Source organism: Pelecanus crispus, chromosome 6 (genome assembly GCF_030463565.1).
Source record: "Pelecanus crispus isolate bPelCri1 chromosome 6, bPelCri1.pri, whole genome shotgun sequence".
Lineage (NCBI taxonomy): Eukaryota > Metazoa > Chordata > Aves > Pelecaniformes > Pelecanidae > Pelecanus > Pelecanus crispus.
This window is the reverse complement of record NC_134648.1, coordinates 13,418,186-13,488,463: the sequence shown is the minus strand read 5'-3', so window position 1 is coordinate 13,488,463 and position 70,278 is coordinate 13,418,186. Positions and strand designations below refer to the sequence as shown.

Sequence of the window (70,278 nt, the reverse complement as noted above, 5' to 3'; positions counted from 1 at the left end):
AGCCAGTTTTTTACCCAGTGAAGAGTACACCTGCCTAGGCCATGAGCCACCAAATTCCCAAGGAGAATGCTATGGGAGACTGTGTCAAAGGCTTTACTGAAGTCCAGGTAGATGACATCCACAGCCTTTCCCTCATCCACTAAGCAGGTCACCAGGTCATAGAAGGAGATCAGGTTGGTAGAGCAGGACCTGCCTTTCATGAACTCGTGCTGGCTGGGCCGGATCCCCTGGTTGACCTGCATATACATGCCTGTTGAGTGTACTCAGGATGAACCGCTCCGTAATCTTCCCCAGCACCGAGGTCAGGCTGACAGGCCTGTAGTTCCCCGGATCCTCTTTCCAGCCCTTCTTGTAGATGGGTGTCACACTGGCAAGCCTCCAGTCATCTGGGACCTCCCCTGTCAACCAGGACTGCTGATAGATGGTGGAGAGTGGCTTGGTAAGCTCCTCCACCAGCTCCCTCAGTACTCTTGGGTGGATCCCATCTGGCCCCATAGACTTATGAGTGTCCAGGTGGTGTAGCAGGTCGTTAACTGCTTCCTCCTGGACTATGGGGGCTCCATTCTGCTCCCTGTCCCTGTCTTCCAGCTCAGGGGGCTGAATGCCCTGGGGATATCTGGTCTGGTTATTAAAGACTGAGGCAAAGAAGGCATTAAGTACCTCAGCCTTTTTCTCATCCTTGGTGACAATGTTCCTCCCCGCATCCAGCAAAAAGGATGGAGATTCTCCTTGGCTCTCTTTTTGTTGTTAATGTATTTGTAGAAACATTTTTTATTATCTCTTACAAGAGTGGCCAGATTGAGTTCTAGCTGGGCTTTTGCCTAATTTCCTCTCTGCATGACCTAATGAGATCTGTTCCTGCTCTCAGTTCTCCAGCAACAGCCTTGGTACAGGTGGCTGTAGTGTTTCTGTTTTTCATATAAGCAACTTGGCCTTCGTCCTCTTCTGCTTTTTCACTCTATCTACCCTTCTCATAATAAGATGAACTCATCATAGTTTCACAACTATGATGGCTGATGTAGAATGGGTTTCATCTAGTTTTTGGCAGAACTCTTCCAATTTGATCAAAGTGGTTTTGGGGGACTGCAGATGACCTTGTAAGTGCAGGAAATCCTGACAAGATGGCAGTGTACCCACTTCTGTGGCAGTTTCCTCTGACAGCTAGACAAATTGGCCATTGTTCCATTTCTTTCCCATTCATCATTATTTGGGTTCCCCTCCTACCCACAAAAGAGGGAACAATGGTTTCGCTTGAGCTTGAAAACTCCTAGTTAATAGTAGCTGTTTGTCAGTGAGTGTGTGCTGCTCCAGATAAGTATTTCTGGTAGTAAAATCTTCACTGCACCAAACTGATATACTTATTTTTTAATTTAAAAGCAAGTACTAAAGAAAACGCAAAGCCAATTTTGCAAATGTATCTTGAAAACCCTTAAACCATTCGAATTTGTAGGAATATCAGTCAGGTGCTGCCTGGACAATCAGGTTAGGTGCTGTTACATCTGTTTGGAGGATCAGGGCTTTAGTTTGCAAGATCTACAGAGGCTCAAAGGTGCAATTTAATCAGCTTCAGGGAATTTGGGATGAATTTGGCTTGTAAAGTATGGCGCAGTGGAAGCCTGCAGAGCTCTTGCCCACTCGCCTCTCTTCCTCCTGTGATGTCCATTGCTAATGTGCTGTCTGACTAAGGGAATTGGCTATACAGTGCTTTTTAGTTAGGCTGTTTATAGGCCTCCTAGTGCTAGTTATAGCAGTTGTCGTGGTGGACAGGATAGTAGAGTTGCCACACTCAGTCTGGGGGAAAATCATCTTCAACACAACTGTTTATGATCCCGACAAACTACAGTGAAAGAACAACTGATGCAAATTCAGAACAGCAAATATGTAGAGCCTATGAATGCAGTCCTTATATAGCAACTACGCATTTTGTTGTAGTTATGTATTTATTCCGTACTTCCCTTTCTTATTTGCTCTCAGTTTGGAAATAAACTTTCTTTTAAAACAATTGTGTTACCACTGTTTATTTCTTTCTCTATTCCTTTTTTCCTTTCCTGTTGTATCTTTGTCTTCTCTTCAGAAATACTTCCTTCTCTGTACAAACTCTGACTTGTTCCATTTGATTTTGTCCCACTTAAACTGTTCCAGTGATTAGCAATTAATTAGTTAAAATCTATACAACGGGGCTTCTGAATTTCAGTTTCCTATATACGCTCACTAAATACCTGTGTCTGTAGACTCTATAAAGCAATAAAGCACCATTTATATTTAGGTTGAATTTGGGAAGGAAACTGCAGCTTTGACATTTCAGGGGGAGATATTTATTGAAAGCTTAAATTCTTTAATCTTTTTTAAAGAAAAGGAAACTTCATATATGACTGAAGCAAGCCACAGCCAGTGGCTAGGTTGTTTGGAGTCACTTATTAGGAATTGCTGTGCTTCTCCCTCTGTGGACTATTTATTAATTGACAAAGAGATTGAGGTTGTATTTCTTTAACAGCCTTCTCTTACATCATCTGTTCTAAAATGCAACTGCTTCAAGTGAGTATTTGCTATACAGTACATTTCAGTTTTAAAAATGAGTATTTTTAATGGGACATTATTGTGATTCTAAATTACTGCACACCAAGTGTGTTTACAGCACTTGGCTTGATGTAGCTGTATCTCTGTAAACGCTGCCCAATCACATTTTCATAGGTTTTGTTGGCTACTTCCAGTTTTCTGAAACTAGTTTTCAGGAGGCTTCCATAAACTCAAAAATCATGTTCTTGTGGCTCGCCACTGCTTGTCCTGAGAACAAAAACTGTCTTAAGCTTTCAAGCCATTGAAAATGTGAGAAATACGTAGTGATGTATTTAAGCGGAAATGTTTCTTTGTAGGCCTTACAAAAGAAAAGGGTAGTGACCCACACATCTCAAGGTGACGAAGCTCCAAGCAAAACCATTTCACTGCGCAGGCACGGGGGAGTGTGTGTGAGTACAGATTTATATTAGCCAAATTAATTTAAAACGCTCTTAACATTCATGCAATGCTGGTGGCACAGGCAGTCATCCCCACACACGCTGCTGGTTCAATCCCGGCCAGGGTACCAAAGAAAGCCATTGGGGACAGTTGTGCCACGCTGCATGGCAGCTCTCCACAAAGAAATGGGTATTTTCAGGCAGAAGAGGCTAAAAAAGGAGGCATTGCTAGAAGATGTGGAGTATGGGACACTAGCATCCCTGTGGCGTTTCTTATGTCCCAATAGCACAGGGACTTGGAGAGCAGCAGTTGCGTGAACAGCACCGGTGTGAAAAGAGGGGAAAAAAAGTATCCCGGGGCCTCAATAGAAAATCTGTCTAAAAATAATTACCTGTTGGGAGATACAGGTGTCCTGTTTCAGCAGGCAGCAGAAAAAGGCTTCTGAGCCCTGCTGTTGACCACAGCCCTTTCCTTCAGCAGTGGGAACGTCTGCGCCCCGGCTGCAGGAGCTGGAACCGTGTCTGAAGTTGCTTCTGAGGCTTCTGCCCACAGACATAGCGGCCCAGCGACCCGAGATTGGCACGCAATGGAAACATGGTTAAGTACAAAACTTTTATTTTCTATTGACTGGGCCCTAGGTGGTTTAGTTTATCTTTGAAGCTTTCAGACTTGCAGTCAGACCATGCTGCACCTCTGTAGAGGTGTCCCATTTTCAGCAGATGAGGTTTTTGTCCTCCAGGCGAGGAGGGGTAGGCTTTGGGGAGGAGGCTGGCCGGGGGCACAGGCTGACAGAAGAGGGGCTGTGTCCCGGGGTCCAAGCGTCCCACATGCCCTCAGTTCTCGGGGAAGCGAACCCCTGGCGCTACCTGCACGTCCAGGGGATGGTGCACCTGCCCGGAAAGCCTCGGGAAGCAGCAAGAAACTACGCAGGGATACGCACCTGGCTTTCTTCGCGTTGTTCGAGGCTCCTGTGGCTGGAAAAAACTGTTTTCAGGACCTTTTGTTACCCAAAGGGTTTATTTTAAGGTGATTTGGTACAGGAGAGATTGGCGGGTTAAGGCGATTTGGTACAGGAGAGGGATTGGTGGGTTTATTTATTGGGTTATGTTTAATCAAGGTGGTACGAGACGGAAAATGAAGCCGAGGCAAAAGTTGTGGCATCTGCAGGGAGACGGTCTGTCTGATGAATGGCATGCACTGCAAATCACATTCGTTGTGCCGACACTTCTGGCTCGTTTGAGTGTGTCTTGTCGCAGTTATCGTTAGCAGCATGGGGTGCTGCATTTGAGGCTCCTGTGTTTCTGACTGCATTTCAAATCACATGAATCGAGTTATTTGGAATGTATTGATTTTTTTGGTTTAGTTAAAAAGGCCGTCTTTAACTGGCCCAAAAGGAGTTACTGGTTTGGGGCACAGCAAACGGACATCTTTGCGCACTCTTCCGGCAACCAAACGGGAGCAAAAGCACCTTGCTGTGAGGGGGGGAGCTGCACCCTGCCTCAGCTCGGGCTCCCGCCCGTCCAACGCCCGCTCCGGAGCGGTACCGGCCCGGCCCGGCCCGGCCCGGCCCTCCCCGCGCCCCGCCGCCCGGGCTGGGCGGGGCCGCGCCGCCGGGCTAAGATGGCGCCTCGCCCGCGCCGACATGTACGTGCGGCCGCCCCAGGGCCGGTTTCGGCTGGCGAACCCCACCCCCGCCCCGCCCCCTCCGCCCGCACCGCTCGCGGCGTTCGCGCCAAAGCGGCCTGTGACGCGGCCGTGTGTAGATCCGCCTCCTCCCTCCGTGTTTTCAAACCGAGTGGGCGGGCGTGATTGGCTGGCGTGCGCGCCACGTGACTAACGGTCGCGGGAAAGCCGCGGAGTCCGAACAGCGCGAGGCGAGCCGTGCCCGGGGACAGCGCCGTGCGGAGCCGCCGCCGCCGCACCCAGGGGCGTAGCGCGGCGAGGGGACGCGGGGCAGCGCAGCGACAGCGGGCGCGGCGCGGCCGGGTTCGGCCGTGAGCGGGGCTCGCAGCGAGCCGCCATGAGCTTCCTGAGCTTGCAGCAGCAGGCGGCGCCGCCGCGGCGGGTCTCGGCCCGGCGGGCGGCCGCCCCGATCCGGCAGAAGCTGCTGTTCCTGAGCGGCAACAGCGACTGCGAGGAGGAGGAGGACGACGAGGAGGAGGAAGGCGGCAGCAGCGGCAACAGCACCGGCGAGGACTCGGCCTTCCAAGAGGCGGACTCGCCGCTCTCGGCGGCTCGCACCCCGGCGCGGGGCGACCCGCCCCTGCTGGAGGAGGAGGAGGAGGAGATGGAGCCAGCGGCGGCGCCGCTGCCGGACGAAGGGGACTCGTGGGAGGAGGAGGGCTTCGGCTCCTCTCCGGTGAAGTCCCCCGGAGCCTATTTCATGGCCGGCTCGCCCTCACCCCCCCCGAAGGGCCGCCGTTACTGCGGGCGCTCTCCGCCGCACTCAGCAGCGAGCGGCTACCGGGTGCGGAGCGAGGAGCCCAGCTCGCCGCTGCCCGACTACCCCGGCACCCCGCCTCACAAGACTTTCCGCAAGCTGCGCCTGTTCGACACGCCGCACACCCCCAAGGTGAGGCACCCGCCCTGGCGCCGGAGCGCTCCGCCGCGCTGCGGGGCCGCCTGCCCGGGGAGAGGGCGGAGGACGGGGCGGAGGACGGGGGGGGTTGCCGGGTCGGGCAGTGCTCGGCGGCCGGCGCGCTCCCGGCGGCCTGCGGGGGGGGCACCGCGCCGCGCCCGGCGCTCGCAATGCCGGGGGCTAGGGGGCGGCGGCCGCTTGCACCGCCCCGCCCGCCCCCAACGGCAACTTGGCGTCCGCCGCGGGATCTGCCTGCGGCCCGGCCGTTACGGTTATGTAAGCCGCGGGGGGCGAGGCTCCGCCCGCGCCGCTGGGCGGCCGCTCGCTCGCTCGGGCTCCGCGCGCCGGTGGGCCCGGCCCGGCCGGGCGGGGGGAGGGGGCGGGCGGCGCGTGAGGGGCCGTGAGGCGCCGCCTCTCCGGCGGGGCGGGGAGGCCGGAGGGGTACCGCCGCCCCCGGCCGGGCCTCTGGGCCCGCGGGGTGGCTGGGGGCGTGGGACGGTCCCCCTTCTGTGTATATCTGTCGTATGTATTGGTAAATACGTTGTTACATTTTCATGTATGTTATTTATACATATGTAAGTACCCTGCTTTTGCTACGTTTTGTGGAAAAGGCTTTTAAAAAGGTGAAAGGAGAATATTAAACTCTCGAAGTATTTTAGTGTCGCGTGGGCATTTGTACTTTCATAACCAGAAAGTTAAAGCTTGAATCGCAATTCGCTCCTGCGTGTCTGTCAATAAATTAGTACGTCTTGCTTGAGTACTGCCGTTGTTGTGCTGTATGCCAGTGCAAGGTCAGCGTCTGCGCTCTTCTCGCATCAAATGCAAAAAGCTGTTTGAGTAGCAGATGCTGTTAAACTGATGGATTTGAAAGCTTAAAGGGATAGGTAGCTCTTAACTCTGTCAATAACAGACGTTTGCAAGGCATTTCAACTTTTGAACTCAACGCTCATGTAAAACACCGTATAGTGAATTTAAATCTAGTGATAATAGGCTTGCTTTCTTCATTACTTTTCATACTCCTTCAGAATTAATCCAGGGATAATCCCCGGGGATAATCTCCCAGGGGTCTATAGACTATAGATTGAAAACAACTGACTTAAGGTGCAAGGAAGGCAACCTTGTTAATTGGTTTTCTACAGCTTCCATCTCAAATGAGGTTTCACTGGTAGAAGTCAGTGGTACGTCTTTGGAAATAGCAAAATTAGTGATGATCTTGTACTGAGTCAGGAGCAGATGCTTCAGAAATGCAAGAGTCTTGTGGATTGTGACACTAAAACCAAGGTTTTACCACAGCAGTTCAGTGGCAGTCTTAAATTAGGTGCCCAAATTCTACATGGGTTATCTTGGAGAGGTTGTCTTTGGAATCTGGAAGAATCAGTTGGTTAAGGTATCCAGTGGAAGTATTGAAATGTGTGTTGAGACGCGCAGTTACTTAAAGGTCTTCATCTAGTCCAGATTTGGGGAGTGCAGTTGAGATTCCCAAGTATCAGCCTTCTTCCCTATGGTGGTTTAGGCTTTAGTTATGTCAAGTCTTTATTTTGTAAGGCCTTGCTAGGATAAGGCAATACTCCTGCTTGTGATCCAGTAGGTCAGTGGTTGGCATCCTCACCAGGATGCAGGAGACTCAGGTGCAAACTTCCCTATCTGACTGGGAGAGGCTTCGTCATGTGCCTGGAAAATACCTGGTCTGACAAATTAGTACCCAAAAGATCTGTTTTGGATATTAAACTGAGGGTGCAACAGTACTGTCAATTCTTGAGCAATTCTTTGTAGGCTTATGAAGAGGCATCTGTACATCAGCATCAAATCTTTTATTTACTTTTTCTTTTTAGCTTGCCACCTAAATTTGTAGTCACCGAAGATAACTTCCTATGTCTGATCTAACTTCCATATCTTGCATGTGAAAATGATGGTGATAATAGCCCAGGATGGTCTGTGAGTTTCAGATGTGTTCGTTTCATGGACAAAGAATTGTCCAAGAAGTTTAGGTGATGACATGATTAAAGACAGAAAAACACTGCTCTCATAACCTTTCCTGCCTATTAAAAATTACTTTAACATTCAGTGTTTTCTTTAACTGTTTTTGTGTAGAGTGTAAAGCCCAGTAGTTTCTTTGGAATTCTTTTTGGTGGAAATGCAGGTATTTTGAACAACTCATGCTAACTTTGATTACACAGTACAGTAATGATGGCTTTCAAGCATGACCTGACTGTGTCTAAAGCAATATTGAGGCTATAAATGTCTTTTCTTCTTCTTCTTCTTCTTTTTTTTTAATAAATAGAGTTTGCTCTCTAAAGCACAAGGAATAGGTTCCAGCTCAGTCAAACTTCGAGGGGGCTCTCTATTTATGAATGTTGGGAAATTGGAGAAGCAAGAAGAAGATATTAGACAAACACCTCATGTGAACATTAATCCCTTCACTCCTGATTCCATGTTCCTTCACAACTCCGAAGGAAAATGTCGTAGGAGAAAGAGAACGCACTGGAATGAGTGAGTAACTTGCATCTTCCTTTGTTAAGCTTATCTTTAGAACTACTTTTATCTGCAAAAGTTTTGTTACAAATTGCTTCTGTGAAAGTATTTTTCCTTGCAAATCTGTTAGTAATGCATAATATAGCTCTTAAAGTATCTGCATGATATTATGAAATAACCATTTAGCACCAGATCTTTTGATGAGTATACAGAGAGGATAGACTAGGCTGTGTCCTACAGTCTTTTTACCTGACTGAATGAGCTATGCACACAGTCTTTTCTTGAGAAGGGAAAACCACATTAAATACTAGTACGAAACATGAAGAAAGAAATGACAAAGATTTTAGCGTGGTACCTTCATTTGATGAGTTTGGGCTTACAAATGTCTAGCGTTCAATTAGTTAAACTAAACTTGGGTAGAATGGGAGAATTAGATCTCAGAAAAATCAACAGCTGCTAGACTTCAGTTTTAAGTTTACTTAAGCCATATTACTTCTGCAAAAGTAACTGGTGTGAATTTCAGCTCTTGTGGAGAGGACATGGATGCAAGTGATGGAGAGCCTGAAGATGAAACAATCAGACCTGCTAAGGTAATTAAATCTTTAGAACTTGATACTAAGTTTGGCAGTTTGTGTATCTGCAGATCTAAGTATCTTCCTTTCTAATCTTTGCAGAGGATAACAATAACAGAAAGTAATATGAAGTCACGGTATGCAACCGAATTTCATGAGTTGGAGAAGATTGGATCTGGTGAATTTGGTTCTGTGTTTAAATGTGTAAAGAGGCTTGACGGCTGTATCTATGCAATAAAGCGATCCAAGAAACCCTTAGCTGGCTCAGTGGATGAGTGAGTATTTCTTCCTATTAGAAGTCACCTCTTGGTGCTTTTTCCTCCCATGTCTCTTTGTATTGGTGTCTAGAGAAGGCATTTAAGAGAAAAGTATAAATATACATGAATTTAATGTAAACTAGATAAAATTTTGAAGTCACTTTACATCTTTTATTTTTTTCTGAAAACTGCAGTACTGGGGAGGAAAGGCTACTTGGCCTTTCTCCTAGCAGGCATTTGTCCCAATAGTCTGTGTGGAAACAGATTGTTCTCATCTGGAAAGTAGGAATAATGCTTACTTGCATTAATGGCAGGAGGGGCTGTAGGAATAAACTGCAGTGATGATCCTTTGAGATATGAAAGGAAAGCAATGTTCCCCATTAGGTCCTCATCCTTGTCAACTTGAGTGACGTGCAGATTACTTAAGTCAGTTTTGGGGTATTTTTTGGCATTTGTGAATGAGCCTGCGATTCATGACTTTTTTTCCCCCCCACTGTTCTAATAGTTATAATATAAAACTCCACAAGTCTGAGTTGCTCAAAATTGCATACCAGACTTACTTTACACATAAGAAGTTAGGATGAGTTCAGTCATACTCCTGGCTTATGATCATCATTAGTTTTTTCCTAAAACTTGAATGATGTTTCTCAAAGCTTGCTGCTGGTTGGAAAGTGTGTAATGGAAGTGGCAGCTCCCTCACGAATTATCTACAACAAAACCTGATTTTTGATGTTCTATATACTTAAGTCTTTTAATACAATGTGAATTATTTTAGCTGTTTGGATATAAATATAAATCCACCTTAAGGTGCCACAGAACTCATTATGAAGACTTTAATTAGAAACCTGAGCTGGCAGAGGGGCATGATACTGTAATAAGTGTTTCTATCAAGCTGAAACTCGACTAATTTCACCTCAATATTCTTGTGTGCTGTTACTTTTTGTGACTCTAACAGGCAAAATGCTTTAAGAGAGGTCTATGCACATGCAGTTCTGGGACAGCATTCTCATGTAGTAAGATATTACTCTGCATGGGCAGAAGACGATCATATGCTTATACAGAATGAATATTGCAATGGTAAGTAAAGTTTATGGCTTGTTCTGAACTTGCTTTCAAAAAATCTAATTTTTGGAGATACACAGGTATGTCTACAGAGCCCTAGCACTCGTTAGGAATTGGTTGCCCTACACATAGCTCATACCATCGTTGTCTTTGTCTCAAACGTGTCTGATGTTCCCTTTTGTTGGAAAAGGCATATCAGATATATGAAGCAAAAACTATACAAAATTGCAGGGAGTGTCTTACATGTTCAGGAACATTGGAAGTACAGTGAAGCATTTGTGAGCAGCAAAACTGTTCTTTCTTCTGTACAATAGTACAAGCTGGAATAGAGAAAATTACCAGAGAGTTTCCTTTAAAAAGGGAGGTGGACCTGATTTCTGAAGCTTTTTGCTATGGTTGATACCCTGCCAGAGATTTGGAAGAGAGAGGGAGGTATTTTTCCTTGTGTTGGTATCCTGTAATTTGCACAGACTACAGCAGAAAAATAATTTCATTATATTACATGGCTACAAAGAGGGGATACAGCACTAGATTTTACACTTTCTGTGTATCATAGGATACATATCAATCCTACGGTTGGCTTTCTGGGCTGCAAGCGCACATTGATGAAAAGCTGGACGTGAGCCAACAATGTGTGCTTGCAGCCCAGAAAGCCAACCATATCCTGGGCTGCATCAAAAGAAGCATGGCCAGCAGGTCAAGGGAGGTGATTCTGCCCCTCTGCTCTGCTCTGGTGAGACCTCACCTGGAGTACTGCATCCAGCTCTGGAGCCCTCAGCACGAGAAGGACATAGAATTGTGGGAGCAGGTCCAGAAGAGGGCCACAAATATGATCCGAGGGCTGGAGCACCTCTCCTATGAGGCCAGGCTGAGAGAGTTGGGGCTGTTCAGCCTGGAGAAGAGAAGGCTGCGAGGAGACCTTATTGCGGCCTTTCAGTACTTAAAGGGGGCCTATAGGAAAGACAGGGGCAATCTTTTTAGCAAGGCCTGTTGTGACAGGACAAGGAATAATGGATTTAAACTAAAGAAGAACAGATTTAGACTGGATATAAGGAAGAAATTTTTTACAGTGAGGGTGGTCAAGCATTGGAGCAGGTTGCCCAGAGAGGCAGTGGAGGCCCCATCCCTAGAAACACTCAAGGTCAGGTTGGACGGGGCTCTGAGCAACCTGATGTAGTTAAAGCTGTCCCTGCTCACTGCAGGGGCCGGGTGGGCTAGATGACCTCTAAAGGTCCCTTCCAACCCAAACCATTCTATGATCATCAGCAAGTTCTTGGTGATATATTCACTGTTAATTCTGGAAGCCAGTTGTACTTGCTTTTGGAAGCAAGTTGTCATTACTTTGACAACTGTTTGATGTAAAATAATTAGTTGTTTTCTTTAATGTTGTTTTAGGTGGCAGTTTAGCAGATGCCATAAGTGAAAATTACAGGAATATGCGTTACTTTACTGAACCAGAACTGAAGGACCTGCTACTTCAGGTGGCTCGAGGTTTAAAGTACATTCATTCGATGTCACTGGTACACATGGATATCAAACCTAGTAAGTTTGTAAACTGCTTTACTCTGTATTGACAATTTCCTCAGTTAACTTAATCTGCTGTAGAAAAATTAGCAGTTAGCCACACCTTACTAACTCTTAAGTTCTTCACTGAAGTTCTAAATAGGAGTACAAAGATGTCAGTTACAAAATTGGCTAGCAAAGGTAAACTGTTGTTGAGTTTATCTTGGGTCCTGTTTTTTGTAATTGACTCTACTTGCATAACACTTGGCTCCCTTCCCAGCAGAGGGGCCAGAGTAAGTCATAGTTTCTTGCTCTAGGAACTGGGTATGTATACAACTTCTGTTTGGCTAAAGCAAATGGTAGTGAAACTAGATGAAGTAGAAATTGGACAGAAGTTTGTTTGGGTTTTTTTGGTTGTGGTTTTTTTGGGTTTTTTTTAATAATTCTGCTCTTTTTCAGGTAATATTTTCATATCTAGGACATCAGTCCCGAGTACAACTTCAGAAGAAGGTGATGATGATGACTGGTCGTCTGATAGAGTCATATTTAAAATAGGTGAGAAGCAGCATACTTGTGCTCAAAAGAATTGCATTGTCTATTTGTCTTCTGAAAAATAACTTTCTTTTCTTTTTGCAGGTGACCTTGGTCATGTAACTCGAGTATCTAGTCCGCAAGTGGAGGAAGGTGATAGCCGTTTTCTTGCAAATGAAGTCCTACAAGAGGTAACTGTTCTGTTTGTGGAAAACAGTGATGTTAGGTCTGTATGCTGTTTTCTTTAGAGTAATGAGTTGCTGTCTGCTGCCTCCTTGCTGGAGCAGAAACTTCCTAAATGGTATTCTCTTGAACAGTGGTAATACTTAAAGGGGAATGTAATATTGTGGATGTGTGCAGTGCTGAATAGTTTAGCTGTCTGTTAGATTTCTTCTTACACTGGTTGGCATGTGTAGTAAATTTATTTTTCTTTATTTTTCTTTATTTTTTCAAGAACTACACTCATTTGCCAAAAGCGGATATTTTTGCTCTTGCTCTGACTGTTGTCTGTGCTGCTGGGGCTGAACCACTTCCGACTAATGGGGACCAATGGCATGAAATTCGACAAGGAAAACTACCTAGAATACCACAAGTGCTTTCTCAAGAATTACTAGACTTACTAAAAGTAAGAACTCTCGTACCAGTGGCTTACTGGTTACTGTAATTTACTGTATTACTGGCCTCAACTAGAATGCCTTATTTTCTTTCTTCTAAGGTTATGATTAATCCTGATCCAGAGAAAAGGCCTTCAGCTGTGGCACTAGTCAAGCATTCAGTGCTTCTCTCTGCTGCAAAAAAGAGTGCAGAGCAGCTCCGGATAGAACTGAATGCTGAAAAATTCAAAAACTCGCTCTTGCAGAAGTAAGTAGTTCCTTGGGGTCCTTAAATATAACTTAATTTCTAATGGGTTTTCATATGATAGTAGAGTGATGATAAAACGGGACTGTCCTTGTTTCTGCATGAGGTCCACAAATCTGTATGCATGTACATACATGAGAGTACAAAGTGGGTTATGCAACTTTAAAAGGAGCTTTCCCCATAGAAGGAACTTCTTGAACACTCTAAGGGATTGTCAAGTACGCTATTAGTATTCAAGGCATACAAAACATGACAGTTTTTTTAAAAAAAAAGTTTCAAGCATAACGCATACTTTTGTGATTTGTATAGTGTAGCTTACATCTATATTATTTGAGTCTGTGTCTTCCCTGGGTCATCTGTACATTGAAACATGTTGGTAAATGTGACTTAAATGAGCTGTTTTGAACTTAGATGAAATGGCACATAAGGAATGTTTTTGGACTAATTTGACTTTTACACAGCAGTGTTAGTAGGTTACCAGAGAACCATTTGTATTGGGAGGTCATCTTGTCCTACCCTTTGTTCAAACACTCAACTCTGGATTAAAGCTTTGAAGAAGAGATTCCCTTTAGGAAAGTCTGATTTCTGCGTAAGTTTCAGAGAAAGAGTTAGTAAGTTAAGAAGCAATCATCTGAATCTTTCACTGCAGGTAACTTTACACATATTATAGGCAGGCTTTTATGGGGGAATATGGAACACCAAAGTACCAGAGTACTTTCTGACTGGCTCATTTTGAATGAAGTTGTTGACTTCACGTTTGGATTCTCTCCGTTGCTATCTGCTTATCTTGCCATTGCTACAGTCTGAATGCAGCCAGACTTGCCATTTTAGATGGTTATCTTTATAATCTTACGAATTGCACTGATTGCAGAAAGAATAATTGGACAGTTTGTGCAGATTATTCCAGGACAGATTTGCTGAGGTGACTTGCTTGCTTGTATAAAGACAACATTTTTTTTTATCATGTGAAAGGGGAAGTTGGCAAAGCTAATATTTGTGAAGACTACTTCTGGCCTGGCAACAAGTAGGGTACATCTTTATAAAATAACTGTAAATCCAAGAATGATTTAAAAAGAACACTTATCCACAGTAATTTTTAACATTGCATGGGATGGTGTTCCATAAAATAGTTCAGGTAGGTATTCTTCGTTTATTTTGTTTTATTTTGTTTTTTTTAACGCTCCTGCATTTGACCCATTTAAGATACCACTTGTGTATGTAAGTTATCATCCGTGAAAGGAATCCTTGTAAGGAAGGTCAGCTCTTCTACTGTGTTGTCTCCTTCAGAGGAAGGAAGAATTCAAGATTAGACTTCTAGGGAAGAATGGAAGTACATTATAAAAATTAATTTCCTGGTAATGGTGCGGTGGGTGGGTGCATACGTGTGTGTGCATTTGTGACTGACATTCAGTTGTTAGGGAAGATGACTAAAAATTGATTGCATTCTCTTGCAGTGAACTGACACAGTGATAATGTGGGGAGGATTAGATGGGGCATGGGTGTTAATGAGTAATACTCTGGCTTACAAGAATGGGAGTAGCTTATTAAACTAACACATGTAACTTAAAACTAAATACACCTACACCAATAATGCAGCAAGCTTGTAAAATTTGCTTTGGAGTCCAGAGGTGAAGTGAGATTACAAATGCTAGTTCTTACGGTAGAGAAAACTCTTTGAGGGATAGTTTGGGATAGGGGAAGGAAAAGAGTATGGGGGGGAATCCTTACACTTAGCCGTATGTCAGCATTTAAGGAAAGGAGAAAAGGGGTGTGTGGGGAAACCCTTGATAAAGGTAACTTTGTTCTTTAGACAGACTATTTCATAGTTTTATCCTGAGTTTTTTATTTAACTTCATCCTCAGACTGAGTATTGGTAATTCTCTGAAACAGAATAGTTGACAGAATGTTGCACAGGGACAGTGGTCTGTGCTACCTTCAGTGACTCAGCCTTGCGGTTTGGGGCTCAAATTTTTATGTTGGGCAAAAAAGATTTAGGTGGTGATAAGCTTTTGACGTGGGTATGCAAAAGGAAAAGGATGGTTCCCGAGTTGTCTTTTGCTAGTTACGTTCATCTATGTTCACCTAAGCGTGTGTCTGTCTGAATCTTCTGCAGAAGTTCAGTTGTGGATGAATGCCTCACTTGGGCAAACCTCAGTAACTAGCTCTTCAGTGATTTATCATATGGCTTGTACTACAAAGTAAACAGCATCCTACTGTGTTCTGGTAATTGATGTGTGGAGCTGCTTATAAAAGGCTGGATTTCAAAATCTGACCGAGTTGTGTGAATTTGTCATTTCCTTCCCTTGTTGTTCAAAAGAGAGAACATCTGGACAAGTAATGAACATCACTGTCCTCTGGGTTGTAAACAGGTGGGCGTGAGTGATAATGGTCTTAGTGACCTAAATTGACGGCAAGTCTTAAGTTCCGAACCGCTGTAATTCATTTGAAACGCTTTTGCTGTGATATGCCTGTAGTCCTTACTGATACCCTTGCATAAGCATGACTCTCTTGATGTCTTGCAGAGAGCTGAAGAAGGCACAGATGGCAAAGGCCGCAGCTGAGGAGCGAGCACTGTTCACTGACAGAATGACAACTAGATCTACGACACAAAACAGACCATCTCGACTCATTGGAAAGAAAATGAACCGCTCAGTTAGTCTTACTATATACTAACTATGAAGTCTAAACGAACTACTGAGGATGGCTATAGCATCTCTGCCAGACTGAAGCCTAAGGAATTGAAAGCATTCAATTCCTGGTTTCTCGTCCTGTGTCAGTGTCACAAGTTTTACAGGAATTGCTTCTGGGTTTTTACTTGTACAATACGGCTGATTAGCTGTATTAACCATTTGAGTTAATGGACTCCGTTACTATCTTGTCTATGGAGGATCCTGGATGTTAATCCATAAGCCTTTCAGTTACACTGTTAGATGTTACATCGTCCCAGGGTTAACCACTATAGTGGTGTGCTGCTTTGTAGTGTTACGGCATTGTAATAAGAAGTAATATCCCTAATGATCTTTAAGACGGAGGGAGGGGGCCTTGCTTTGACAGTTACTGATTTTTTTTTTTTGGAGCAGAGGGGAATAAATTTTGAAAGACAGGCTTTAAGGCCACCTACACTCAATGTACCTGATGCCAGGTAGACCTTTATTGTGAATTTTATTTGTATATTCAACTGGGAGCACTTTGTAGGCATTGCATAAACCACAGCTTAGAAACCTGTGGAATTAAGTGCCATGTGGAACTGCTGCTATTTTTAGTTTGTTGTCCTCGCTGTAAACTGTAGCATTAAAACAATCATTATTGTGTTAATAGGCTTCTTGTTAAAACAATTACGTGAAACAAATCTAAGCTGCATTTTAGTGAAGGCAGCATTTTTCTCTTGAAGCTAGTGCATTGTGAAATAATGCACCAATTTAATATTTGGACTCTGTATTAGTGTAGTGCAATTGTTAATGTCTTGGCTATTGATGTTTTGTAGTTCTTTCTAATAAGGTTCTCTAAATGTTGGTATTCTCTTCAGTTGTCCATTCTTGAGGCTATTGTATTTTTTTTTTAATGTTGGAATACTTGTAAATAATTGTTTAGTGTAAGTGTTCAGGTTGTTCTTAATTGTTTATGTACATAAATTTGATCGTACTTACAGTATACTATACCGAAACTGCAGTCTGAGGTGCCAACAGGCAAACCTTAGGTATTCAGTTTTAAGTTCCAAAATGAACAGAATGTGGCTGTCAGAACCTGTACTGATGTTGGACATAGGCTGACAGATGTTGCTAAAAAATAGAACTGTTCTAATTACTGGCTTATCTCTTCATTAATTTTAGTTTAAACAATGTTTCCCATTTGTGCTCTATTTGTTCTTACTAGTGTTGAATTTGAATATTAAAGTTAAAAACTTTGTTTAATATTGTCTAACACTTATTTAACTCTATAGTTGTGGAAATAAAATATTGAGTCAGGAATACACAATGACAAGTCCTGATTAGATCTGCTTCCTGCTCCTGCGTAATGCTTGTGGTTTCCTCTCATGAGAGTGGGACTGAGATAACATACTCACTGATAGTTACGTTAGGAGAGAAGCACCACAGTCTGTGCGTTAGTATCTATAGCAGTCTGTCTCTACAGCTTCAGAAATGGTACTGCATGTTGGAAAGACGAAGCCGCTGGAAGATTTCAAGTGGAACCCATGACTGTGAAGATGGAGGACTAGATGAAACTATGTGAAGAAAGACCTGGGTCTGAGGTAAGGAGGAAAACTCATGGAATGGGAAGAGAACTGCTTGGTTAGAAGTTGGGAAGAAAGCAGTGGGAGGAATTGGAATAGTCCAGGGAATGCAAGAACAGCATGTTCTGTGGCATGGATGCAAAATATGTATGCATTTGTATTCCACTTCATGTAAGGAAGAGATATACAGTAAAAGTAATAAAGGCTTAGTAGATTAGCCCATTGGGGAAGCTCTTACATTGCTGTATTAAAGTCGCAGGTGACTGTCAGAGAAGCTGTATGTGAATTGAATGGACTATCATAAAAGTTAACTTTGCAATTAGCAAATAAAAACTGCTAAGTATTTTTATTTGTAAGAGGTCTTGGTGCTCTTCATATGTGACAGTGAAATTCAGAGGCTTGGTTTAGGTAACTTTATTCTCTGAATATGCAGTTCTCATCAGTAGAAATTGATAGACTGGAATATCTTTAAGTTTTTACTTTGTATGATAGTCCTGTCTTGTTTGCGAGAGAACTTAGAATATTTCTTATGGTTTTGTGCAGCATTTTGATGTTCATTTATGCTAAATGAGACCTCTCTTAAAGCATACTTCTAAACAGTCATAAATACCAATTGGTGGGGGATCAACAAACTTAATAAACCTTTATTCCCCTATAGTGTAAATAAATTTGATCTACCTATAATTACATGCTCTTGCATCACTCATTTTCAGAGGCTTGTAACATCAGTACAGGTATTGCTGCACAAACAAGCCATACACAGTAGCTATGTACGCTTGTGGAGGTGTACTCTTCGCTGGGAAAAAAACTGGCTGGATGGCCGGGCACAAAAGAGTTGTGGTGAATGGAGTTAAATTCAGTTGGTGGCTGGTCACAAGTGGTGGTCCCCAGGTATTGGGGCCAGTTCTGTTTCATATCTTTATCAGTGATCTGGACAAGGGGATCGAATGCGCCCCTCAGTCAGTTTGCAGACCACACCAGGCTGGGCGTGAGTGTCGATCTGCTGGAGGGTAGGAAGGCTCTACAGAGGGATCTGGACGGGCTGGACTGATGGGCCGAGGCCAACTGTGTGAGGTTCAACAAGGCCAAGTGCCGGGTCCTGCACTTGGGTCACAACAACCCCATGCAACACTACGGGCTTGGGCAAGAGTGGCTGGAAAGCTGCCTGGCTGAAAAGGACCTGGGGGTGTTGGTTGACAGCCAGCTGAACATGAGCCAGCAGTGTGCCCAGGTGGCCAAGAAGGCCAACAGCATCCTGGCTTGTATCAGGAATAGTGTGGCCAGCAGGAGCAGGGAGGTGATCGTCCCCCTGTACTCGGCAGTGGTGAGGCTGCACCTGGAATACTGTGTCCAGTTTTGGGCCCCTCACTACAAGAAGGACATTGAGGTGCTGGAGCATGTCCAGAGAAGGGCAACAAAGTTGGTGAAGGGTCTGGAGCCAGGTCTTATGAGGAGCGGCTGAGGGAACTGGGACTGTTTAGCCTGGAGAAGAGGAGGCTGAGGGGAGACCTTATCGCTCTCTACAACTACCTGAAAGGAGGTTGTAGTGAGGTGGGTGTTGGTCTCTTCTCCCAAGTAGTTAGCGATAGGATGAGAGGAAATGGCCTCAAGCTGCACCAGGGGAGGTTTAGATTGGATATTAGGAAAAATTTCTTAATGGAAAGAGCGGTCAAGCATTGGAACAGGCTGCCCAGAGAGGTGGTTGAGTCCCCATCCCTGGAGGTATTTAAAAGACGTGTAGATGTGCTTAGCGCCATGGTTTAGTGGTGGACTTGGCAGTGCTAGTTTTATGCTTAGACTTGATGAATGTAAAGGTCTTTTCCAACTAAAATGATTCTATGATTCTATTCTATTGGTCACAGGTTTTGTATCTGCCATGGAAGGGATGCCCAGCCTAAACCATGCAACTGAAGTGGCTTTGGATGTTTTAACTTTCTCCTGTCTGCCAAGGAGAATGTTTAAAAAGGAGCTTCAGCATTTTTAAGTAGTTTATGGGAGCAGTAAGAATAGTGAAATTTTATCTCAAATTTTCATAAGCTTGCCTGAGGCCATTGGTGAGGCTGAGAATCCTGGCCCCAACAGTGGCCAGCGGGAGGAGGCAGAGAATTTGGAAAGTGTGCATTAATGCTTCCCATGAATACTCCCAGCATCCAGCGAGTCATGATTCAGATGCTTGCTGAGTGAGAAGCGGTACCCGTTTTTACTGACACTGAAGGGTTCTTCTTTTTTGATAGAAACAATCTTACAGTAATTTTGGCAGCTTACCAATTTATTGCAAAAACAGCATTTGGGCAAAACTTGGATGTAGTTAAGCAAGCCACCTTTTCAGGTGGAAGAAGTAGCTACTACCCTCTCGCAAAATGTAGGAAGTCAGATGTCAGCTGAAGAAATTCTAGCAAGCATGGTGTAACGAGATGAACTTCAGCACTTTAAGAAGAAAGCTTTATCTCAATTTAAGAAGCAAGGATTAGAGTTGGATGGCAAATGGGTTATTCAAAATAGCTACACTTAATGTTTAACCCTTTTTCTTGTGAAATCATGTAGCTTAATTTTCCAATACAGAGGTAGCATAGTACCTTAACTTTTGTGATCAGAGTACCTGACTTCTTGAAGAACTACACAGAAAGAGAACCTAAAAATAACTCAAAGAAGGTATTTCATATCCCCACCTCCTCTAGATACTTGTCTGCTGCTTTGTCTTCTGTCTTTGAATATAAATCCAGTGTCTGTAATTCATCTTCTAATGATACGTTACTGGACAACACTATCTGTCTAGTCTTGCTTAGTCTTGCTGCATCTTGTGCCCAAAGAGTGGGTGGTGTGGTGGACTAAAGCTCTTACAGAATTAGCTTCCTGTAAAGACATGACACCACTTAACACTGACAAATGCTGCTTTCCAAAAGAATATTCTGAAATTGTTCCATCTAAATGATTTATTTGTGGATGAATTGTATTCCATTTGACTGTACAAAACTAGTTCTTGTTGGAAACAAACAAAAGAAAGTATTAAACCACACACACCCCCCCGCAACTTCTTAATGGGAATTTCAAGTATCAAGGATTGATTCACTTTTTGGATAATTCATCTTGTGAATCAAACCTTTCCTTGGACTACCTGTAGAAGTATTGACGGTCCTTAGTTTTTCTTTTTTTTTTTTTTTTTTTTGCAGGCTAATCCATTATAATTAAATCATAAATGCTGTATTTTTTAAAATATTTTGAGTCCCATATGGTACTCAAATACTATATGAAGTTCTATTTACACCATTACTATCAAAACAAAATTGGATTTACTTGGACAACATCTTTTCCAGAAAACAGTACTGTGATAGTCATGCATACTGCTGGTCCATTATAGCCATGAAGGCCGACAGATGCACGAGGAATATGTCTGTAAAGAGAAGTTAGCACCTTCCGGTTGGAAACTATAGCAGAACTAGAAATTGTTGTTCTATTTTCACAGATTGCATATCAAACTCCCAGCAATTTTTGCCATGAATTCACACAGGGTTAACCAGCTAGAATTACTAAGGTCATCTTAGTCTCTGTTTTGGTTTTGGTTTTGTTAAGCTATTGATACACAATATTTGTCTAGGTTTTTTGGTTTTTTTTTTTTCCAGTTTCCAAGTGTTATAGAATCATAGAATGCTTTGGTTGGAAGGGACCTTTAAAGGTCATCTAGTCCAACCCCCCTGCAATGAGCAGGGGCATCTTCAACTAGAGTAGGCTGCTCAGAGCCCCATCCAGCCTGACCTTGACCTATCAGCTCACTGATTTCCTCCCCCCCCGCTACAAGCTCTTGATTACCACAGACCTAATAACATGTTTTATTCTGTTTGGGATGGATCTGAATTGGTAAGATGTAGAACCTGAAAAACTTACTGACTACTTGGCTTTTTTATGAAGTTATAGATAAGCTTTACCTCCACCTAGAAATGGAGGTAGGCACTGCTTGTATATTTGAAAATAGCATTTCAATTTCATAGACTGCATTACTTTAGACTATAACATTTAAAAGTTTCATGAATAAAAGTATATTTGGTCACCCTATTCTTCTTGTGGAAATGGGGGGGGGGGGGGGGGGGGGGGGAAGTGCCATGCATTTTTTGACCCCCTACCAAAAGCTGACCAGCTTGACCTTGTCTTTAGTGTGTGTTGTAGTCTCCAGCAACACCTGCTGGACAAAATAGTCAACTGTACACTAAATTTTTGTCTTTAACGTGTGTGTGTGCTAGTATGACACTTGACCCTAAATGTCAGAAATAATTATCTTGTTCTGCAGTAGTGATTGACTATTCTTGCCAGCAGTAGCTCAGGTAAGTTTTGACTTTTATTTTTTCATCTGCACCCATCCCAGTCCTGTAGGCTTGGAAAAGGCATCCTCTTGATTTCACCGTATCTGTGATTTGGTATATAACATGTATGCACGCTTCATAAATTGTGCATGTGTGCTACCTACGAGTATCACTGCTATAGCTGTGCTTGAGGACTCAGGTCTAAAGCAATGGCCAGCAAGAGTCAAAAGCAGGGCTGTTCCCTGTCTGAACCCTACCTTCTTTCAGTGAACTGTGGAAACCATCTGAGAGTGAGCTGCAAGCTCCCCTGGTTGGAGGCTGCTGGGTTGACACATAGGTTCTTGTCTCAAAAAACACTGCAGAGAGAAAGCAGGGAGAAGCAGCGACTGGGCAGGACAACACACAGGAAATTAAACTCCTGCTTCTGTTTAAACAGTTGGAATTGGATGAAGATGCTATCTTCCCAAAGCATAATGGGATTGGCGTAGGGGAAAAGGAGGTCCCTTGAGGACAGAATATTGCTGTGTCTAATTAAACAGGAAACAATTTATTACTGTTGCTCAGAGATCTGAGATTGTACATGCTTAAGAATTATCTGAGATTCTGGATAGTCTTGAAAAATCTGAAGAATTAGTTTCAAAGGTCTTCCTTTTGCCAGTTATTTGACTCCCTTCTAATATTCAGCATCAATATTTAGCATGCCATCTGAATAATCATGCTGGTCTCAACTGATTTCTCTGACTCAAGATGAAAGCAGAATAACTGGCCTAATTCTAATTAATGATCTTCTATGTATCCCTAGGGTTACTGCCAGATAGGTGGGTTAATGGACATAAAAACTGCTGCTGTTACCGAATTAGCATTTATGCGCAGGAAAAGATTCTGCATGTTCAGCCTGCATCCTGACGGAGATCTTGTTCATCTATTGATTTACAGACAACAGAATGCACCACTAATGAAATTATTTTAGGCAAGGTGTTCTGCAGGATAGGGATGGGGGGGGGGACAGGAGAAATACTACATATTCCCAGCCTTGGGTGATCTTCCTACCTCTGCAGCTGTTTCCTCTTACCTCTTCACTCTCAGCTACTTAGGTGATAAGATGTTTAGGGCAGAATCTCCCCATATATTTGTTCCATGTCTCAGCAAGTGGGATTTTAATCTCCTTTTGGTCTTGTAGGCACCAAGTCGATATTGATTGACAGTCTTCTACACTAATCCTGCTTAAATGCCTTTTTCCACTGACCATTTCTCTCTCCAGTTTCCATCCCAAAACATGGTATCAGATGGTTACTGCAGTACACGCCTGGGATTTCATTTCCTCTTCTTTTCTGCAGGTAAGGTATCTGTGATAATCTGTTCTATGGTGAGTTCTCTAACTTGGTGAGAAATACCTTATCAGCTACTAGTGTAGAGTAAGAAGTGTGTTATCAGGGAGGAACTGAAAAGTAACTTAATGCTCTGTGTTTTACCTCTTCATTATGTCTCTCCTCAAGTTTGACTAGAAATGCATTTGTTGTGCATATGTGTATAAATAGCAGAAAACTGTATGTCCTGGTTTCAGCTGGGATAGAGTTAATTTTCTTCCTAGTAGCTCGTAGTGCTGTGTTTTGGATTTAGTATGAGAATAATGTTGATAACACAGTGATGTTTTAGTTGTTGCTAAGTAGTGTTTATATTAGTTGAGGAGTTTTCAGCTTCCCATGCTCTGCCAGGTGCACAAGAAACTGGGAGAGGGCACAGCCACGACAGCTGATCCAACCAGCCCAAAGGGCTATTCCATACCATATGATGTCATGCTCAGTATATGAACTGGGGGGAGTTGGCCGGGGGCAGCGAACACTGCTCAGGGACAGGCTGAGCATCGGTCAGCAGGTAGGGAGCAACTGTATTGTGCATCACTTGTTTTGTATATTCTTCTATCATTATTATTACTTTCTCTTCCTCTGGTGTCCTATTAAACTGCCTTTATCTCAACCCCCAGGTTTTACTCCCCCCACCCCACCCCCACCCCCCCCGATTCTCTCCCCCATCCCACCGGGCAGAGGGAGGGTGAGCAAGCGGCTGTGTGATGCTTAGTTGCTGACTGGGGTTAAACCACGACACTACAGTAAAGTAGGTGTGCTTTGCTGGAATTGCTCTAAAGATTGCTCTAGAAGTCTTAGAAGTTAATGGAAAATTAACTTTTTTTTTTTGTAGGAGAGACTGAGCTGCCATTCTGATTCTGACCCCCAATATCAATACAGGCTGGGGGATGAAGGGATTGAGAGCAGCCCTGCGGAGAAGGACTTGGGGGTCCTGGTGGATGAAAAACTGGACATGAGCCAACAATGTGCGCTTGCAGCCCAGAAAGCCAACCGTGTCCTGGGCTCCATCAAAAGCAGCGTGGCCAGCAGGTCGAGGGAGGGGATTCTGCCCCTCTGCTCTGCTCTGGTGAGACCTCACCTGCAGTACTGCGTCCAGCTCTGGGGCCCTCAGCACAAGAAGGACATGGAACTGTTGGAGCAGGTCCAGAAGAGGGCCACAAATATGATCCAAGGGCTGGAGCACCTCTCCTACAAGGCCAGGCTGAGAGAGTTGGGGTTGTTCAGCCTGGAGAAGAGAAGGCTGCGAGGAGACCTTATTGTGGCCTTTCAGTACTTAAAGGGGGCCTATAGGAAGGATGGGGGTGATCTTTTTAGCAAGGCCTGTTGTGACAGGACTAGGAATAATGGATTTAAACTAAAGAAGAACAGATTTAGACTGGATATAAGGAAGAAGTTTTTTACAATGAGGGTGGTGAAGCACTGGAACAGGTTGCCCACAGAGGCAGTGGAGGCCCCATCCCTGGCAACACTCAAGGTCAGGTTGGACGGGGCTCTGAGCAACCTGATCTGGCTAAAGCTGTCCCTGCTCACTGCAGGGGGGTTGGGCTAGATGACCTCTGAAGGTCCCTTCCAACCCAAAGCATTCTGTGATTCAGCATCTAATGCAGCTTCCTTTCACTTAAAATAATTTTCATGCTTAATTTCTACATAGTTTCAGTGAGAATGTTTGAGCCATGTGCATAAGGCCAGAGATAAAACTTTCAAAGCATTTAAAAATAGCGGAAAAACCAAACTCCTCAAATGGCTTGAGGACTGGGTTACAGTATAATGTCAAATATACTTACTGGCTTTTACACGGTCCCCCAATGCTTCCTTGAGATGTTTTGTGGTGGAACTAATCTGCTCAGAAACCGTAACACATTGATCACGAACACTGGCATTCGCTTTAGTTTTATTTTCTACTGAGACGGCTGTGAAATGGCAGATACTGGAAATAAAGTTTGCTACAAAGTTGGCTTAATGGTCTTCAACTTCTGTTCGCTTCAATTTTAGTTTTCGCTTCAATTTTAGTTTTCGCTTCAATTTTAGTTTTCGCTTCAATTTTAGTTTTCGCTTCAATTTTAGTTTTCGCTTCAATTTTAGTTTTCGCTTCAATTTTAGTTTTCGCTTCAATTTTAGTTTTCGCTTCAATTTTAGTTGTTTTCCCGTGGAGAATGAAAACAACTGGTCTAGCCACAGTTCAGGAAGATTTTCTCTGGGCTAACAATAAGCAAAAAACTGTGAGTTGCTGATGTGTCTGAATTCTTTCCTTGATGGCAGTTTAGCTGACCCAGTGGCATAAAACAAAATTAGTAACAGTTCAAATGCATAATCTTTCCTCTGGTTAGAACCCCCCTGACAAGTACTTGTTATTTGGCTAACAAGGAGTAATTAAGCTTCTGCAGGGAGGAGGAAGAGTGAATGACCTCTTAAGGCTGAGCCTCAGCAGGGTCTAACTAAAGCTTCTTCCTGAAAGTGAGTCACTCTGAGACTGTGAGCCAGTTTTCCCTCCCTGATCTCCTCACCACCCTTCAGTCATGTTTTTAACTGTGGTGAGCAAACAAAATTAGAATAAGTACAGATTTAAAATAAAGTTGCTGAGATCTCAGAGAACTTGGAAGAAAAGCAGAAGTATGTTAAGTTGCATCAGAACTTAACTTTTGTACCATGCAAGCAATTTAGAGTTTATGTAGTGCTATCAAGGACTTCATGGTTAAACATGATCACTGTTAATTAATGTTCTATGGATTATATGTCAATCTCCTCTTCAAAGGTTTAGATGTAAAGTCTTTGATAAGCAAAGATCCAGACTAGCACATTAAAACAGAAGAAGAGTTGCTTAAAATAACTCAAGCTTTGGGTGTGGATGCAGTTAGTCCTGTAACTTTGTTAAAGCTATTTTGGGTAAGTATAAAAAACAAAGGTTTTATTCAATAGCACGTTTATGTCTGCACATGAGCTTCAGTTTAACTGGTTTTGCTCAATTAGTTCAATCCTATAAAAATTATTTTAAATATGTCTATATAAAATCATGTATTACTTTTATGCATAACTTGTACCCTTTTGATTAACCTACTGAAAGCTGGAGCCAGCTGAGGCTTATATAAACTACTCATTTTAATGAAACATTTAAGCAGGGACTGTTAACCTATTGACCTGAACGGAACTATTTATATTCTTAGTGGAAAACAAGTCCTGTTCTGGCAAAGAATTTTAGCATGTCATTTAAATCGGGAATAACAGAAGCCAGCAAGAAGAATGAAGAGAAGCACACGGGGTTTGTTGGGGCTTTTTTTGTTTGTTTTTTTTACAATTACTTTGTGTGGGGCATTTTGTTTTAATTTCATTTTTTCACTCTATTGTTTTTATAAAAATGAGCTGCCAAAAATCACTGAACTCTGTTTAAAACAGAAATTAACTCCCTGCCATGAGGAGATTCATGTGTGAACTATATTGCTTTTCCTCAGCGACATTTCTCAGAACCTAACTGTATTTTAATGCACTTTAATAGGGATGTTCTGTATTTCCTGGTGACCTTGTGGTTGCTCAGCTACCAAATAAATTTGTTAGGTTATCTGCATATAAAAAAAGTTGCCTTCTCCTTCCTTAAGCTGTGGTCAAATTGGAGAAATGCTAATGTATTTCAAGATGATAGATGTTTCTGGCAATATTAACAGCTATAATACTAGCAAGTCAGGTTCATTAGGAAATTTAATTTGATCAGTTGTTGATGTTAATTGTATAGTTCACACCATCCATCTTGAGGAAAGAGCATAAATAATTGTTTGTGGATTCCAAAGTCGTGAATAAACTATGGAGAAAAAGTTTAAGAAAAATTAGGGGAAAAAGGCTACTAGGATATGCCTGGCAAAAAAGGCAGGTTGTGTTTGACTATTCACTGTGCTACTGAGAGACTGCAACATCTCTGCATTGCTATTTTTGTTGCTTGCTGTAAGCTAGAGAAGACACTAAAGAATAGAAGTCACTGGAAATCTGTGGATGATTCTAATCTCTAATTTCTCACATATAGAAAACTCATCTTATGAATTATCACCTATGAGAATTAAAAGTACTTCCTACAGTGGACTTGACTGTCTGCTCATCTGTAGTGATCCTGACCGGAAGACCATTGTATATTGAGGATTGGTGATCCACGTAAGTTGGGCCAGTGCCTACTCAGCTTGTGCCGCACTGCGCTGCCTGTCCAGCCTGGCCTCCAGGCCCACATGGATCCCCGCATCCACGGGATAAATTTACCTGGTTAATTTTACCAGAAGAGCCTCCCGCTTGGTACCTGCGATTATACCCCCAGCATGGCCTGCGCGTTATCTGAAAATGCAGCAAGAGGTTCTCATGTGAACATCCTTTGTTTGGCAGTAGAAACGATGTATAGAGTTGTTTCCTTGTAAGAAAATCCTGTAATAGCTTGAATGACCAAAATGGTGTAACTTTTCCATGGGCAGAATCTGTGTGACATGCTGCACCTTGATCAGAGACCTGGTGCCGCACAGCTCAGCGTTCCCAGCACTTGAAGGAACGTAAGATTACCTATGCTGTCCTCTCCATTATAGTGTTAGCTCCGATAAATGGCATTTTAAGTGGTACTTTAAAGTCTGTGTGCCTTTCTTACTGGGATTATAACGAACCAGTACCACCTGCTGTGAAACAGTCACCTTGCTGTACCTGCTGGAACTATTGCACTTGCAGAGTGCTATTTTTGTTCTCATGATACAGTTGAATGAAGAGTAAAATTGGACAAAAGTTAAAATCTTTTTTTTTTCCTTGTTTGTTATATGTCTTGAATTCAGGATCTTAATGGTTCTGCTTAAAATCTGCGAAAATGAAACCTTAACTTGATCACGAGCTGTGTACTGTGAATTATCCTGGATGCAGTATTCAAAGCAATATACGTTGCAGATTATCTTCTTGCCACTTCTGGCCTAGATGCAACTATATTGTCAGCGCAGAAATACCATGGAGGGATCTGCTAGAAAGCACAAGGAGTGCGGACACATCTGAAGTCCTCACGCAGCAGCTGCTCTCACCATTGCTTATCTGAACCTGCAACATTTAAGAGGATGTAACAAAAAAAAAAAACCAAACAAACCAAACACCCAAAACCCCCAACAACAAAAATTCTTCCTTGTCATAATATTTTGTACCACTCCTGCTCTGGAAGCAGTGGTGGAGGTGTCTTTACCCCCTCCCCCGTTATTTTTGATTGAACTTCATTCACCCCAGCTGTATGCAGCCTTCGTAGCAAGCTGCTTTTTGAAATTCTTGGGGCTCAATCTGTCTACGAGGAAAGTTACTTTTCTCCGTGTGTCCTACTGTGAATATCAGGCGGTGCCTCCTGTAAGAGCAGCTGCAGGCGGGGGCACGGAGCCACCCGCAGCGGGGCCCGGTCTCTTGCAGGGCCCGTGAGGCAGGCACCTGGCGGGGGCCGCCGCTGCCCCGGCCCGCGGGGAGCTCAGCCGCACCTCGCCCGGCCCCGCCGCCCCCCGCCCGGCCCCCCCGCCCCCGCCTCCGAGGCGGGACGCGCGCGGCTCCCGGGGCGGTGCCTGAGGAGCCGGGCAGGGCAGGGCCGGGCGGCCGCCCCCGGGGCGGGCACGGCGGGCGGCGGGGCCGGGCGAGGCGAAGGCAGAGCGGCGGCGGGAGCGGGGCGGCAGCAGCCGGCGGGCCGACCATGGTGGGCCTCAAGGAGGAGCTGCTGAAGTCCATCTGGCACGCTTTCACCGCCCTCGACCTCGACCGCAGCGGGAAGGTCTCCAAGTCCCAGCTCAAGGCGAGTGGGGCGGTCCGGCCGGCCGCGGGTGGCGAGCCCAGGGGACGCGGTGCGGGGCCGGGGCCTGATGCGGGTGCGAGGGGCTGGCGCCATGGGCGTGAGGGGCCTGGGGTGTCCCCACCGCCTGTCTCCAGGGTGGACGCCGGTTGCTCGGCTTGGGGCCTGGCTGAGGCGGTCGCGCTCAGGGCCAGATGAGGGGACACGGCCACCTGTTTTCGAAGCTCCCTTGCGGGCCGTGAAGTGCACCTTCTCCATTGAGGCTGTTGTTCATCAAGCGGCATTGCCAGTCGCTGCGGCTCCTGGACGCCTGCGTCCTGCGGGAGGCTTGCGCAGGCCCTTCCTTGCACGCGAGGAGGCTTATTTTCATTCTGCCCAGGCAAGCACTCATCCTTCCCGAGATGTCAATGCACAAACCCTTGTTGTGCTTCTGGTCTGCTTTCAACTGTGTGTCCTTGGTACCCTTTCTGGCCAAAATCTTTTGTGGGGTAGCCACAAGGTCCCATCTATAGGGGTTGGCTGCGTCCAAGTGAAATTCATAGCTTGCCAAGGGGAGAGCGAGGTTCCACAGTGCTCTCTTATTTGGATATAAACAGGAGAATTAGTCAAGAGGCTCCAACTGTGCCATTCTTTCCTTAGCTTATACGCTGAAGTAATGTTTGTGCTCTTAAAAGAGCTCTCGGGCAGCTTGCTGAATCTGATCCCATCTTGGCCCTGCTTTATGGGACTGTCTTGGCCTGGGAATAATAGCAGGAATCTGGCTAAATAAATATTTTGAATAAGAACGCAACACCTGTTGACATTTGAGACTCTGGGTCCCTGTACTGAGTGCTGGAGTTGTGTTGGCCACAGTTAGCTGAAGTTTGTGCCCTTTTTGGGATTACCTCCACGAGCGAGAGTGGCTGTGCTGTGGGCAGTATTTCCAGGTGTGGTCAGTAGCTAATGGACTTTGTTTTCAGCATTATGTCATGAGCGTCTACAACACGCAACGTGCTGCAAGCAGCCTGTTCCTCTTTTCCTTTTCTTCGCTTGGGGCAATTAGGCTGTGAGATAGAGCCTGACTCGGCCAGAAGTGACTGCGGGGCAGGAATCAGGCGAGAGGCCAGACCTGACTGCGAGCTTAAGCTGAAAACATGTGCAGGTCCCAGGTCTTTTACAGGTGGCATCATGAAAGCGAGTATTTGTGTTGCAGTGTTACAGGACTCACTGAAGTAGGTTGCAGAGGGGTGTTTTTTTATTGTCCTGCTTTTTAAAGGAATCCTGTTTTCTTACCACACTACCACACCTTGTGTGCGCTGCCACGATTTGTGTGCTCAGTGCAGTCGCCCAGGAGGTGTGTCTGCCATACGCGTCAGCGTGCCTGTCGGTGAAGAAGCTGTCGTGGTTGCAGAGGTGCTGGGGTGAATTAAATGGCTAAAGAAGCAGCCAGGATCCTGGTGGGCTTGTATGGCTTGCTCTGACGGAGGTGTCATCGCTTCTTCTCTAAGATCATTGACTGACATAGGTGGGTTAGAGCAGCAGTTTTCCAAACAGAAGCATGGTTACTTGTCTTGTCATGCTCTGCTGTCTTATTAGAGCCCCATGTCTACAAATGCTTGTGTTTAAAAAAGGTAAAAAAATAAAAAGGAGAGGGGAAATCAAACATGTCCCCTCATTACCTATCAAACATCTTCCTAAAAAGTTCTGGTGTTTCATTCTATCTGTGGGAGGGAAGGGATGAAAAGAAGTGGGTCTTTGTGGGTCTGTGCAGTTCTGTCTGATACGAAGGCTCCTGAGGGAAGTGTCAAGTGGGGGATCAGGGAATGCAGAAACAAGTTTGAAATGAGGCTGCTGCCTTCTGTGGCCTCCAAGAGTTAGTTTTCAGGAGATACAGGAAGGGATAGAGAGTGTTCTTCCATAGGCTTCTTGTGGCAAATGATGAATGTGGTGTCAAACTGATAGTCCTACTGGGGAGAAAAGGTGTATGTTATGGCAGTAGCCTCACATCGGTGCAGCAGAAAGGGGTAGGCAGGACAGCAAAACAAGTTCCTGTCTGATTGATTTAGGGCTATGTTGTACTAAGGTATTTCACAATAAAGTATTTCTCATCCACACTACCATGAGGAAGATACAGCACCCCTATAAAATGGAGAGATAAGGCTTGGAGATAAACAGGTTAGTAGAGATCTGCAGCATTAGAAAAATATGTTTAGCAATTTAGTGAAACTCCTGTTATTAAAAAAAAGGTAAAATACTTGTTTTCTGAGAACAGCATGAGTGTTGTAACTCTTCCTTCCTCAGTAAGAAAGCTTACTGACAATGGATCTTTGAGTTGTATAATCCAGTGTAAGGTATTGCCGCCATGTTCCACAGAAGGTCCTAAGTATAACATGTTGGTTGTTAAAGACAGTGATTTATAATTTCTCTACCTAGAAGTGCTTCTTGAGCCTTCCATAAAAATAAATAATTTTCATTAAATACTGTGAGAAAAATTAATGTGTGTTATGTAGCTGAGGCCCTACTGTGAAGGGTTTGCATCACACACTGGTTTTAGTATGTCTAGAGCAAAGGGATGGAGGTGAGTGAATTGGGTCTGTTTTGTAGTCTGGACAAACAGCGAATACTTGGAGGAAAAACTAGGACTTGCTTGGAATAGTAAAGATTTCATGAGATGTCTTTTATCTGTTTATATCTTTCATATACAGTCTGAGCTGCTGAGAGAACAGACAATCAAATCAGTCCTCTGTGTAATTTTGAGTATTATCTTCTTCCAGTATGCACTGATTTTTCTTTTTTGTCTAATCAGTAATCTTCAGCAGTTCTACTGTTATGCTGGCTGCAGATCTTACCTTTTTTCTACATCAGCAGAAACATTTGAGTATTCTGTCCTTAAATTACACCTTTAAATATGGACACAATCATTATTTTGTCAGTGTGTTTCACCACTTTCAAATACTGATATAGCAAGGCTAAAGTACAAGTTCTGTGTATGCAGTTATAGCTGCTGTTGTGGTTCGAGCACGAGCTACATACAAATACTTGCTTTCCTATATTTAAATCCAATTTCATCTTTCTTGCAATCTGCAATTTTAACATTGATTTATTTTAAATGTATCTGTAATGTGCCAACATTCAGTCTGCTTTTCATCTGGATCTTGAAACACTGTGGTTTTAAATGTAGTTACACTTAGCAGCCAGAAATACTCCTTGTAGTATCTGTGTATGATTGGATCTTGGAAAGAATACATACCAGTTAGTTTTTACACTCTGTCTGGGAGCTCTTCCTTGTATTGCTTTGTGACTTGTCTCTGCTTAGGCAATGGGGTTATTTGGCTGTTCTTGTTTTGTTTTGTGTGCTACCACTTGGGGTGGATTTTCAGTCTTGGATTCCTGGTGTTGGTATCTGCAGGACATGGATGGTGAGCACCTCATGAAAATATGGTCTCATTTGGGCCCATAATATGTGGGTGACCAAAGTTACTAGTCAGGCTTAGAAAATTTAAACCAGTCTTTATTCATATCTGGGGTGTTAGAGGATTATTATACCACTTATCTTTGTTTTGCCTTCCTACTAAATGGGAAGTCAGTGGCTGATGGGAAGAGGAAGAATGGTGTAATCAGGGGCAAGAGGGATGGTCCGAATGGAGAGGAAGACCTCGAACAATGCAGCAAGGCACTGGAAGGGTTGAGAGCCTGTGACGAGTGGGCAGGACCCCAGCTGGACAATTGACTTCGTACAACATTGAAGGATGGTAGGAAATTAGTCATTATGACTCACTATGAGAGAGTTGTACTCTGACATTATTAACGGGGCTCAGAGGCGTTTGTATTAGGGTAGCCATGAGGAATCGTGTCTATAAGGTGCAAGGGAAGGGATGCCCCTCTTCCAGAAGAGCTGGCAAACCAAGGCAGCTCGTAGACCAAAAGGGGGGCGTTAGGAAATGACAGGGCCACAATACTGTGTTTGAGAGGAGCAGCTGCAAGTGGATCAGCAGCCTGTTTAACCTTTGTCCTTGAGGTTTTGTCAACTGGTTTCAAGGAGGATGTAAAAGAAGGGCGCAGGAGATGGAGGATGTACCAGGAGCTCTTCCTAAGGGCCTGGAGCCGCAGGGCAGAAACGCAATTCCCTTGGCAACTGGGCAGATGCTGGCGGGCACCAGTATGTGCCAGAGGGGGTGTGCTGGTAGTGAAGGCAAGAGGAAGGGTGAGGTTGTCGAAAATGGTGACAGGGGGTCTGTGAATGCCCAAGGGAGAAGGGAGCAAATGAACGAACGAAGAGGTGATGTGGGTGAAGGGCACTAATGTCAGGAACGTGAGCTGGTGGAGGCTGGGCTTGAATACACTCATCTGACTGGGAAAGAGGTTGCTGCGCTAACCCTGATGTTAAATAACAAGACTCAGAATGGAGCATTTGCTACCTGAGTGGATAAGGAAGCTGTACCTTGGAGATGCTGTGATGCAAGAAACTGTATGCTTAAGACATAACCTGGTTGAAAAGACCAGCATATACGATGCTGGTTTCCACACTGGTCGAAAAAAGAAAAGGGAAAGTACTTGTGAGTAGCCTTATTTTGGCTGGCTAGCTGCTGACATGGATGTCAGGGAGAGATGAGCCAAGAATGTCTTGGAATGAATTCACACGAAGCCACTGAATGGACCTGTCAGGATCTGCGATGCCAACATTTTAAAATCTTAAAAAGAGATGGGGGAGGGAGGAGACCCCCCTGAAAGATGGAAAAGAAAAAGAGGAAACTGACAATAGCCGTGTAGGATTAGTCTGCCCTGTTAATGCTCCTACTGTCATCTGGGCCAAATTTTTGTTGCTGAGCAGTAAGTAGTCTAGCAGATCTTCTTCTTCCCTTGAGAAGTGCAGATCACTTTTATGGACAAGGTTAAATGGAACTACTCAGATGGTAACTATTCAACACATGCTTAAAGTTTTGGAAGATCAACGTTTTGGAAAATGGGAGCTCAGAGAGGGAGCAGTTGTGGTGGAGTAGAGCTGGGCTGGAGATCTGCACTCCAGGTAAAGCAGCATGAGAGTGGCCATAAATAAAGTAAATCCAAAGTCTGTAATGACCTTTGGTATTCAGCTTGCTTGTTTCATCTGGTTATTTATATTTGGAGCAGAACACCTTCAGTATTCTCTGGGCACCACTAGGCATCCTTCTTACGAAACTTTTCACTGAAAATGGAAGAATTGCGCCCAGAGTGCACTGGTTTTGTGAACCCTTTGCAGACCACTTGTACTGTCTCCTGGACTACAGTTTGGGGACCGCCACTGTACCCATTTGCCGCAGCACAGAGATGGGTCTCCAGCCTGGGGTAGGAGTTGGCTCTGGCGTGAAGGTAGATTGTTAAATGTGGCATTCAGAGCATAATAAGTGCTGAAAGAAAAAGCCGCCTAGCAACCCTGTGGGCATGGGGGGAATAATCCTTACGGGTGCAAAACTTCCTCATGGTCGACAGAGCTTCTGCAAGGCAAGGCGTTTTTTCGTACCCCAATTAACCTAATAATCAGCTAGTTTGGTTGGGGTTTGTTTGGGGTTTGTTTTTTTTTTTTAATTGATCATTAAAATAGAGTGTATCATGGTCTGGATAAAGTGATTTGAGAGAACAAAACAAAACGAGACCTCAGTGCAGAATTTTTCAGGCTTACCCTGCAACTGAAGAATTCAGCTGGCGCTTGGCCGTGTTGGAGAATGGCAGGCTTTGGCAGGCGCTGAGGAATTTCCTGAGTTATGAAAAGAGAGCACTGGGCACAGGAGAGATCGCAGATAAGGCAGATCTTAGAAAATGATTGAAAGTGGAATTCTTTCCTGGTAAATTGGTTGCTTGATGCGGAAAGCACCTAGGTTTTTGACAGCCCAACTACAGCAAGAAGGCCGAAAAAGGGAGAAGAGGAACATGCAGAAAGGACATAATGAGAAAAGTGTTTTATTGAGACTTCTAAGTTATTTTGGTAATAAGCTTAAATCAGTTACACTTTTAGAATATTTTTATTAGCTGAGGATGTTTTTAGTTATAGTATTAGCAACTACAGTCTGGTTGGAAAACTGAGATCATCTCTATCTCTCAGAAATTCAAGAATCCCTCAGTCCTCTATAAATAACGACAGAAGCCTTAAATAGAAGGGGAAACACGCATGACGGTACATTTTTTTCCCCCACCATATGTAAATCACATGGACTCAAATACTTGATTTGATGTGGTGGTTAAAAGTAAGGATAGATTGAAGGGAGATACACTGTTGATGGAGGGTAGTGTGAAATGTGGTAACTTCTAAATACTATTTTGCTACTTTGGGAAGTACAGCTTTTGTTGTAATAAGGCTGATGCTATTGGTTTTCTGTTTTTGAACTTTTGCACCTGCTTAGCTCCAGTGGCTTAATGTTAGCATACGACAATGAAAATATGTATTTCTCATGGAAATGTGTGCTTTTCTAAAAGAAAGTATAACTTTGGAGGTATGTAGAGAGAAATTCTCCTCTGAACCAAACTTGCATGTTGCGCTATCTTTGTAGGTTTTTGTGCTAACTAGCGCTTAGACTCTGCATGTCTCCTTATCATACATAAGAAAAGTAAATGTACATTATATGGGGGGGGGGGGGGGCGGGGAGGAGCCCAGATGTTTTAAGTGTGTGGCATAGGTTTGATTTCCTAGGCTTTGATGACTTCAGACTTTCACTTCTTCTTTTGCAGCTACCCCATCTCAACTGCTTTATGTCTACTCACCTAAATCGACCCGCTTATAAATTTTCTGCACATTGTTTTACTGCTTTCTCTTTGCATCATTTGGGTCTGTTTTTTTTTAATTCTATGCTGCACAGTGAAAAACTAAAACATGCCAAAATTCAGTTGCAGACTGTCCTGTCTAGTTGTTGTTGATTTAAAAAAGAAAATACCACAAACAGCATTGCCTTTTCAAAGGATGCAATCTGTTTTACTGCTGCCTAATTTTGTTTCACCTGTATTTTTTGCCTTTGGTTCTTAGTTACATTTTTTCCATGCAGACCATTCCTGGGCATGTGAAGTTAAATCCTTAACCCAGTTCCTGTAGCGGGTATGTGGTCTTCAGAGGCATAACTCTGCATCATGCCAAGGGGAGAGGGCTCCCAAGTGACAGTGTGTTTAAGACCCAGTGGGCAGTGTGTTACAGGACTGACCTGACTTGAGACAGTGTGAACAATGAAAGGAATGCTGCTTTGCCTTTCTTAGGAAAGTGCTGGTGGCACAGGAATGACTGCTACCCAGGCTCTGCCTTCTTGTTGTTGGTACCGAGGTGGTAGTTTGTGTGTGCAAAACTTGGCCTAAGTTGAAGAAGTTGAGATGCGTTGGCTACCAGTTAGTTTTCAATAATTCAGTACTTCCTTAAAACTAATGAAGCATGTAGCCGCTTCTTGAAGGTCATTTCTCAAGGTGTTAAGCTCTTGACATAATTCATGCAAATACCTTTTTAAAATAAAAATTTGAGAACCACACCTAAACCCTTCCCCTTTCTATAACATTATTTTTCCTTTGCTAGCTGAAACATGGGGTGAATGTTGAGAAGCAACCCAAAAGCAAGCAGATGAGGGAAATCTGTTGTTAATGCTTTAGAGTGGTCATTTTTCTTTGTAAAGTAAAGGTACATACTGAGTTGTTTTCTTAGTTACTTGTTTTCACTAGATAGTAAATATAATTTCAAAGGCTAGATGTTTGTGGTTGTTTTCTGAGGCTATCTAATTTCACTCTGTAAGTATTACTTTGGTGTTTCTGCATGCCTCTCCTGGTTTTCAAGTGCATATGTGTACAACGGGTAGCTTCTGTAGCTGTGTTTGCGCTTCTGTAGGAATGGACCTATCTCTGATGGTATTGCTTCTGTGAACGTGCAACTGTCTGAAGCCATCGAATCCTTGGAGTCAACTTTTTTAGTTATGTGTTGGTTTTTGACAAAAATCCGCAGGGCAGAACTTGTGCTGACATGAAGGTGTCACTTTCTGTGCATTGTTCTGTGAGTCACAGGTCTGCCCGGGACCAAACAAAGCATGCTTAAGGCCAACAGCAGTGTCACCGATTTCTCTTCTATCTTTAGGTCCTTTCTCACAACTTGTGCACAGTGTTAAATGTTCCCCACGACCCGGTGGCCTTGGAAGAGCACTTTAGGGACGATGATGAAGGACCAGTTTCCAATCAGGGTTACATGCCTTATCTAAACAAATTCATCTTGGAAAAGGTAAGTTTTGAATTCTTGTGTTCTATTTTTCCCTTTATCAGGTTTTGTATTAGAGTGTCTTTACAGTAGGCTTCTGCTTGCAGGGAGCATGCTGGTGTGAAGACACTCTGGTTGTGAGTGTGCCTGTGTGGGGTCGTGATGGGGCAGGTACTCTGGAGACCCTATGCCTTAAAATGGAGGGGTGTACTGTTCTCTACTTCTTCTTTCTCTCCTTGGCTTCTGTTTCCTGTTACATCTGGTCATTGTCTAAGCTGTGTTGATGCAGAACCATGTTCATATTAATAAAGCACCTCAGCTTGAATTTATTTGGAAGTGTCTTGGAGCTATAGATTGTCCCACTTTATACCACGGCTATAACAGAATATTGTCATAGACTCCTTTGCAAACAGGAAGGGCAAAAATATCTTTATTGTCTATTCACAAGGTATTTTAATAAATAGATCCCTTCAAATAGTTACAGTGGGTGACATTAGGGAGTGTTGTTACGTTCCGTCTTGCAAGTTCTTTCCTTTCGTGTCTGAGCATTCTTCCGTCTTCTGGTGTGCCTTGTTTTGGGGGAAGGTCTGGAAAGCCAGCAGGGTTTCCCCTAGTCTGCTCTCCATCTTGTTCTAATATAGGTAGTCACTGGGTCAGAGCTGGGCTCTAGGAGCTGTGCATTTGAGATTTCGTTTGAAATTTTTGAAAGTAAAAAACCTATCTTCCTGCTTTTTTTCTGGCAACTTCTGTTGTCAGAAGACTGGTCTAGATGGTAAAAGCCAGCCCACGTGACAGCGCAAACATATCAGTTTCAATACCGCTAATTTCTCATACGCTTGGGTGCCGACCCCAGAAACCTTCAAGCTTGGATGTTGTGGCTGCAGATACACAGATGTTTGCTTTCTTTTGTAATGTTAAGAAGTCCTGTACTGACACGCTGCTGAAAAGGACAATGCAGCAATTGCAGATCATGCAAACTCCTTAGCCCGATTCACTGATTTTTGCTGCTTCTTTAATCTACGTTTAATGCTGGTGGAAGATGTGATATATATAATGCAGTCTGGCAGCTTGGAAGCAGGAGAAGCTTCATATATCTAGCTAAGGCTTACCAGCTTCTCTGCCTCTCCAGTCTGTGTTTCTCTCGCACTCAGCAATAGTGTCCTGTTTCATGTGTGGGAGTGTTGGCTGTTAATACATGTAAAGGTACCCGCTTAATGTCTTGGTGGTTTGATGTTGGAGAATCTTGGTTCCACTTCGTGTTGGCTGTGTGAGCTCCTGTAAGATTCAATGGAGACCAAGCAGTTTGTATACCAATTTTGGGGAAAAAGAAAAGGCTTTACTTTATTTTGGCCAAAGGATTATGGTAGTAGAGTCTGAACAACAGTGTTTTTTGTTAATACCATTTGTAGGCAGTAGCAAGCCATTAAGTAAAAAAAAAAAAAAGATAGAGATGGAAGGCTTTTTCAAATATGAACATGCTTTATTGTTAAAGGATGTAAGAAGAATAGTTACGGAAATGAGAAGCAATTGCATTTAAATAACACTGTAATTTGAAAATTAAAGACCTGGCTATATAAGCAAGTTGGTGTGAATTTTACAGTGCTTAGCTACTCTGGGGCACCTTGTTACCCCGTGGTAAAAATGAAGGACAAGCTACCTTGCTTTCTCATGAAAGGAAGGAGCATGACTGCATGTAGTTTCTTCTGTTGTTTTATTCATACACTGATCTGGCTTCTGATAATTGCCTGATATACCCATACCATTAGTTCATCTTAAAAGATTAAAATGTTAAGGAATTGGATTAAATTACCTGTAACTTCATGTTATTTAATCCTGACTAAATGCTTGTAAACAGTTTAGATATGTACTATTAAAAATTAGTGAAATTCTTTAGACAAAAGGCTATCTTTGTGGACTGGAAAAATCTTGATTGTGACATCTCATCTTTTGGAGATGACTTTACATCAATGCCAAAAGACGACATGCGTTGGGATGAAGTCATTGGTTGACAGCATGTCTCCTTTGTTTAAAACAAACAAGCAAAAAAAGCAAACAAGAAACCCCTTCTTTCTTCATTCTTCCAAGGCGTAATCTGTTCTTTTAGATGGGGTGATTGTAGAACAAATGCTATTAATTTATGCTAGTAAGCAAAGCTACTAAAGAAGGACTGGTGCTTTATACCGCCAAATACAGAGGAAGTTCTCTCAATTTCCAGTCGCGCATTTTCTGGTGAATTAGTTGATTTGAGCAAGAGCAACCTGCTCAAGAGATATTTTTTTGATCTCAAGATATTTTGCTTTAAAACATTAGTAAAATATTTAAAGAATGAATCCTTAGATTTCTTTTAAAACATATATATAAACTGTGACTTACAATTTTATTGAGAGGACTTTGTAACCTTTTGAAATAACTTCTGTTGTACTCTTAAATGCAGTGTAGCTTTTTAGATTTTTTTAGTGCTGGCTTACCCTGTGTTACCCTGCAATAAAGCCTCTTTATTATATAAAACCAAAGAGTCATCAAGAAAGGCAGAAGTCAGTAGTTTTGAGGCAAATTGGTTGCAACTAATTTCCTTTATCCAAATAGGGAATTTGAATAAATAGTTTGAATAATTAGTATCGCCTTATTGATGATTTCTAGTATCGTGCTGCTTGTTACTTAGCAGACAGATGTATCTAGGATTTTCCTGCATCTGAAACAAAATCTGTTCCTGTTCTGTAAGTGTCCTTTTCAGGAGGGTGCTGTCGCTTGCCAGTATAATGTCTTCATAATTTGTTTTACTTGGTTTCATAACCATATTTTAGCATTGTTCCATTATTTACAATGTAGGTCTTTTAACACCAATTGAAAATGTTTCATTTTCAATGATGGTGATGGTGGGATTTTACAATATGCCTTATTTATAGTGGGGGGAGACAAAGGAGGACATCATTGTAAACCTCAGGTTATCTCATCTTCCAGACAATTTAGTGAATGCTATTTACACTGCCAATGCTTGTTACATTTTTGGAACTGATCTGATCACTGCTACTTAAGCCAAATATTTTCTGTGTTTCCTTATGTTTTAGAGTTATTTGGGCTAGATGATCTCTCAAGGTCCCTTCCAACCCAAAGCATTCTATGATTCTATGATTCTATTTGGTAGGATATTGATGATGGTAAATTATACTTTGCATATTAGTAGAAATTAAAGATCTAGAAAATTGTATGGGTTTTGCTGCATTTTTCTTTTGTTTATTTTGTGAAACTTCTTAGAAAGGGAAAGTAGGTGTCTTTTATATATGATGTTTTTATGTCTGTGAGTTTAAGCAGTTTTAAGGTTGGATGGGTTGGTTCATTTGCATGTTTCATCATTTGGACAGATTCACAAATAAAAGTGATAGTCGCTGTAGTTAGTAGTGTGGCGTACTGCAGAAGTTTCCAAATGAAATGGTGACTTCAAATAATTTGGACAAATTATGAAGTACAGTTAAAAGCATATACTAATGCACAGGAAAGATCTCTTGTACAAGGATTTGTTCATTAATTAAGCAACTGAATTGTGTGATATTCACACAGGTTGCAAGCAGGATGTGTATTCTGGCCAAACACAATTGAAATTCTGGTTTCTCAGTAGAGTGTCATAAATTTCTTATTTTAGTTTCACATCAAGATGATTTCAGTGTAGGATTCATAGTAGTCTCACTGTAATTAAAGATATTTTGGGGAATCCTCTTTAAATTTAAATTCCAGGATAGTCTTTGACCCAATCTGTTTTAATAAATACATGTTTTGCTCATGTCATGAAAAAGCAATGTGTGTATTTGTTTATGAGTTTTTTTTGACATCAGTACCTCCTGTTTGAAAAGTTTCTACTTTTACAGTTTCTTAACTAAGTTAGAAGTACTTTTGCAAATAAGTTCAAGTATAACTTTACAAACTGTTCAAATATTTTTAATTTTTGAAACGATGCTTAGAAATGATCTCTCATCAGTCCAGAGAGATTCAGAGTAATTATTATGTAGCCACCTACAATGGAGTATTACCAGTCAAGGAAGCCAAAGTAGCACAGCCAAAGCTTTTGTAGTATGGAGTTAGCTCTAAAGCAATTTGGGTTTAGTTGTGGGATTTTCACCTTCCTTCCCTTCCTACCCCATGCAAATGTACTTGTAGAACCAGGAATAGTTGGCATTGCTGCATGAAATTGCTGAGGAAATTTTTATTCTTCATTAAAGGGAACTACTTAGTTCCATCCCCGACTCCCCAGTATCCGCAGAGCAACAATTTGGTGATTATATCCTTTATTTAATAGGTAGCCTGATCATTTAGAAAAAAAACATAGATGCAAATCAGGGTTATTTTTGAGACCCGGGACTTGCGCGCTCATTTGATTATTGTTCCTGAATAATTCCTAAACAGTGTCTCTGGTCCAGATGCCCCGTAGGTCCCATGAAGTCCATTTCAGAATCAAGCCTGGATTCTGAAAAAAGGACTTACACGTCTAAAGCAGGACCTCTGGCACAGTGTGACCTAATCCCCTGTGGCAAAACGGTCTTGAAATTTCCCGCTTGGCTGCTGCCTAGTCCTGGTGGCAGTAACATGCTTGTAGGTGACTTGGATTTTGATGTGAGTTTCTGAGGCGCACACAATCCAGCTTTGGTACGTGAGCACAAACTGCACACTTTCCTTTACCCTGGCCAGGGCCTGTGCCTGTCTCCACCCTCTCCTGTGGTCATTGGCGGCTGCCGTGCTTTAACACATGAGCTCCTCTCAGAGCAGCCCGCCTTATTTATAGTCCTCAGAGCACTTGCCAGGTGGTGGCTGTAGGAAAGGAGATTTCCCGCCCCGTTGGCATCTTCCTCAGGAGTAGCATAACCACTAGGACATTTCCAAGGTGGAACTGCTTGTTATCTGGGTGGGTGAAGTTGTTTTAGAAAAGAAGTCCAGCTTCATTGGGCAGGGTGGGGAGGACAGGCAGGAAAAAGCAGAGGCAAAAGTAGCAAATGGATGAGGCGCTGGCAAATTGAAGGAAGGAGAAGGAAATGTGGCTCCTAGCCCTTCTTCCAAAGGGTGTTTGTTTGCTTAGCTGGTGTTTCATTTAAGACCCATGTTTCTTGTGCAAACCACCAGAATGCTGAGCTTGTGGCTTTAGCAGCTGTAGCTCCCATGGCTTCCACCTTCTTCAAAGGACAGCTATAGCCTGTAACCAGCCCCTTGCATCGTCACTTACATTGGTGGCCTACTCTGCAAACATGCAAAGTCTATGTCTTTCTATCATAGTCTCACTTTTAGTCCTGGCAACTGTACTGTAAAGTGCTTCTTGTCATCGGGTTGGTTTCCTATTTACTTCTTTTTTTCTTTTAGCCCCCACTGACATCAGTTCATCCACTTCCTTAGTCTCTTTGACTTAGCCACTGTGGCTCACCCTCCACTATATCTGACCACTTACCAGACTGGATAGGAAATCATAGAGTTTGCAGTGGTGTCCCTGAAGCATTTAAGATGCATGGTTTGGCCTATCATAAGAAAATGTCACTGAACATTACTGGTGGTGTTACCACAAGAGGTACAAGAACCTGTTTCTTAGACATGCTTTCCAAAATCTCAAGTGACTGCCATTACAGTGCAGAACATGCCTTTATCAGTTACGTGCTGGCAAAGAAATAGCATTGCTAAGCTGTAGGGAGATAAATAGATTTAATCTCTAACATAAATGAGGGTTTAAATAGAAAATAGAGGAAATGAAAGCTTTTGCATATGTAAATAATTCACAGATGGGTATGTACAGTTGCTAGGTATGATAAAGGATAATGAAAACAAGAGGAATTTTTTTTTATCAATAAGGTGAAGATTTGCGAGTCTGAGAAAAAGGTTTTAAGTGGATTAGCGTTCGAGAAAAAATGATTACGTATTTATGAATGTCCTACAAGAGTTACATTGAATAACGTGAAGTGGAAAAACATATTAAAGGTCTTTCCCAGCTATTGTTCCAATATTGCTTTTGGCATATCCACATGTATTTTTGGCTATAATGGTTTCCAAATTTGCTATATAAAATCTCAGTAACTCAGTGCAATAAAGCTAATGTGCTAGAGGAAATGCAGAATGCAGTGTAGCCTCCTTCACATGAAGTCAGGGTGTTATTAACTCGACCAGAAATTGGAGGTTGGATGTAGATTTTGCTGGAAGAAATTCCTCAGTTGACCCCATGCAGGAAGTCAGACTAGGCTGCTGCAGTGCTCTTTTTGGGCCTTGACATTTCTTGCAAACTAGAATTTTTTGCGATGCTTTTTGTATGACTTAGCCTGTTAAACTTTGTCTGTTATACTGTGCCATTTGTGCATAATACTTTTTTTTTTTTGTTCAATTTCTTCATTTTAGGTTCAAGGAAACTTTGACAAAGTTGAATTCAACAGGATGTGCTGGACTCTCTGTGCTAAAAAGAACCTCTCTAAAAGTCCTTTGCTGATTAGTGATGAAGATGCATTTAAAGTGTGGGTTATTTTTAACTTCTTATCAGAGGACAAATACCCTTTAATCATTGTACCTGAAGAGGTAAGAAACAAGAACTTAAGCTGTTTAACACCAGTTTGCTTAATGTCCCAGTTGAACTATGTTAATGTTTGCTACTGTCTAGAGACTTAAAACAATTGTTTAATATAAAACTTTTATTCCCCTCTTTTAATAATGTAAGGCCTTGGGTGCTTTTCTTTGTCTTCCAGGGTGCGTATGTAGGGATTCCCACAGGATACTTTAGATATCGATGGCTATGTGTGTGTGTGTCACTTAAACAGCCTGGACTAAATGGGGCATGCTGCTTGCCTCCCAGTAAATAGCTTATTTTGGTTTTTGTGAGGACTGACTGGTGCTGGGGAGACTAGCTCCAGTACCAGCACTCAGAGCTGTTGAGGTTCTTGCTTTGCTCATGAGTAGTGCATGTATGTGATCTTTAATCACTGCGCTTATGGTGTGATTAAAGTTTTGCACGGTTAGTAAGTACATCAGTGTGATTCTGAAAAAACAATTCTCCCCTCTGCTCTGTGTTGCCGTGACTTGCAAGATGAGTCTTTGGTCTCATGTCACCCTCCTGATGAAAAGGAGAAGTACGAACTTTTCTGATGATAATCTGTTTCTGATCAAAAGCAGCCACCACCTGAACACTCCTGCTTGAAATGGTTGAAGGAATAATACCAGAGAGATCTCTTTATACTTTAAGTTCATGAACAAGTATGGGCAACGCTCAAATAGGTATTCTAACCCTAAAGCAAGATAGTGGTATCTCCACAATTCTCCCCTTGGGGAGGGGTGAGGGAAGAAGCAGAAAGATCAGAACTGTAGGCATAAATAATCTCTTGCAAAACTGTATACAGAAATCCCAGGGGTTTGCAGTTCAGCACTGGAGTACTGATTAATAAGTATTTGCAAACTGTTAAACTGGCATGCTATATTCCCATGAGAAATGGGACAGTCTTCTTGCTTGCTTTCCTGTTTTTTTTGTCAGTTCTGGGAGACGGGGATCATGGTTATAAAAGCTAAGACAGCTCCGTTCTTAATGGAGCCAAATTTGGCTTTGGTAGAAGGTCAGAGCCACTAATAAATGTCAAAACAGGGACTCAGATCCACATCTCTAGTTCATCATTGTGTTCCCAACTGCGCAGCCTGGCTTACCTGACAGTAGATATTTCACATCTCCTTATTTGTTGGCATGGTTAAACGCTTCAGACCTGCCGGCTCTGGGGCATTGGCATTGCTCACTTGCTCCCCCTCCACCAAACAAGCCCCCAGATCCGTGCTGCCTTCAGTAGCTGGTGCCAGGTAATGGCAATGTGTCTGTTTGTTGGGAGATGGGCTGCAGAGTTGGCTCCAAGCCCAAAAGAGGTTTTCCAGGTTTCATAGCTGCTATTGTTTGCTTTCTTTCCCATCCTTAATGTCCAGGGTTAACCTGTATTGCTCTTCTACTTGGAGTATTTTTAAAATTCTTGGGGTGGATCTGTGTCTGCATCTCCTTGATTACAGCAAGATTTAAATTGTGCAATACTGTTTAAAGAAAGCTTATAGAGCCTGACAAAGAAAGGCTGCTCTGTTCTTAGCATATACAATGCCTGTATTCACTCTAACCTTTTGCCTTAGACCACACAGGTAATGTAATCAGCTGGTGGAGGAATGCTATCTGTTGAATGCACTCCTTTCTGGTTTGCATTGGTCCTCCTCGGGTTCTCTGTGCTTCTGGAAAATTGCACATTTACTCATTTACCCTTTCACACAAAATTCCAAAACTAAAGATGCAAAGTCTCAATTTCAGTCAGTTTTGCTTTTCTCTGTGTGACCTTTTAAGTTCTTATGTCTGGGTTTTTTTAATGTTAAATCTAAACTCCAGATTTGCAAAGCATTTTTGTGTACAAACTTGTAGTTGTCTTACTGCAAATTGTCTACCTGAAAATAACTCTCTTCAATAGTGTTCAAAATGATACTGGTACCCAGTAAAGGTATTTTTATTTCCATTTACTTTTTATGCCTCTTGAGTTCATAAGAAAGCTTGATTATATATTTAGTCTTCACCACTTTATATATTGCGTCCTGTCATTTAACTACAAAATGGTTTGCATGTCATGTATAAAGTGAGGGGATTTTTGCAAAGTGAAGGACAGAGGAGAGGGTGATGGGAGCATCACTGTTCTGTGATACTTATGTTTTGGTGAGAGCAATGTAAACCTCTCGTGGGTGACTAAAGCTTCCCAGCCAGGGAGCAAGCTTTCTTTCTGTCCCTGTCTGTTGCTCTTATCGTTGGCTGAGAATATTACAACACTTAATTTACTGCACTTTCTGGCTTAGAGTCCTTTGTGTGGGATCCAGCTGTTTCCCCTCCTCCTTCCCTTCCACCTCATAGGCTTTTGGGTTTCAGAGATTTTGTTTCCCCTTTATAAGTAACTAGGAAACTTGCCTCATACTTTAAGGTTGGAAGGGTGAGCCCTTGAAGATTTTTGCATCCCATCTTGTTGATGGGAAGATTATAATAGAACTTCTTAGGTCTCCAGTGAATGTGTTGATACAACTTCATGTGGCTATGAGGGTGCCTTCTCTTCCTCCTCCTTGGAGGAACTGCTCTTTGAGACCTGCTTGGGAGTCTGATTTTCCTTTTTTTATTTTTAAAGAGATAAATGGTTTCTGCACTCATTTGAACAATTTCATCTCTGGAAAACTCTCCTGCTTGGCTGCAGTTTCACCTTCTTTGCGCTGCGCTGACTAAAGATTGAGGCTGCTGTCCTTCTTTCTTGCCTGTGTTGTGTACTTTTGCACCAGTGCTCCTGTGCTAGGCCTTTCATATTAGACAGCTAATTGTGGTGGGGCTGTCACCCCCATCTGCAAAGTGTTAAGTCTTGATTCCCTGCCCAGGTGTTGAACAGGCAGCAAGTTGGCAACAGCTGCAGTTCAACCAGAGAAGGGAAAACAGGCTACTTTGGAAAGGTTTTGGAAATGCAGGCTGAGGAAAGCTTTAGAAAGAGCAAAGTGAGGAAAGCAGTTACAAAGAGGGAATTCGAAAGCCATGGAGAGGTGACACAAGGGCCGGTAGTTGCTTATTTAGCAGAGGCTAGGCTAAAAGCCAGAGGCAGCACCTGGCCTGTGCTCCTCATCTGCTGTGGAACGAGAGATGGCAGCCCTGCACCTGAGGGAAATAAGGTTAGTAAATACAGCATGGGTCAGGGCCTGGGTTGGGGTGTGCAGTTTTGGGGTGTGACTTCAAGCTTGAGAGGATCCCTCTATGTTACGGGGAGAAGTCAGGTCACAGAGAGACAGCAGCGGGTGGCTGTGCAGGCACTGGGCTCAGCTGGCAATGGCCTTGGGCTCCAGTGTAGCTTCTGCTGGCGACTGGTGGGCAGCTGAGAGCAGTTAGGAGAGTTGGAAAGGAACACAGGTTCACGAATGTCTATTTTGCAAAGGTGCTCATGTCCCAGGGAAATGCAAAATGGTATCAAATCTGAAAGCTCCCTCCCCTTTCAAGTGAGAAGCCTTGCTGTGCACAAAATAAAACACTTCTGTGAACTGGGTGAATGTGGTATTTCAAAGAGATACAGATGGACTGGAGAAAAACAATGCTGTATTTTGTTCGCTCTAGTTAAAATTAGTCCTAATGGACAGCTTTCAGAATTAATACAATTCTTGGCAAACAACAGACTTGCCTCCTATTGCAGTGGGCAGAGCTTTACCAAGCAGCTTATATTGCTAATGCACCTGAAGGTGGGGGCCCAGGTGGGAGCTCCTTCCCCTCCCCACGGCCGGTCTTTCCCACTAGCTCATCTGGGACGCAGACATCCAAGTGGGTGTTTTCCTTCAGCTCTCATAGGCATTATCATTTCAATGAGAAGGGTAGAATAAAGGGAAGAAAGGTGGAGAGAACTGTAGTGTAAGAGGAGAAGTATTTCTAGTCTGTCGTGAGCTTCCTTTACAACTTGCCTCTTAGTTGTTACAGACTCGTTTGTGTGCCTTGATGTTGTTTAACCAGGCATTTTCTGTTTTATAAAAAGGTTTGCAAACACTTCCCCTTTCTTATTTCTGGACATGTGACTGCAGCCTTGGGAATGCTTTATCGCCTGAAAAGCTGCGGTATGTGGTTAGCTGTGTTTCTGGGCCATCCTTAGTGGTGAAACTCACGGATACGTACACTGCAAGCTGCACGCTCTTTGTGTGTTGTAATATAGTGTTCACATAACTTGTTTTAAAAAAGCCAAGCATATTTGGTGTTTTTGCTTTTTAAGCCTGGCTTCTTGAGGAAAGAAATTTGTACAGTTATTTTTCACTTGTCCTCTAGCCTTCAACTGTATTGACACGTGGCATTTCTAATCCTCCTAGTTAGGACAGAGAAGGTCCAAACCTTGTATGGCCTTCTGTGCATTTGAAAATGAGGTTAATGTTTTTTAGACTGAGGAGGTGAAAGTTTGAAGCTGTCCAGTGGTGATTCTTCTGGAGGCATTTCTTGCAGAAAAAGATTTTTTTGTGACCACATTTGCTTCCTTGTTCTGCGTTCTAGTATCAGAAACTGATACAGTGAATGAAATACTGGGAATTGAACCTTGGCTGTTCAGAAACAAAATCAAAACTGAGACAACTATAATGAAAGCTGCTTGTGTGGGGTTTTATTTGACCCATGACCTCTACAAGTTGATGATGATGGTTATGAAGATGTTTAGTCACTTATGACTTGCATCGGTTCTTCCCATTTCACTGCTCTTTTCCTTGATAAAAGTAAAAAAAAAAAAGAAAAATAAGACAGTTTTAAAAATTAAAAGAATAAGAAAAAATAAGGAAATAAAAGAATAAAAGAAATAAGACAGTTTTCAGCTTATGCAGCAGGTTGTCCTTAGGATCTACGTGTTTACATGTTACACTACTTTTTGAGTTGACCTTTATTATGTCACTTAATGCCAATATAATTTAAAAAAAAAAAAGATAATGGCTTACACCACATAATGAACACAGTTTTCACAAAGTCTACTAATCCAGAGTAGTTATTGTCTATGAAGTTTAATAAATTCTAGTATGGGGATTTTTTTGTTGGTGGAAGAGTGGAAACAAATACTTGACTTAAAAGTAAGTGATGTTCTTACGGGATGAAGAAAAGGAATCGATGATGACTGTGAAAGGGGATATAATTGCTTTCGTGTCTCTTGCCCTGTAACATGTGCTTCCACAGAATTTTGTACAATGTAAATAGGCTTTTTACATCTGCTCTGTTAATATCACAGACCTTATTTGAATAGCATGAACCAGAATAGCCTTGTCTGCTGTGCTCTGCTGGGCATGAAGGCCTCCTTGACATTTTCATTTTTCATCCTCTAAGAGACCCACTTGTATATCAGAAAAATATGTGAAACATCTATGATACTTCATTCCCCATGGAGGATAGTGCCAGGAATACCTGGAAAAGCAAAGCAAATAGGTATTGAAACATGGGAAGAGAAAGTGCCCTCTGAAAGAAGGTACCAAACAGGCTGCATAGTTAAAGAGCCTATGTTCTTTATATTATTTTTGCTTTCTCTTGGCAAAATTCTGGGTGAAGAGTTTCTTTTGATTTGAGACAGAAGCTGTTTCTCATACTGTGGAGCCAGTTGGTCTGTACTGGTGTATGTAGCATTAGCAACCCCCCTGTGTTTTTACGTCCGTATCTGAAAGTGAGTTAGGTCCAGTCAGAATAGCAGCAAACGTTGCTTCACGTTTGCTTTTCAACACTTTGCTTTTTAACCACAAGAGTAGTTTATGTTTGAGCCAGCAGACTTAATTTTGTCAGTTATTTGCTGAGTTGATGCGTCTCTTTGTGGAGGATGGGAAACGTCATTTGCTCTCAGAGGTTCCTCAGTTGAGCACATCATAAATGGTTTCTTCTTTGCTTCCACACTTACCAGATCCAGCTTACTTCTTCATATTTACCTTGCACTGTTCCATATTTATACCCCACCCCAACACTCACTGCTGCTATTGAGGAGATATGTTAGATAAATTTTTTCTGGCGACTTTGGTTAGCCATGTACTTATCTGAATGCAAGATAAAGCTTGATTTTTTTTTTTTTTAATTTTTTTTTTTTTAAATTTTAGAGATTAAATTGTAATATGCACAGGTCCTTTTTCAGTTAAGATGAGTTAATGTATTTTAAAATAATGAGCTATTTTATGTACTTTAATGGGATTTGTCATGTTAGTGACTTAGAGATGGGGGGTTAGCAAACGTAAATGTTTAATTCTGTTCTAATAATCAATATAAGGTAAAATGTGTACAAATGATCTTAAAGGAAAGGATATGTTGGCTTATTTTTAGTGCATTATATGATAACGTGTACTAGCCAAGAGTTTTGCATTGCTTCTTTTCCAGGCGATTAGTTTGATATACCTTTTGTTCATATGGCTTGAGCAAAAAAAGTGAAAAAGTCTATTCAGGTATGATTTTTTTTTGTGTGTGTGTGTATGTCCCTTTGTCTGCAAGTGAGTCCTAGTACTTTTGAGATAATTAACCAAAGGAATTTGAGAGCTGCATGCCTCAAGCAGTGTAATAGGCTGCGAAATCTTGGAACAATACATTTTAAAGTTAAAGTTTTAATGATTTTTTTTTTTTAATTACTGTCTAGCATTTTGGCACTTAGATTATCTACCTAATTAAGCCTCAGTTATTTTAGCTTTCCTTTCAACTAAAGTACAGGATCGTAGTTCAGAACTGGTGCAGCTCAGAGGGATTGAGCTGAGTGGCAGAATGTGTTTTGAATATGGGGAAAAAAGTTACTCCTGTATTGATGCCAGTGCTCATTTCAGCTCATCAAATCCAGGTTTTAGGAGTTTTTTGTTTTGTTTTTTTTTTTTTTAAACAAGTTTGCAGTGCTACTGTTCTTGTATGCTGTGAAGGGCTTTTTTTGGGTGGTTTTTTTTTTTTTTTTTCTATAAAACTCGCCTGGAGTAGGAAGTAAGGTGCTTCCTGCCTTGAACTGAATGTTGAGGATTTATGGTAGCTGATGCTCAAAAGTGTTGGATTAATTTTTTAACTTAAGGATTTTGGAGAGTGAAAATCAGCAAAGCCTATTTTGAAGATTTTTAAAGTAATTAGTTATTGGATTTTACAGAAATCTAGTAAAAGTTGCATGTTGGTTGCTTGGGAGGGCGTGCTAAAATTTCCTTGCCATCATGTGACTGTATTAACTTCAGCGATTCAGAGCCGTCCGTGGAACCGCTGGAGAGCGCAGTTTTGTGACCCGTTCTGGTGAACAGTCAGATAGGAGCAGCGGTGAGCGTGGCACAGCAGCACCCTGGCACTGCAGCAGCCGGAGGCGTGGAGGCGGCGAAGCGGGTGTGCAGCTGTGCCCTCCCCGGGGGGTGCTTCCCTCAAATGGCAGATGGGCCCAGCACAGAGCTGAAAGGCGTCTTTGCTGCTTACCGTAAACCTTGTACCCAGTGTTAGTTGCACTTGTCTACAGCTGGAAGGCCACTTTTGCAGAGGCCTCTGTTCAAATCGTATCTTTGCAAGGTATGAGTAAGAGTTGCGTGAGGAGCTAAAAATACTTAAATAAAAAATACTTCACTTACTCAGTGAAGCTGAAATGAAAAGCAATGCTCTCTACAATGTTTGTACCCACCCTGGAGGCATATTCTGCCTGGCTAGCCTGTCTTCTCTTAAGACCGTCTTTACGAGGAGGATACGACAGGCACGTCTCGGAGGAATACGTGTTTCCTGCCCATTCAGCAGAGCGGGAACTTTCCTCTAGACCATGCAGTGGCTTTCAGTAGCTTCTCCATTTTGCCGTAGCATTAGTCCACGTGCTACTAGAGTAGAGGCTGTAAGACTAAGAACAGTTACTGAGCTGAAATAGTAAGAAAAGCCCACCCATCCGTAGGGTGAATTTGGTAATTTACTGCTTTGCCAGATGGGTGTGTTCTGGTGCCTGATTGTGTGTTTCTTGATCAGGGATGTGAGGGAAAGGAAGGGATTTGCCTGTACCACTTGCAAGAGAGAGAAACAGCAGCCACAAAATTAGCATGTATGCTGCATCAAAACCTTGAGGCCTGGGAGCCCTTGTGGTGAAATGGGGGAGGAGGCGGGGGGGCGGAAACACTTTTTTATTTATTTGTACTCCCAAATCTCTTATGTAGAGACTGCTGGGTGCTCAAAAGCCTATTAGACCAGCTGAAAAGTAACCGTGAGCTGTAGCTGAAAAGTTAATTTATTCTGTGGTAAAACATCCCCTGGTGCTCTCAGCTGGGGTTTTTCTTACCTGTATGAGAAATTACATTGTGTTGTCAATCAGTGCTGAGGAACCAGAGGCGAACCAGGATTGGCGATTAGAAAAGTGAAGTCCTGGAAAGCATTTGGTTTCTGCTGCTTTTCAATGAGGCATGGTCAGGCTGTACCCCTTGGTCATTTTTGATACTGGGATTCAGACTCCTGAGTCACTTAGTGTTTCCAAAACCACACCTAAAATAGGTAAGCTGGAAGTGGAGCAGACTGTGCTGAAGCACTAACCTTCAGAAGAACAGCACTTAAGGAAATCTGGGTTATTTCCATGTGCACAGAGAGAACCTGAAAGGACCGTGGTGCTTTCCCTCCCCACCTCCACCAGGCAGCGTGCAGTTCCCACCCTGTCGCATCCCTCATGCCTGCAGAGAAGCAGGGCAGCCGGGAGGAGCCCTGGCCCGCAGCTTTGAGGACCGACCTACCTGGAGGTGGTTCTGTGCTGGCATTGGGGTGGCTGGAGAGAAGGGCCAGCTCTCGGGGGAGCTGGTGCTGCCCTGTCCCTGTGGTGGGCTGCTGCGGGAGGGTGCTCCGGTGCGGGGTTACTGCATGCCCTCTCCCTAGGCTTCTTCCTTAGGGATGGTGCGGGTGGCTTTACTGTCTGCCTTGGCGGGTTGCAGAAGGCAGTCGGGTTCCCTGCAAAGCTGGTGAGGAAATGCGGTGAGCCATTGCGCAAAAGAGCAGAAGGCCACATTAGCTTGGTCTGTCTTCAAAACTGGGTTAAATGCTGTAACTGGTATACTGTGACTTCAGTCACAGAAACTTTGAAGCCTGGATTTTACTTTGTTGTGTAGAGGTCTTTGTAGGAAAGCTCTCGCCAATTATTTTGTTTAAAGAGCCATTAAAAGCATTTTACATGTGCTCAAAGCTGTAGATGGGCTTAGTTTAAAATACTGCATGTTTTAAAGAGTGAACAGTTTAAAAACAACATTAAAAAAACAGGCAAAAGAAGAAACCCAGCCTTCTTTCCCTCTTTTTCATTCTTGTGTTTATTTTGACTAGTGTTATTAGTGTTATTACCCTGTGCATGGTAATGCTTACAGAATGATGAAAGATTAAAGGAAAAGAAGAGTTTATTTTGGAAACAATAAAAGCAGACGTGAAAAATTTGTTCTTTTACTTCTCTTGATACATCTGCCAAGATTGTGTCCAGTGATGGAGTACTTGAGAGCTAGAGAAGAGGGATCAGGTGAAGACTAAGATATGTGATCATACCTTGGTAATTTTTCATTTCCCTTCTTGTCCAAACTGCCATCTTTTCTTATTTTTTCTAATTTGTTTGCCTTTTATCTTACAAGAATACTTTTTTAAACTTCTTGCTTTCTCACACTTCAGTCATCACAGTTTGGAAGCTGTTGCAGGGAAGGTCCCATGTGTTCCATAGGAATCTGAAACGTTAAAAGAGGATGCCAGGCTCAATTCTTTGTTTCTTTACTATGAAGAGAGTAGCTGCAGGATGGGCTTGGCAGTCAAAAGTTCAACTGAGTCAGGAGCCTAAAATCTTTGCTAATTAAACCACCTATGTTTAGTGGCCTACATGTGAACGCAGGAATCTAGCTGTAATGATAGTCTCTAGAGAAACTTCACTTACAGCTCTAAAACACTTCATTTCCATGCCTGCTGAAAATGATTTATTTACGTTTGTTTTTCTGTACAGATTGAATATTTACTTAAAAAACTCACCGAAGCAATGGGAGCAGGCTGGCAGCAAGAGCAGTTTGACCATTACAAGATTGCCCTCAACACCAGTCGAGAAGGTCTTTCTGCATGGGAGCTGATTGATCTCATTGGAAGTGGGCAGTTTAGTAAAGGGATGGACCGACAGACAGTGTCCATGGCAATCAATGAAGTCTTTAATGAGCTCATATTAGACGTACTCAAACAGGTAAGAACTATAGAGAACTACTGTTTTAAAGTAGAACAATTTATTGCGTAATTAGAAAATATGCAACTTGTACTGAAATTTCTTTACCTGATGGATAATGAGCAGGGGAAAATTAGGTAAATTACTTATAAGGGTTCTTTAATATGAGCTTATTTTTGCAAAAGAGAAATTGTGCTACTGTCCAGATTGTTGTAATTGTTGCAGTACTATGAATGAGTTGCTTGTTGGGAGAGTTTGTTTTTAGAAAGTGAAAGAAGTGTGCTTTGACTTGAAATACAGCCTTTTTTATACTAGTATCAACTGCTTGTTAGCTGACAAAATAGCTGCGACACACTGATCAGTTCTTAAACTGGTGACAATTCTTCAATCTTTGAAAATGCTTTTTTCTAGTTTCAGTTATGTTGTAGCGAATATAAGTTGTGCTGATGATAACCTCCGTATTCAAACAAGGGGGCCTGGACAAAGGTATTGCTCCGGTTGAAAGGTCTTCTATGTTGCCCCACTTCAACAGGGCAAGAAGGTGTAGAAGAGCTCCAGAGCTCTCTCGCTTCTTGTCCTGTTTAGCAGGCTACGTGACTGACAACTTATTTACCTGTACTCAAACACAAGAAGTCATGCTGGCCTTTATATTGTTAGCAAACTTCTGTCAATCTTCAGTTTCTTCAGATTTCCAGTGGGTGGATTACCAGTTTAGGAATGGCTTTAAAAACTGCATTTCTTTCATGGCAAGTATAAATATCACAACTACCTAAGGGGTCACAACAGAGCTTACCTAGAGAGCTATTTAAAATTGACATTTACCTGACAGAATTTTTTTCATCTTTGATTTCTTGGCTTCTTGGTGAGGAGAGAAACAAAGGCTTTCTTGGCAGGCTTTCCTAAGCTGTTCTGAAGAAATCATCAGAAAGTCTTGGCACAGGAAATGCTTTCAGAATATCCACAGAACAATGCAAAACTCTATTTTTGTTAACTGTTGGTTGTCTGTTGGAAGTGAGGGCTGGACACATGCACACACACACACACACACACACACACACACACACAGAGTCAGTTGAGGGCAAAATGAAGTCATTCTGCTGTTTAATGTCATGAAAATAAAATAACCAGTATCAGGTCAGTCCTTCCACTTGAAACTTGTGAGGAAATTGGATTTATTTTCAGTTTTGATACTTCATTGTGTCTCTCTGTTGTCATGTCATGTCATGTCACACACCCCCCCCCCCCTTTTTTTTTTTTTTTACTGTCTCCTTTCTTTCCTCTCTTGGTGGCTGGGCCTCTTTCTCAAGGGTGTCAGACACTCAGGTGTCTTTGAATGGTTCCTTGACACTTACAAATAGCTTGTGTCAAGATTTGGCCCAGCGCCTCTGGGACAGTCACTGACCTAATGGAGAACGGAGTTCACTCTGTGACTTACAGACGTCTGGTTCAGTCACAGCTTGTACCATGATACCTTGTTGATTCACAGAATCGTCCTGTTTATTGCAGTATATGATTACTTCAAGGTATCAATTAATGACATATCGTATTGTAGCCAAGTGTCATGCTACCCTTTTTATTGTACAATTATCTTGGATCTCCAAGGCTTATGGAGGGTAGCAGTGATAATTAAACTTGTGATATGTAGTTTTCTGAAAGATGTGTCCTTCATGTGGTAGCTGGTGTGAAAAGATCCCCAGGAGCTGACAGTGGGCTCTTGGAAGATGAGAAGCAGCTGATGCACTGAAATAACAGGTAAAGATTTTGCAGAAATTTGAGGGGAAAATACCAGTCTGACTTGGCTTTGAAAGCAAATTCAGTATGTCAGGAAGGGGAAAAACACCTGGTTATGACTTAGACTGCAAGGCATGAAAGAGTGAAGCTGCGGGAGTCCTTCACATGCCCTTGCGACCACCCAGACCTCGGACCTGAGTACGGAGGCGGCAAAGCAAGCTGTTTCTCTGCGCATTCGTGTTTTGGAGCAAGGGGGTGGGATGCCACAGGGGAACAGGCAAGGCCTTGGCTCTGGCCATCTTTAACTGGCTAGAAAAGCTAAGCACAGATAAGCAGTATGTGTAGGGGGATAGTTTCTTTTTCGGTTTTGGTGGGGGTTTTTTGTTTGGTTTGGTTTTGGTTTGTTTTTTTTAACAAAAGAGCTTCTCCAACTGTCCTGAATTTTTTTTCCACTCAGACCTGTACAGAAAGACACCTTTGACTTAAATATGCCGCAGCACATTTATTTGTTTGCTTGTATCCAAAATTAGATTTAAAAAAAAAGCCATTACAGAAAAATGTTCCTTGGTCTCCTTTCCAACTTTTCCATCCTCTTAATCTGGAATAGTTTGAGTATGGTGCTTTCTGTATGGCTTGTTCATAGTTATATTGATGTAGGTGTTTCAGTTTCATCTGTGATTTCACTTTTTTCTGAAGTTAGAAGTCAGACAAAAGTATGTAAGTAATTGGGGAACATGGTTTCAGAAATGGCAGGTATAGCTGAAATACTGGCAAACTTTGAAACTAGTTTAAAAACTAAGTCACAGCAGTGCCCCTGATAAGATCACTAAAAATCAAATGCCTGAAAGAATGACCAATTATTTTATCATTCTCTGTGCACTCTCTTCCATGAGATGGTTTTTTAATTGCCATAGCCACACTGGATAATGTGTAACAGGGTTACTAGTACAACTGCACTTAGTATTGCTGCTTGTATTTTAGATATGTTAATATTCAATAGAGGCAAACTTGGATGATTTGATTATGATACCAGCCATATTTATTGTCATTACAGAAGATTATAATTTTTATTCTTTTATTTGTGTAAAGCTCAGTGGCAAAGTGTGGGCTTCTCTTCCTTCCTTTGAAATAGTCTTGTTGAGGCTTGCAAGTGTGTTTTCTCATATAGGAAGGTGAGTGGATCGTCTTTCAAGGAAAATAAAATACTGCGAGTGAAATCTTGGCATTGTTTAAATCAAGGTACAACTCTGTTCCTTTAAGGGAAAATCCAGGGTCTACCAGTGTTCCCATATCCTGTCCAATAAAGATGGCAGGAGTATGGGCTAAATGATTAGCCCATGTGTGCTAGTATTAGGAATGGAAGTGTGTTGGTGAAATATTTAGGGCCTTGAGCTAATTTTTCTGTGTGCTCTATTGGGCCTTTAAGCCACATAACCAAAAGAACAGGCGGCTGAACAGAGGCCAGGCATTTCAGCTGATCTGTTGCTTTTTACAGGGCTATATGTTGAAAAAAGGTCACAAAAGGAAAAATTGGACGGAACGATGGTTTGTGCTAAAACCCAATATTATTTCCTACTACATAAGTGAAGATTTAAAGGACAAGAAGGGAGACATCATACTGGATGGCAACTGTTGTGTAGAGGTAAAAAAAAAAAAAACAACAAACCACCCCACCAAAAACTATGTATGTCTCTAAAGATAAGAATTAATCCTTTTTTGTGTGCGGGTTGGATTCCTGATATCTTTCATTAAAGGAGCTTTTTTTTAATTTTATATAAAAACAGTTCATAAACACTCTTTTAATAATGGTTCTTAGCACTGGTATTTGTAGCTCTGTAACAGATAACTGCATACGTGGGGCTTGACAATACGACTTAAACTTCAGTGTTTGCAAAGCTAATCCTTTTGTTACGCATTCTAGGCGTTGCCTGACAAAGATGGAAAGAAATGCCTTTTTCTCATAAAATGTCTTGATAAAAGCTTTGAGATCAGTGCCTCTGATAAAAAGAAGAAGCAGGAGTGGATTCAAGGTGAGGTTTCAAAAATCTTAAGTTATGTGAAAGTTAAGGCAAGCTGAAGTCTTACAGCTGTGCTTTACTCAAATTTGAAATTTGAGTGAGGTGGAAGCCCTTGCAAAGCCACTGTTGCCAATGCCATTGAAGTATGTACAGCATTTAAATATTTGGAGCTGTGTGTTTTCATTTGCACCTCGCTCTTTACCTAAAGCATGTGTTTAATTGCACCAAATTCAGCTGTGTGATGAATGATTACTTCCAAAAGGAGATCTTTTTTCACGGTTTTAGTAGGTGAATAAAATATGAAAATCATCTGCCACTTCTCAGCTTTGCTCTCTGAATATTTCCTCACTGAATATAAGTGAATGAGAGCTGCTGTCTTACCGGGAGAAAGTTTTCCCTTGGAGTATCAGTAAGAATAAAGGGTTTAAGGTTGCTTCTAGGGAGGTAAGTGATGTATACGTTAGATAACATCTTATTGCTTGATTAGAGTCACTGAATCTAGATAGTAAGAAATCTTGACGTGTTGGGGGTTTTCTTTGCAGCTAGGCGTACAAGTGACTTGTACAGTCTGGCCTGTGGACATACTGGAATATATTGGAATATATATCAATATTGGAATTGACATAGTGCATTGGAATTACCGGACCTTATCCTTGTGGCACACAGCCAATACTCAAAGCCAAGCGTCTTTCACTTTTGGTTTGTGTTGACAGCTAGCCTGATGAGAATTAGGAGAACAACAGTTATTTCTGATTTAAAAATACATTTTAAAAAACTCAACAAACCACACACCACCACAAGTATTCGTTCACTAAGGCTATCCAGAGAGTTTAGCATTTCCCTTCACTGTTCTCTTCCTCTCCCTTTGTCTTGCACGCTCTTTTCCAGCCATACAGACCACTGTAAACCTGCTGAGAGCGGGGAGCCCTCCACCCCACAAAGAAGCACGCCAAAAACGAAAAGAACTGCGCCGGAAGCTGTTAGCTGAGCAAGAAGAGCTGGAGCGGCAGATGAAAGAACTGCAAACGGCCAACGAGAACAAGCAGAAGGAGCTGGAGACCGTGCGAAAGGTGGGAGTGGGAGCTGCTAACCTTCAAGCTTTAAGCTCAATCTCTGTGGTTGAGCTGGGCTTCTTGAATTACAATTAAGCATCGATTTCCTGTTCAGGTGTTCAGACACATTGAGTGAACTCCTCCAGGGGAGGTGAGTTTGTGTCAGCATCAGCCCCCTAAGCAAGTAGATTTGCTGGTTGAGCCTGCAGTAAAGCCTTCGGCATTGACTACAGCAGTTTCAGGACTGTTCAGCAGGCTCGGGGTAACTTACGTGGCCCAACCCTGTCCCCTTTCCTTATGAGGGTGTTGCGAAGCTAGTGTAGAAGAAAGCCCCAGCTGTGTGGAAGGTGTTTGGGGACTGGAGACTCTAGTATTTTCAGTTACTTGTGGGTTTTCTGTTTTTCTTCTCTGTCAGACATGTCTGTCAAACTTGGGGCTTTCCATTAAGATTTTCTCATACAGCTTTCCAAAGTTTTGTTATGTGAATTGTATGTGTGTGGGAACTGTTCTCTTCACACAGACGTAGTTTCCAGAGATATACATTTAATTGACAAAGATTGAATATGTATAGGCATAATTTTATTGGAGTAGTTTGGGAGAGATTTATAGAGCGGAGACACATAGCAACCATTTATAAACTGTTTAAATGCATGTTCCTTGTAAATGCTGGATTGACTTCTAAAAGCCTGAGAATTGGACTAGAAATCTCCGAGTATTAGCAGAAGACTTGCTGAATACGCTATTTCCCTTGTAGACAGCGTTTTAGTCTAACGACTGGCAGGAGACACCAAGGTGCCTTTGCTGTGGCTGCACACTCTTAACAGTAGGTTAAACATGCTGATGGATCTTTGTACTGTGGAACAACGGGTACCTCTGCAATCCTTCTCCACGGGGATTTGATTAGTATCCAGATATACTTTCTATCTTTTCTTTTTAAAGACTTGCAAGAAGAGTTACTATGGCTTTTATTGCTGTGATACCTTTTAATGAGGAGTGTGCCTTGGAAAGAGCTTAGAATGCCATCAAATGCCGCCTTCCCCACTGCTGCCTAACATTTTGGCTGCTGAGTCCCTGCTACTAGAGCAGTCCAGATCTTTGCTCTGTGCTTAGTCTAAAGAGTCTTTTGTTCACTACCTTCCCAAATTAATTTGACTTTTTGCGTTCCGATTTAGGACATGTCTGTATCATTGCTTGAGTTTTTCGTAAATGAAAAACACTAACTAATTTTAGCACTCGGTTAGAAAAAACTTTAATGATCTTTGCAGCAGGAGGGGGAGCTATAAATATTGTGAGAGCATGTTAAAGGTGCCAAGTCTAGAAAGCAAATAAAGTAATCCAAAATGTATCTTTTTAAACGTCTTGTCATTAAGTCACAATTTGTGGTGAGGAGAAATTTGTCTTTTTTTAATTAACCTTGCACTGACAGTACTGATGTGGGTATTACTCTTTTTGCCTTAAATGGAGCCTGACAGTGGAAAACCATTTTTTAATTTAATTTTAGCACCTATGTTATATCATGTGTTTAAGAGTCAGAATGCAAAATGCGCTTTAAAGGATAGCCTGTGTTATCTCCAAGTTACAGGTAAGTCATATACCTTTTAACAGAAATCATGGGGGTGGATTTCTGTGTTGCATTTATGGAGAAAAAGTTAGGGGGGAATATAACATGAGAGCAACCCCAAAGGAGTAGTAGAGTGTGGACAGGCTCCCGGGAGTTGTGTAGAAATCCCAGTGGGTAAACTAAAGAGAGTTGTGGCAAGAAGCATCTTTTGAAGTAGACTGGATTAAAATGACTTCTCAAGGAAAGTAGTTTAGTCTCCGACGTGAACTACTGCGCTTTGACTAAGTGGAATTAGTGGGGAGGTACCGTGTTGGAGGAACTTCAAGTGTTTGATTAGTTAGAAAAATGTTCTTCAAGGAAAAGGCTTTGTGAATGCCTCAGGAAACTGAATTGTTCTGGAAACCTTAGAGTTAGATTTGCTTCTGATGGCAGTGAGCCACCACTTATGCAGCATCTGCCAAAGCACGCTCTGAGACTGGTTTGTATTTTGATAGCTCCTGCAGTAGAAAAATTTCAGAAGAATAAAACTCTTTGTCTAAAACAGATTTTTTTCATATTTTTTAATGGAATTTTGAGATACACACATTGAACAGACTGAAAGGTAAATTTTCTTACCAAGAGAGCATGCACAAGACTTGTGCACCCTTTCTGTTTCAATTTGGAGTCTTGCACGGGATTCAGAGACTCTGTGCTAACTAATCCCTGCTGGAATGGTGTGTTCCTGTTGATTCCCCCTCCCTCCCCGCCCCCGGCATTTGGGACTTTTCCCCTAAACTGCACAGTTGTTGCCAGTAACCTTACCTGCCAGGAATTGATGTCCTCTGACATGAATTAAGCAGGAAGTTGCTGATAAAGAGCGGACAATGTATTTTCTTGTTAAGCTCTCTGGCAAAAGCCTAGCACCCACCCTTGCCTGTGACTCCTCTGTGCGTTCGCCCTCTCATCTCAGTATTGGCAATGTTTGTTTAATTTCAAAGTGGGGAAGGAAATAAAAAAATTTCATTTGAATAGGCATCTCGGATTTGACTACAATTACATGCTTTTAAATGTTCCGGTAGAGGAGGAATGCTACTTCTAAAACACTGGCATCATTTAAGCCTTTCAAAGGAGAGCAATTCTGTACTATCTTCTACAGCTTAAAACCAGGAACTAGGAGCCTTCTCCTTCCCTTCTTCACATCTATTTCAGATTAGAGTGCTATCACAAGCACTTAAAGGAATGAAGGTTTTAGCTTGGCAGTTTTAATTGTTTAGGCATCTCATTAGTTCATCTCGGGTGTGTGAGGGAAGATGGTTTAAATGTGGTACCTTCCAAAAATACTAATGATGGGTGTTCTGCTCTTACTAAGGGTCTGGGAAGCAATTTCACCAGCCCAGCGTATTGCAAAAGAAGGGTGCTTGCTTTCTGTTTCCTCTGAAGCATCAGATAAGTTTCTCAGGAAAATTCTGTGAAAGAATTATTTTGTCTTCAGTATTGGTAAAGTTTTGGCTGGTACTTGTACATTTCTAACCTTCTGTGCATTCTAAAAACACATGCTACCGAAATCCTGATGAAAGGAAAAACTGTAACAATTATCTTTATTTGTGAAATCAAGATGCAAAAAAAGTTAAATAAGTTGCAAGAAGGCATGAAGGTACCAGCAGCTGTTACCTAGGCCTTAGCTCTGACTATGCTGATTCTTCCCGTAATTTCAAGTGATTAATTTTATTTACCTTTGTCCTGGTTTTGGCTGGAATAGAGTTAATTTTCTTCCTAGTAGCAGGCATAGTGCTGTGTTTTGGATCTAGTAGGAGAAGAATGTTGATAACACACTGATGTTTTAGTTGTTGCTAAGTACTGCTTATGCTAGTCAAGGACTTTTCAGCTTCCCATGCTCTGCCAGGTGCACAAGAAACTGGGAGGGGGCACAGCCAGAATAGTTGATCCAAACTGCCCAAAGGGCTATTCCATACCATGTGACGTCATGCTCAGTATAGAAACTGGGGGGGGTTGGCCGGGGAGCAGCAATCGCTGCTCGGGAACTGTCTGGGTATCGGTCAGCAGGTGGTGAGCAATTGCATTGTGCATCACTTGCTTTGTATATTATTATTATTATCATCATTATTATATTGTTATTATTATCATTACTATTTTACTTTATTTCAACTATTAAACTGTTCTTATCTCAACCCAGGAGTGTTTCTCACTCTGACTCCTCCGATTCTCTCCCCCATCCCATCGGGGTAGGAGGAGTGAGCGAGCGGCTGCGTGGTGCTTAGTTGCTGGCTGGGGCTAAACCACGACAACCTTACATGGCAATTTAGGGGATGTTAAAGGGATGTGATTCACAATAGCACGATCACTTATTATAGTCAAAGTTTGCAGCACTTCTGCTTTCCCATGGCAATTTAGTGCTTCTCGCTTCTGTTTCTGTATGAACTCTATGCACGCTGGCATGTTTTCACGGTTGGAACTCCTGTGCAGTCCTGCCTGGGATGTGGGTTTCCATAATAGTTTTCTATCCCATATGAGATAGAGAAGGGAATATAGCGGTTTCTATTGGTTGTGCGAAGCAGGACTCAAAAGGAAACCTGGAGGAAGTCTAATAATTGACTTTTAATTGGTAAATTTAAAATCGTCTTGCAAACAACAAGATTAAAAATTATATTTAGAGATTGACAGTAGCCTTAGACATTTTAAAAAAAAGCTGGTGCCTTAATGCTTTTGAAGGTTTCCTCCATTTTTGTTAAAACCAAAAACTGTTAAATAAAATTCCATTCCTTCCAAATGTTTTAGTTTTGACAAATTGTTTTTTTCTTCTTCTCCCCCCCCCACCTCCTGCCCCTTCTCTTCCAGCAACTGGAAGCAGCAGCTGCTCGTGCTGCTGAGGAAGAGAAGAAAAGACTTCAGACTCAAGTCGAATTACAAGATCGCTTCAGTTTGGAGCTGGAGAGAGAAAAAATGGTGAGTAGTGCACGTGGTTTTTCGCTATGATTACACAGAGTGAGCAATGCGTTCAGCAATGACTTCCCTCACAGGCAGTCACTGAAAGGATCTGCAGATTTTGCAGAAGGCTGGAGAACGCAAACTGCGTTGCATTTATTAGAGATGTAGGAATAAAATATTTTTACTACTGAATTCAAATACTGCAAAACAGCTTTCTTACAAGTTGTATAGCATTCAAAGCTTAATGTTACTGGAAAATTGGGAAGAATTTGACTGTTTGAAGGATAAATGCAGACCGACGTTATCCTTGCAATTTTCAAAGATGGAGAACCTGAGGCCAGTACATACTATATGAATATGCAAAATGAACACAAGCATAATCAAAACGCATTTTAGGAATTTTCTGACTTGAATAGATTCCTAAAACTATTGGGTTTTTATACTGTGTGTTCTTTTACATTTATACACACACACAAATATAAAAAAATTAAAGAAATATTGTAGCTTTACAATGCTGTTACTATAATCCACACTGAGAATTTCCAAAAAAAACAATTTTCAATCTTCAAGGGCTTTGTCAGGCGTAACAGGCTTTTCTATTAGCTGGAGAAAAGAAGTAGGAATAGTCAAGTCGATGTGATGGAACGTCTAAGGACATAAATGCACACAGTGCTGCTTTATGGGCCGAGTGTGAATTCCTGAATACGCTCACTTTCTGGGTCAGTGGGAGTTGGGTTAGCTGAGGGAAAGCAGGCTGCAGAGCGGTGGAGCAGGACATGCCATCCTATCGCACTTGACAGCGAGCCTTTCTTGCTGACTTCAAGAGCTGTGCTCGCCTCCTGTGAAGTACATGTTATGTATTGCTAAACGCTGAGGTTTTGGTGCTTTGCCCTTCTCAGTTCAAAGCCAGCTGAGTGCTGTTGTCCCCCCGCAGTGATGGGCTGAGGGGGAGGACGGCTCTGGTGCCGCAGGGCCCCCGGTTTCCTGCTCTGGTCAGTGACAGGGGGTGGGGTGAGGATCAGAGGCTGGGTGACTGGCTGTGCAGCATACTCTATCCCTTACCTTGGTTTTTTGTTATAGTTGCTCTTCTCTTAGCAAAGCCAACCTCCTTAGCCTATTTCCAACCCTTTATCCATCCTGTGCTGTCACAGTGCCATTATCCAGATAAAAGTGTGTGAAATACACTATTGCCAAGGGAGGACTTGCCTGAGGAAAGGAGTGGAAATAGTGTAATTAGACCAGTCTGGGCACTCTACAAGCTTCCTCTTCCTTCAGATTAGTGTGTATCTGTAAACTAAGTGACGAGGTCAAGCTGACTGAAGTTAGGTTTAAACTCCTGTAAAAATCCTGTGCTGCATGAAGTAGGGCAATGTAAGTAACCTGTATTATTATTTATTTTTTTAAATGCTCTTATTTACACAGCTACAATTCTAGACTCAATTTTATCAGTTTTGCTCTGCAGGCAGCAGGAAAAGGTTTATCCCTGAAAACATTATTTGAAGGAAACCTGGCAATTCCTTTAAAAATTGGAAACCTGAGCTGAATGGTAGCTCATATGTGTCCTCAATTTCTGCTGCTAGGTAAGACAAAAAATGGAAGAGCAGGTTGCTCAGAAATCATCTGAACTGGAACAGTATTTGCAGAGAGTACGTGAACTGGAAGAAATGTATAAACAGCTACAGGAAGCTTTGGAGGATGAGAAACAGGCACGTCAAGACGAAGAGACTGTAAGGAAACTTCAAGCCAGGTATTGCTTTGACCTAGTAGAAATTTATTTCAGTTCCCCACTCCCCTTTGCAATAATAAGTAACTGTGCCATACTATTAAAGACTGTTTGCATCTTGGACATGCTGCCAGAAAGGGGGACTAGCTTGAAGTCCAAACACAAGATAGATACCCCACCCCCCCCCTTAAGCTATGAAGGCTAAAGCTGGTATTTATGATATTTTTTTTTTTAACATGTTTGATTAGCCCTTAGCAGTGAGAGTGCTCAGCAATTTCAGAAAAGCAGGCATACTTATTTTTCCATCAGGTGTTGTGTATGTCAACACTTGAAAAACTGAGATCACTTTGTACAGGCTTTTCAACTGTGTATTTTATAAAGCAGTAACTGTAAATATGTCTTTCAGCTGTATTTTATCACAGGTTTAAATTGTAATTGATAAAGGGTTAAGTCTCCTCTTACTCATATGGGCTTTGTTTAGTGTGGTTTGTTTCTTCATATATTCAGTCCTCCTAAGACAATTAAGATAACTTACGCATGCTTGATTCTTCTGTGGTTTTCAGTGTTGTGTATTTGCATTATTGACTAAATTTTCTGAATAGCCCTTTGTAGCAGTCAGACTGCTTGCACTGCTGGCATGATTTTCAGCTTTATGCTGAAGACAAGCCAACAAGCAATAACTTTTCCCCCATTTCTCATGCTTTTTTTTTCTTTCTTTTTTTTTTTTTTAAAAAAAAAAAGGAAAGAAAATAATTAGCTTGGCTTCCCTACATACATGCTACATAATGGATATAGCTTACTTTACAGCGTAGTTAACATCGCAATCCCCATTGCAGGTTACTGGAAGAGGAGTCAGCAAAGAGAGCTGAACTGGAAAAATGGCACTTGCAGCAGCAACAGACCATTCAGATGACAGAAGCAGAGAAGCAAGAGCTAGAAAACCAGAGAATGGTAAAGGAACGGGCTCTTCAAGTTGCTATGCAGCAACTGGAACAACTTGAACTGGAAAGGAAGGAGGCCCTTGCGCAATACGAGGTGGGCTGTTCTGTTCATCAACCTCTCATACTTAGCCAGGTATTCAGTAATTTAACTGAATTTGAAGTTCATTGATACCATGCTTCTTTAAGGATTAGTATGGCACAAAAATTGTAACAACAGGTAGGATATTTATGTGTTGGGGTTTTTTGACCTAGACCAGTAGATATATTTGAAGACGAGGACATGTTTCAGACACGCCACCTCCTTTATTCTTTTGTCCCATTTCACAGGCAGGCAGCTCAGTCATACCCTGAAATACTCTGTATACATGTGTCTTCTGCTGTAGCCTAACTTCTTATGCAGTCCCATTGCTGTCAAAACTAAATGCCCTTATGCTTTTGAATTAGTCATTCTTGCAGTGTTTTGATGATGTCATGGGGCAATATTGTCTTCTACAGATGAAAGATCAATGTGCTACTGTAGGCCCTTGCTCCTCAAAAAGGTATTTAAGCACTGAACTGACGTCAAGGGTAGCTAGGAATTAGCTCAGATTCTCAGTGTGTAGCGATGCCTTGTGTCCCAAACGCCAGGCCTGTTCTCGGCTCTGCTGAGTGTTTTTGGTGAAGGCCAGTAGCTGTATGCGTGGGGGGGGGGGGGGGGGGGAGAAAACAACCCAAAAAAGAGAACCCAGTGAGTACAGAGTCTGAAGTGCTGCACACTTTCTAGGGCTAGGGAGGTGGTGTTCCTGCGTGTATTTAGGTCAGGAAACAAAACATGACTGGATTTCTGTTTAACTAGGGAGTGTGTTTATGCTGTCCCTGTGCCATTGAGGTTAGCTCTGTGAAGGACAAGCTAGTGAGCTGTCTCAACTGGCACAGAATACAAATGCTGCAGTGACTGCAAGCAGGGGCCCAAGTGTGGTAGTTCTGGCCCCTTTACAATTTACCATGTTGGCATTACATCTAACACCATCATTAGGCTGCTTTTGGCTAATACTTTATTTTAGACATCTCAGGCTTTTTGTATATGAAGCATCATTTACTATTAATTTAAGGAATTGCTGAAAACAATAGACATAAAAAACTGCAAACAAAAAAAAACCCAACCAAAACAAATGATCGAGTAGGTCACTGTGATAGTTGACTCATTATTTTAGAAATAATTAAACATTCTGGCATTCCGTTTGGAATTGACCAAAAGACCAGTTTAGACTGAAGAATACCTCTTTCTTGCTTGGGTGTAACAGCAGCAGTCCTTTTCCTAGCTTACATTTTATGATTTCTGATAGTGAGAGATACCCACTAGCTGGTCTTAGTTTGGAACAGAAAACAGATCTTTCTGTTTTGAAACGACAGTTTATGCTTTCAGTCTTCGTGAAGACTAGCCCTACTTACACAGCTACAAAATCTTGTAAAACCTAGTTATTTTTGGATTCTGGTTTGACAACTTTTATACAGCTAGCGATAACTAAATTACTTAGGATGGTGTTAGAAAGGAAGTTCTCCTGTCTACACTAAATGGGGTACTGGCTTTAGATGTGGGTTCTGTCTTTAGATTTAAAAGAATGTTTTTTCTTTTTATATAAACAGAGTAAAGTTGTTCTTGTTTTCAAGTGAGCTGTATCTTATTTCAGGAGGTTAAGAAGAAGTTGGAAACGGCAGCTAATAACACCAAGAGTTGGAAAGATAAAGTAGCTCATCATGAGGGATTAATTCGACTAATAGAGCCAGGTAAGTTATCAACAGAAAAGTTACAAAAATATGTATTCATTCTGTCTCATATACTTAGATCACCTAGTGATTTGCTGAAGTCTGCCTTTTCCTGTAGCTTACTGGTTGCATGGCAGCCTATAAATTTTACATTTGTGAGAACTGCTGATGGTAACTTTCAAGTCTTTACCTCTCCTGGCCCTACTATAACAATGTTTTTAAATCATTATTATTTGTTTGTTTTTTTATTTAAAACAAAGCAAGGATCAACCTGAACATCGCATGGTTTGGGTGTTTAATGAAGCTAGCATAAATGCTAATTGCCAAAAACATGAAGTAAAGATAGGTCAAGTGTTTGATTTTTGGGAAAAGTTTAATCTCTTAGCTTAATTAATAGCATGCCGGCCCACAGGAAAGTGGCTTTGTAACGCAGTGCTGGAGAGATCACTTTCCTTCAAGGACATCTCTAAAGGCAAGAAGAAGAGAGGTTTACTAAGATACAACTATTTGGGGCGGGGGGAAGTTGGGAGATAAGGAGGCAAAAGATTGCAACAGTTGACAACTTCTCACTCCAAACACCTTCACTGATGGTGTCCCAGGCATTCCTCCCTCCTTGGTTAGCAGGTCCTCAGGTCACCTTTGAGAGGGTTTCCAGTCGTAGAAGAGACAGCACTTACCAAATCATCCTGTGGCGACACTGGGCCTGTCCCACTGATGGTGGCTGAGCGATGTCCCTGTCAGAAACGCCTGTTGCAAGTATTGTTGCACTCTGTCTTCCAGGCTCTAAGAATCCTCACTTGATCACAAACTGGGGCCCGGCTGCCTTCACTGAAGCTGAACTCAAGCAAAGACAAAAGAGCTGGAAAGGGAAAAAAGCCACTTCTGAGTAATGATATGAGCTGATGTGTTGCTCGTGAATAGAAGCCCACCTTCGTTCGTTCTGCTTTGCACAGAGCAGCTTCCTGCTTATCAAGATCTTAGTTTGTTCAGCAGGTTGGGCCTTTCTACAAAGAAAATACCGTTTACCACATAGGAGTGTCTACTCAGAGCTCAGTAGTTACAGTATGTGGTGTCTGACAGTGCTTGCTGGTTTTCCTCACGCTTCCAGAAATTCTGTTCTTTTATACAAAACTTTTCAACTGAAGATTTTTATTTAAAGTAGCTTGTGACAGAGTTGTTTCTATACTAGCCTGTAACAATCTGACAGCATCTAACCGATCAAGCAGCATCACTTCCATTCCAAAAGCAAGGGAAGCAATTGTTTCATTGGTTCAGTTAGTATAATTTAAACCCAGGATAAATCAGTCCTGGAGGTTCTGAGATGGAGCATTACCTTTCCTTCCATTGAGTCTCCTTTTATTTTTTGCTTGGTCTGTCTGTAGCTCTTTGTACAGTGCTTAGTGGTCAGATACGTTCTTCCTTAGCAAGGGTAGACTGGCATCACTGGGTACCTACGGGCTGGTTGGATTTTGTGTCCTGTTTTCCTGTTTGCAGGAATCCAAACAAGAGAACTGGAAATAGGCATGTACAAAATGCTGCCGTAAAACATTTGGAAAAAGTAGTCATGCGAGATTGTTCTGGTACTGTCTCATACTCAAGAAGTGCTTAAAAAATCCTTGAGAATTCTCTTCATAGTTTAAAAGATGCACAGTTTTGATGTACAGATTTCTGGAGCAGATGAATGGAAGATGATGGCACATACAGGCCAGATATCATCTGCATCAAGGCTATGTTTGTGCAAGAAATCTGACTATAACATACCACTGTTTTAGATGCAGCACTTCTGTCTTATTCTTAATTGGAGGCCAGATTAAAAGAAAATGCAACTAAATTTGGCATTTTTATTTTATATAAAAATGAGAAATGTATAGAAATGCTGCTTTAGAAAAAACTAATTCCCAGCAGTAAAATAATTTCAGCATTTCTAGTAACAAGGCTTCCCAAAGAGCCTACTGCTCTGCCTCAAAATTCTCTTCAGGAACAAAGCCAGCTATTTCTGTTTCCATAGGAAAAAGGAACAAGTCTGTGATTTTGCTTTGTAGATCTCCCACACCAGACAAGAAGTCAGTCTATTGCTAAGTAAAATAGTATTCTTGCTAAATTGTGCAGATATTTGGAGAACTAAGTCGTCGTTGTCGTCCCCACCCGCCCCAAAGAGCAGGTGCCCATCAGTGTGGCTTGTTAGTCTGCTTTGACCTTTGTATGTACACCAAACATGGACATCCATCTCTTAGTACCTGCTTTTTAGTTCAGCTATATGTTAAATTATTTTTAGTAAGTAAGAAGTGAATGTTTCCGATCGATAGCCAGTGCATTTGTGTACAGCACTGTGATACTTGGATCTCAGAAGAACAGAAGCTGTACAGAAGTGATCTTCAGATTTGGAAGTCAGTGGTATTTTATTTGCCTATTAACTAAGGCTCACTCAAATACTGCATCTTCTCAGCCATTTATTCTCTGGTTGTACTTTTATACTAACTGAAATGTTTAATGTTTCAGTAAAGGAGTGCTGATTAGAATGGCAGGAAAATCCTATTTGTATTTACTGTACAGGAAAGCAGTAGTTCCTTGGGCTTGCTAACAAGGTATTTTTTAAAATTGATTATGTTTACAGAAGAAATGTGAAAAAAAGTATAGTAGAAATACTAATGTATACATTGTTAAACTTTGCTACAGGAGATGGAACAGTATTTGTAACTACCAAACATCTTTTATGTGGAGAGCAGGAGGTGTATTGGGGCTAAACTTGTTTAAGTTTTCTAACAGTCTTTATTTTGGACAAACATTTTTTTTAAGAACAACAAACAATGCACGTTTTCATATTTTTTACTGTTCTTTAGAATTGGCTATTTAATAAACTTATTACAAAGTCATTTACATTCCTGGATTAATTGATGTCTTTTTGCATGGGTTTCTTTTGGGTTGCTGGAGTTCAAAATCCAGTAACTGTTGTGTGGAAGTATTACTTTGATGGAAGAAATATACTCTTAATGGTCTGATCCAAAGGGATTTGGATTAAAGCCATAATAAGGGCAGAGGTCACACAGCTAATACAATATAATTTGTCTTAACAGCACTACTTCTCTTAAATGTTTGTATTCAGTACACCTTCATACCATATAATGATGCTCAGCTATTACAGACAGCATTGCTCAGTAACAGTAGTGCGAGGGTGCCATTTAGCTGTTCTCTGAAACACAAAGCAGCCCTGCGTTAAAATGTCATCCGCATACATCTGCCTTGAGTTACTTCTTAGTCGCTATTAGAAGAGGAAATGAGACAAGTCGCCTTTTAGCTTTGTTGTCCTTGCTTGCTCTGACAAACTAGAAAGCTTTGTATGAAGTGTTGCACAGTAAAAGTGG

The 70,278-nt window shown here is 42.2% G+C and overlaps 3 protein-coding genes across 8 annotated transcripts in view; all 3 read left to right on the top strand.

Annotated features, from left to right (window-relative positions):
- The window catches only part of ZNF143 (zinc finger protein 143), a 51,334-nt gene extending 47,791 nt beyond the window's left edge, over window positions 1–3,543 (top strand). For all 3 annotated transcript variants that reach the window (XR_012831155.1, XR_012831154.1, XR_012831153.1), the window contains exons 21-22: window positions 2,874–2,966; window positions 3,433–3,543. The gene's annotated coding sequence lies outside the window, so the exon portion shown is untranslated. The remainder of the gene's footprint in view (window positions 1–2,873; window positions 2,967–3,432) is intronic.
- A 1,432-nt stretch (window positions 3,544–4,975) lies between these two features.
- Window positions 4,976–18,994, top strand: WEE1 (WEE1 G2 checkpoint kinase). 3 transcript variants are annotated; one of them, XM_075713292.1, is made up of 13 exons: window positions 4,976–5,527; window positions 7,815–8,023; window positions 8,529–8,595; window positions 8,680–8,852; window positions 9,790–9,911; window positions 11,292–11,438; window positions 11,859–11,954; window positions 12,036–12,121; window positions 12,385–12,555; window positions 12,646–12,791; window positions 15,311–15,440; window positions 16,920–17,037; window positions 18,882–18,994. In XM_075713292.1, the coding sequence occupies exons 1-12, from the start codon at window positions 4,976–4,978 to the stop codon at window positions 17,016–17,018; spliced, it is 1,998 nt and encodes a 665-aa protein (XP_075569407.1). In that variant the 3' UTR covers window positions 17,019–17,037; window positions 18,882–18,994. The 3 variants fall into 3 exon arrangements, with proteins under 3 accessions (XP_075569407.1, XP_075569408.1, XP_075569409.1); XM_075713293.1 differs by lacking the exons at window positions 16,920–17,037; window positions 18,882–18,994 and having other exon boundaries at window positions 15,311–16,647; XM_075713294.1 differs by lacking the exons at window positions 15,311–15,440; window positions 16,920–17,037; window positions 18,882–18,994 and adding an exon at window positions 14,902–15,106.
- Window positions 18,995–28,346: 9,352 nt separating this feature from the next.
- On the top strand, window positions 28,347–69,550 carry SWAP70 (switching B cell complex subunit SWAP70). Of its 2 annotated transcripts, XM_075712424.1 has the most exons (12): window positions 28,347–28,445; window positions 36,496–36,636; window positions 42,973–43,146; window positions 53,013–53,240; window positions 56,446–56,592; window positions 56,872–56,980; window positions 57,857–58,038; window positions 62,417–62,524; window positions 64,087–64,253; window positions 65,066–65,264; window positions 66,841–66,937; window positions 67,697–69,550. In XM_075712424.1, the coding sequence occupies exons 1-12, from the start codon at window positions 28,347–28,349 to the stop codon at window positions 67,804–67,806; spliced, it is 1,761 nt and encodes a 586-aa protein (XP_075568539.1). In that variant the 3' UTR covers window positions 67,807–69,550. The 2 variants fall into 2 exon arrangements, with proteins under 2 accessions (XP_075568539.1, XP_075568540.1); XM_075712425.1 differs by lacking the exon at window positions 42,973–43,146.
- The last annotated feature ends 728 nt before the right edge of the window (window positions 69,551–70,278 follow it).

What these genes read in the sequence shown, in the direction of transcription:
- SWAP70 (XM_075712424.1), top strand. Translation starts at nt 28,347, where the DNA reads ATGGTGGGCCTCAAGGAGGAGCTGCTGAAGTCCATCTGGCACGCTTTC. An exon ending in TCTCCAAGTCCCAGCTCAAG is followed by an intron (nt 28,446 to 36,495) that starts GCGAGTGGGGCG and finishes TTCTATCTTTAG; the next exon opens with GTCCTTTCTCACAACTTGTG. An exon ending in AGGCCCTTGCGCAATACGAG is followed by an intron (nt 65,265 to 66,840) that starts GTGGGCTGTTCT and finishes ATCTTATTTCAG; the next exon opens with GAGGTTAAGAAGAAGTTGGA.
- WEE1 (XM_075713292.1), top strand. Translation starts at nt 4,976, where the DNA reads ATGAGCTTCCTGAGCTTGCAGCAGCAGGCGGCGCCGCCGCGGCGGGTC. An exon ending in AAACAATCAGACCTGCTAAG is followed by an intron (nt 8,596 to 8,679) that starts GTAATTAAATCT and finishes TAATCTTTGCAG; the next exon opens with AGGATAACAATAACAGAAAG. An exon ending in AATTACTAGACTTACTAAAA is followed by an intron (nt 12,556 to 12,645) that starts GTAAGAACTCTC and finishes CTTTCTTCTAAG; the next exon opens with GTTATGATTAATCCTGATCC.